At 35.7% G+C, this 72,089-nt stretch overlaps 4 protein-coding genes across 5 annotated transcripts; all 4 read left to right on the forward strand.

Annotated features, from left to right (window-relative positions):
• Positions 1-5,567: 5,567 nt before the first annotated feature.
• Positions 5,568-7,033, forward strand: LOC113290736 (E3 ubiquitin-protein ligase CIP8-like). The gene has a single exon (XM_026540322.1). It carries the CDS (start codon positions 5,623-5,625, stop codon positions 6,805-6,807), a length of 1,185 nt encoding a protein of 394 aa, XP_026396107.1. The 5' UTR covers positions 5,568-5,622; the 3' UTR covers positions 6,808-7,033.
• Positions 7,034-31,537: 24,504 nt separating this feature from the next.
• On the forward strand, positions 31,538-38,081 carry LOC113290740 (DEAD-box ATP-dependent RNA helicase 28-like). 2 transcript variants are annotated; one of them, XM_026540325.1, is made up of 19 exons: positions 31,538-31,890; positions 31,984-32,163; positions 32,289-32,357; positions 32,487-32,593; positions 32,773-32,851; positions 33,224-33,397; positions 33,642-33,790; positions 34,009-34,104; positions 34,384-34,486; positions 34,774-34,836; positions 34,967-35,028; positions 35,409-35,505; positions 35,779-35,897; positions 35,977-36,019; positions 36,246-36,347; positions 36,725-36,826; positions 36,907-36,987; positions 37,095-37,372; positions 37,674-38,081. In XM_026540325.1, exons 1-19 carry the CDS (start codon positions 31,645-31,647, stop codon positions 37,687-37,689), a joined length of 2,166 nt encoding a protein of 721 aa, XP_026396110.1. In that variant the 5' UTR covers positions 31,538-31,644; the 3' UTR covers positions 37,690-38,081. The 2 variants fall into 2 exon arrangements, with proteins under 2 accessions (XP_026396110.1, XP_026396114.1); XM_026540329.1 differs by having other exon boundaries at positions 36,728-36,826.
• A 696-nt stretch (positions 38,082-38,777) lies between these two features.
• On the forward strand, positions 38,778-41,403 carry LOC113290749 (pentatricopeptide repeat-containing protein At4g21705, mitochondrial-like). The gene is made up of 2 exons (XM_026540336.1): positions 38,778-39,196; positions 39,662-41,403. Exons 1-2 carry the CDS (start codon positions 38,957-38,959, stop codon positions 40,901-40,903), a joined length of 1,482 nt encoding a protein of 493 aa, XP_026396121.1. The 5' UTR covers positions 38,778-38,956; the 3' UTR covers positions 40,904-41,403.
• A 3,784-nt stretch (positions 41,404-45,187) lies between these two features.
• Positions 45,188-46,465, forward strand: LOC113330398 (expansin-A12-like). The gene is made up of 3 exons (XM_026577218.1): positions 45,188-45,360; positions 45,461-45,770; positions 45,877-46,465. Exons 1-3 carry the CDS (start codon positions 45,234-45,236, stop codon positions 46,181-46,183), a joined length of 744 nt encoding a protein of 247 aa, XP_026433003.1. The 5' UTR covers positions 45,188-45,233; the 3' UTR covers positions 46,184-46,465.
• The last annotated feature ends 25,624 nt before the right edge of the window (positions 46,466-72,089 follow it).

Raw genomic sequence — 72,089 nt, forward strand, 5'->3', positions numbered from 1 at the left:
GGTTCCGGTTAAGAAAAACATTTGTTATCTGATTTTAGTTGTTTAGGCTTACAAATGTTTTGGTACAATTGATGTGTGTGATTCAATTGTTTTCCGGTTAAGAAAAACCATTGGTGTCTTTGTGATATCATTAGTTTGGGCTTACAAAACGTCGGTGCAATTGCGGTGCTTTAATGTCTATGTTGATTCAATTGCTTCCGGTTAAGATAAACAATTATGCAAGTTAATTTATTGGTTTGTATGGATTGTTTAAGGCTTAACGAAATATGGTTTCAGAATTATTTGTTTAGTCCAAGTGATGTCCGGATAAGAGAAACTAAGATCTTCGGATCCAAGTTATACTTATCAAATGAAATAGGATTCGGTTATTCAAGTCTAGCCGAATGCCTTAACGAGAATTACTAGTTAACTAACCTAGTCTTGTTAAAAGGGAAAGGTCTAAGTTTTTCTTTGTGAAAAATTAGATCCTGATGAGAAAAATAAAATTAAGTCTTTTATCTTTATTTTGGTCTTATCAAACAAGCGATTGTATTTGTACAATCGGTTTAGCAAAGAACTAAGTGATTAGTCGATTTTTGGTTTGCTAAACTATCCAAAATTGCTTTGGGAAATTGTGTTCTAGATGACATATTAAAACCGAAATTACTTGTAGTTTCAGTTTTAGTATTGGTAATCTAAAAATGGTGTGTAAAACTCTCGTGCTCAACTCTTATAGGTTTACATCTTCTCTTTGTGAGATTTGTAAGATCCTTTCAGTTTGTCCTTTATTTGTTCGTTTCTTTGTCATTTTTGTGACAAAAGGGGGGAGAAATATATGGAGTAAACAAGTGGTATTGGCTTGTATGAGTTAGTATCACTAAGGGAAAGGACATTTGTGCTAAAACGTTTATTCTAACGAATAGAGTGAAAGCATAGACTAAGGAGGAGTCACATACCATGTGATATTTAGTTATGAGGTACTACATTGAAATAACAAAGTTGTGCGGATTGAAAATCTACCTAGCTTACCTTTAAGGGGAGTATTATCTTTGTTATTATGGTGTCAGCAGCGGCATTTGAAGATTGAATTTAATGCAGGTTATGTGATATTGAACTTGGAATCAGGCGTATGTGTATAATGAATTCTTATAATTTGTTTATCCATATGATGTAAGAGTTTTGTCACTAAAATTAACAAAGGGGGAGATTTTTAGAGCATTGCTCGGTTGAACCCACCAAGCGTTGGTATGTCAAGTTTGGTTATCATATTTTAATGAACCAAAACTCATTTAAAGAGTCGCTTGATTATTACTAGAGTCAACTTCATATAGGTTAACTTGAAAGTATTAGGATGTGAGACTTACAAGTATTACAAGACTTGAAGATGGTGAAGACGTATGGAGCTACAACGACAACAATCATCCTTCCTCTTGAGGTTAGTAACATTTGACTTGAACTGTTTCATTCCCTAACGTATCTTTCAAGTCGTGCATATTGAAAACGAAACTGTGAAGCTGTGTATGAACTCTAGATAGACATAGTATTAAGCAATACGATACGAGGTTTATTTCTTAACCATTAAACTTTGTATATGAGACATCGACATAATCGTTTAAATGCTATTGTGATTATGTATGGGTGTGAGTGAAGATTTCATCTTAGGAAACAATGTTTACATTTGTTTAGAGGAAGTAAGTCCACAAACTTGTTTGTGGATCGAAAGGGAAATCGCTAGGCTTATTGGTAATGCTATTCATATTGCAAATCTATTTTGAACTACCAATATGCATGATGTGTATAACCCATCATAAACTTGTTTATGTGGTTGGTAAAACTATTCACGGATGCCTGACTTAAGCTATTGGTATAACTTTTATTAGTAAAAGCGATCTTAAGTAATCACTCAAGACGGTATGGTCGATGCCTTGCAAATAGTAACTTTTATTAGTGAAAGGGGAACCGATCCTAGTAAGAGGTGCAGGTAAATTTGCAAGATGGGAATCGATCCTTGTAAGAGGTGCCACAAGTTATTAGTGTAAGGGGAACCGATCCTATGAACATGTGCAACAAGTTCTTAGTAGTGAGGGGAACCGATCCTATGCACATGTGCACCAAATTACAGGTAGTTACCATAATATGTGGGGAACCGATCCTAGTACCTAGTCAACCGAATTTTGGTAACTAGTGTGACTATGCAAAGTACTCACATGGAGGTAGAACCTAAACTTGTTTTGGTAGAACCGTGATACCCATGATTAGTGATTTGGTAGGAAGATCAATTACATGGTTCTTGAAAGTCGAATACTTTTCGTTTCCAAGATTTTAAGTATGAAAGAGGACTTACAAAGTAAGGATGTCGTCATTCTTTGTACACGGGTTGTAACTCTTATCATTAATTGTTCAAAGATATTCCTTGATAGCTAAGGAGAATCCCAGGATCGAAATTAATTGAGAATCTTTTTTATTAAAGGTTTCTTGATTTTATAGGGTATTTAATATCCAGGAATTAAATAACATATCTTTGAAAAATAATAATTAGTAATGTGCATTTACTTATTATAGATTTTTCTAAGTGAATTTCGGTCAATATTTGGACAAAGCATTTCCAGGAATTATGAAAACCGATTCTGTGTTCATTGCATATCTTTGAGAGTATTCGATTTTGGAAATTCCTTGGTGTCCAAACTTCCTTGTCTATAAATACTGAAGTTTGCTTCTCTTGCAAACTAATCCTCAGAGCCAGCAAAACTACCTCATTTGTGTTGTTACTGCTGGAGCCGCCTATTGGAGTGGAGAGTACCTTAATTAGGAGAAATCGCTTACGGCCGCTCGGTTTAAAGACTTCTTTGGGATTGAGAAGCTCTGTTAGTACCGTTGGTGGGAAACTAGATAATTGCGGTTTATTATTAGTTTTCGATTGATTTGATTGACTAACGGTGGTTGAACTTTGATTGCACCTAGTTTGTTTATTCTTGAGAATCTTCTCTTCTGATATAAGATTCACTCAAACTAGATCGAAGTTTCGACGGGGATCTTTAGAACTGTTTGTAGATCTAAAGACGTCTTGTGATAATCCAACGTTAGCAGACTCCATTCTGTATGTGATTGATCACAAGAGATTCAAGTTGATTGTGTGCAGGTTTTTATTGAAGATCAAAGAAGATTTGAAGACAAGAAGACTTTTTGGGTTCATAATCTTTGGTGTGCACAATACTTGTTTCGGCTGGAAAGGGATCCGACTATAGTCAGATTTATCCTTGTGATAATCGTTGATTAGATAGTTGTGTGGATCGGCATCAACACACTTCTTTGTGATTAAAAGTGTTGATTGCTTTAGTCTTACAATCAATGTGGTGATTGGTAAGAATGAGATCTAAGGACCCGACAAAGGTGTTTATGTGATAAACGAGAGAGCCTTTGTCAGACTCATATCACTTGGTTGAAAAGAGTTGTTACCGAACAGATTTGTTGTTCCTTTACTGTTTGGAATACGAACCAAAGGAATTGTTCCAAGTGCGTGACTTATTGGTAGTTGGAGGCGCAGGGATACTGAGGAAACTAAGTGAACTATATGTTTAGTTGCTTGGTCTCAACTATACGAAGTTGGTTTAGATTTTGTATTGGTGCTTAATTATGAGAGTATTCAATCTGGACTAGGTCCCGGGATTTTTTTGCATTTTGCGGTTTCCTGGTTAACAAAATCTTGTTGTGTGTTTTACTTTTCTATTTACGCAATTATAATTGTTTATTATAATTAGAAGTAAAATACACAAACGTTAATTCCTATTTACTTGATATGCTATCCCTTAGAGTTTGGTTAAGTCCGAACCTAATATCAAGTAAACACACTTCGTTGATTGTATTGTCTCGATCTCGTATCTATAGACGATCACTCGAAGTGTGATACCGATTAGTTGTATTGTCTCGACTCAGTCCATAGACAATCACTTTCGGAAGAAAGGACTTATAGGTGGAAAAGTTTTAGATTGAGGTATATTTGGGTAGCCTCGTCTTTTCATGGTAAATGAAGACAAGCCATCCGATATTAACCACAACATTCTATATTAAACGAAGTTTAAGTGATGTGACCTGCTTGATTGATTATCTTTCTGTGCCATTGTTGAAGTCTAGATTTCATCTTATCTGCGAAGTATTTAATGTTATTTTTTAAGATGGATCGGATTATAATTGAAGTTGATGTTCCATAAGTCATTAGGAAGAATTTCTCGGGAGACCTAATAACACATACCCTATTTCAAAATATCAGATCCATAATTCTTAATTTCCAATTGATATCTTTTAATTTTGCTAACCACACCCAAAAGGGGCTTCCCATGAATTAACGGAATGGGATAAAAAATGCAAGCCAAATGGCTTGTCTATCCCACTAACTTGTCTCCTTCCTGCATTGTCTATCGATTTTAGGATGTAAATCACAAATGCTTTGTAACTTTGATTCTTTATTATATATTTGTTTATAAAAGAAAAATCACAAAAAGATTTTTCTTAATCAAAATCATCAACTACGAAATAAGGATGTATGAAGTTAGTTGGAATCCGTGCAACAAAATAGACTCCAACACCTAAACAAATAAAATAAAATAAATTTAAAACTTATTCTTAGAATTACAAGAGTGATCTCCACGCACTAAACGCTAAGGCGTAGGACTATAGGAGTCATATTTTAACACAGTGGAAAATATCATGCTTGACTCATACTGGAGCTGAAGCCAATGCTAGCCTTGCTAAAGTTATATTCCAAAGTCGGAGCACCTACGATGTGGTCGGGCCACATCGAAGAAGTATGTGGCCCCTCTTCTTTTTATGCCACGTCTTGAAAATCTTTATGGTGGGTTTGATTGCAGAATTCACAATTTCCAAGAATTTGTAATCCCACATGATTATAAATTCTGATATTCATGTAAATTCCACGTATGTTTGGTAACTCAGCAAATCTTAGGGGGGAGGGGTCGGACTCCATATGGAGGATTTGCTGAAAAAGTGAATCCTGTCGGAAACGTAATCCCAGGGATTTGGGCAACCAAATGTAGCGAGGAAAACGTAATTCCACCAAATCTCCTGGACCCATGAATCTCATCTTTAAAATTCTACATCCAAACCCACCATTAGTTTTTTTGTTTTTCAGGGGATTTAAAGGGGCTAGTTTTTAGGACAAAAATAGTTTTCATGTTTTTTGAGAGAAAAAGTAGGATATGATTTTAGTTAAACCTGACTTTTTATTACGCGTAAATAAAAAAAGAGGGGGCACATTCTTCTTTGATGTGGCCCGACCACATAGTAGCCCTGGAATTCCAAAGTCATTTAGTCCAATCAATCTGACTCAATATCCTCATGGACCACAATTTAACTGGTTCTGAACCAGATTCGTTTATTTTCTGTTCACCATCCACGTACACCACTAACTACTTTGACGTGTAAACTTCCTACAAGCCGAAGCCATCGACTGAAATCCTACTGCAATTTTAAACCGTTGGATTATAAAAATAAACGGTGGGTAAACACTTCGATTTCATTCAGATGATGACTGATGAGACTCGAATTCCGCTTGATATAAAATGCCGAAGACAAAGCTTTCGATTTTCTCTCTCTACCATATCTTGTTCGGTCTTTCACAGAATCACCATGGCCGAAACCTCACCACCACCACCGCCACCCAGAGCAACGGTGGCGCAAAACTCAGCATCGACAGATCCTGAGGCTTTAGAATACTGGTGTTATCAGTGTGACAAACGAGTCTCAATAGAAACCGTAACAGATCTTCCTGATATTATCTGTTTTGAATGTAAAAACGGATTCGTTGTTTCAATCCCATCTGCTCCTGCAGCTCCTCCAACTCCTCCTAGATCTTTAAATCGAAGTCATGATTCATCTTTCAGTAATCAATTTCTTCAAGTACTTAGATTGATGGCTCAAGCTGCTCGTGTTGATGATTATCATTCTCTTTCACCGCCACAACAACCGCCATTAACAACCACGACGACGACAACAACAGATCCAGTAGCAGATCCGTCTGAATCGGATGATTTCCTTCGTATCGAACTTGATGGATGGGAACATGATGAAGGAGATGACGAAATTGAATTTGGTAACACGGAATTTGATAGATCTGATTATGAATTTGAACACGAGGAAGAAGAAGAAGAAGAAGAGGATGAAGATGAGAACGATAACGAAGATGTTAATGATGAGGAGCCTCCTCATCAAGATGAAGATGATCGTAGAAGACGTCGTGAGATTCTTCGACTGCGAATCAGAGATATTGCTTCCCGCACAGGCAGTGGAAGTGGAAGGAATCGAATTCTTGATTGGTCTGAAATTATGATGGGATTAGTAGATAACGCTGTTGAATTACGAGTTGAAATGTTAGATTCATCTGATGGATATATAGGTAATCCAGAAGATTATGTTGATGCAGCAGGATATGAAGCTTTATTACAGAATTTAGCAGAAACTGAAGGAAGTGTGATTAGAGGAGCACCACCAGCATCAAAATCAGCAGTATTAGGATTAGAAGATGTGGTAATTGGAGTAGAAGAAGAAGGTTTAGTCTGTGCTGTATGTAAAGAATCAATGCCTGCTGGTGAAAAAGCAAAGAAATTACCTTGTGAGCATAGTTACCATGGTGATTGTATCGTTCCTTGGTTGAGCACAAGGAATTCTTGTCCAATTTGTAGGTTTGAACTACCTACTGATGATCTTGAATATGAAGAAGAGAAGCAGAAGAAGATAAAGAAATCAGTGTCTGTTTCTAATTCCGGCTGTGGTGGTCGTGGTGAAACTTCTGGGTCCAATTCTGTATCAGATTAGTCGGGAAACTGGTAATTACTGAATGCTTAATCTTGATTTCAATTCGAATTAAGAAAACCAAATGAAAATAAGACTTATTATGAGATTTATTATGTGCTCATTTTTATGTTCTCGTCAATGTAAATATTATGTTTCTCTTTATAATTTGTCTTGTTTTGCTGACAATGAGAAAACCCTTGAATGAAATAGTACCTGTATGCAATCTACCATTTACATTTTTGTTGCAGTGTTTGTCTATTGCAATTATAATTTCCTAGATTAGAACAATTAACACTAGTTCATGTGGAAATTTCATTTAGGATTTGTTGTCAGTGTTGTTTATGGTGTTCATAGTCTACACACTAGTCATTTATTTAGAGTTGAACAGCACAGGGAGATAAGCCAAAAACATAAATTAAGTTGCAAACACTTCCGTCATTTTAAAATCTCTTTGTTCCATTGACTATTATTGTTTGTTACTTTCTCAAGTAAAGATGTTCCGTGGAAAGGAAGGATTCTTACCTACTGGTCCAACCTTAGTGGAACTTACTTGAATGAAGGAAATGAGATTTGATCGAAGCAAGCAGATAGAAACCCTTTGTTTGAAAGCAAGATGGATTATTAAACTTAAATGAACATTTTGCTTCAACTTGACCAAACTGTAATAATAAAAGGCTTCAGTGCTGCTGCTACACGGTGCAATGGACATCTTGTTTTTATGGCCTTCCTGCCAAGTGGCTTAGTGGCAGCTATATGCGTAAATATGTTGCTTTTCCTACTAACATATTTCTGACCAAAAGATTTGGCAACATATTTGCAATGTCGAGCAATACATTTGGCCAAAAGATAAAAGGTTGTGGCTAGTGCCTTAAAGATGATTTAGGTCGTGTTACTTGTGTTCTATTATTTCAGCAAACCTGTGACATCAGTTATTTTCTTTATTTGTGTTAGTATTTGTTTTCTGCTGACGCTATATTATGCTATTTATCTTTTTTGAAGACGTCATAGATTGATTCTGAAGTTAATAGAATACACTAAATATGCATACCATATCCGATGAATATGATCCAAATTCTTTGCTAAAACAAATTGCTGGTTCCTTTCTATTCTCTTTGGAAGATTAATTGTGTTACAAATTATATCATGGTGGTGTACTGGTGTGTTTTTAAGGTGGTGGTGGTGTAAGGGTTTTAGGTAAGAATGGCAACCCAGGCAACTCCAAAAACCCCAAAATATATATTCTTTTTGTTGGATAAATATTATAGAATTTCATTCATGATAAAATAGAAATTACATGGACTTGCAAGTACATCAAGATCGTATCAAAATACAATAAAAAGATATTAACAAATAGTGATTTGTGAAGAGAAGTAACGGACTACCAACAAGAATATCAATCAATTCGAAGATCAAAAGAATGGTTTTACAATTATAATCCAACCGGTGATTGGTGTTGTATTAATGACTAAAAATATTCATGTTAAATCTTGAAATAATATACAACCCTACCGTGTCCTCATGTAATATAGCCCTGAACATCACAACAACATTGGAATTGTCGAAGTCAATCATGTTGTAAAATTCCACCTCAGCAAATCCCTTTGAGATGTCCGAGGGGGTCAATTACTACCAATGGGATCATAATAGCTAGTTTTTGCTCTGATTTCTCTCCATCTCGGCAAATCCCTTTGAGATGTCTGAGGGGGTCAATTACTACTGATTGGATCATAACAGCTAGGGGGCTCATGGGAGTCCGGGCACAGACGATCTGGACCCTGCATTAATTTGCCATGCATAATCCTGGCATTAACCTTCCTTGCATGGTTCCTTGTATTGATTTGCGGGCCTCCCGTGTATTTTATACACGATACAAATATAACCGTTCATGGGCATGGTCTTTGTACACAATTCGGTTACGGTTCATCCTAACCGGAGTGTATATCTTGTTATGTAAATCATGAATAGAAATAATCGACCATTTCAGCATAATCCAATTACATCAACCTGCTAGATTTAGAAGTCTCAACTTCTTTAATTGAGATTTATCATGATACATACCTAACTATCATAGCAAGTTATAATCTAACCAATGAATAAAATTCACATAGATTACTAACAAAAGGCCACTAATTAGATTTGAAAAACTTAGAGAGATAAGCCATATACTCGATGTGTTACAAACACTTCCGTCATGCTATAAACTCTTTGTATTATTTATTACTTACCGAAGTAAAGATGTTTAACCGAGAGAAAAGATTTGGAAGTAAGAAAATAAGATTTGATCAAAGAAAGTAGAAAAAAAACATTTTTTTTTGAAGAAATATGGATTATCAAACTTAGAGAGCATTTTACTTCAACTTGACCAAACTATTATGATGAAAGGTTGGGTGTCATTGATATCCTCTGCAATAGATATCATGTTTTTACAGCCTTCATAGAAAGTGGAAATTGTATCAACAGTTGTATAGCTTGTGTCTTACTAACAAATTTGCAATATGAAGTAAAAGATTAGGCCAAATGTTAGAAGGCAGTGGCTCAAGCCTTGGACTGACATAATTTAGGTTGTATATTAAATTATTTCAGCAAATCCGTGACATTAGTTGTTTTTATTTTATTGTATTATTATTTATCTTTTTGTTGAGGTTGTATTGATATGTTTTTTTTTCCAAAGACGTCATCGATTGATACTAGTTTTTTTTTAAAGCATATTGATGCTGAAGTTAATAGAATACACTATCAAACTTAATCTTCTCCAACAGAACACTACCATGAATGAAATAGAAGCTGCTGAAAGTGATTGTGCTTGTGGGATATCTAATAGAGTGCTTAAAGGTGTATGAAAATATGTGAGAATTGCGTTCAACTATTTGAAAGAGACGATGTTCAGTGCCTTCGTTAGTCGTTTGCTTTTGTTATTCATTTTTGTCAAGCTTTTTGTTACATCTTATGAGGATGTGTTTGGTGATATAAATTTAGAGTCCAGAATGTGAAATGTTGTTCTTCAGCATGTTGTGCTTCAACTTTCTTTTACTCTTGGTATGGTTAGTTACTTCAAGATGAAGGAAACTATGTTCAAGGCTACTATTTCCTAGGTCTAGAGCTATATAGGCATCAATTTTGCAAGAAGAAAGATGAGAGAAGCTCCATCACTTCTTTCTCCATCATTTCAGTATCTTCATTGTGTGTCTTATATCCGGTCAAAACAGGTCCTAGTCTTATCTCGTTCGTCTCAATGTTGGTCCTTTTAATCGACCTGAACTACAAAGTCGGTCGTTTCTATTTCATAATTATGGCTGCTCTGTTCTCGGTTTCAAACGCTTTTGGAATGATATACAACAGAAAACACTTACAAAAATCACACGTGGCTGGACTTCTTGATGTAAATCTTTTATTCCCTCTTCTTTTCTTTGATTTATGCATATTCATCGTATGTGTTCACTTCAAGTATCAAGAGGAGGAACGTGAGCTGGAATATTAGTATTCTATAGTCTTTTGGAGGGGTATCACTGGTATATGTTCTTTTGTTTTTGTCTATCTTATATTAGTTTATGTTTCAATTGCTATAAAAATAAATAAATAGAATACACTAAATACTCATACCATATTAATGAACATGATCCAGATTCTTTGGTAAACTAATATTCATGGTTTTTTTTTTTTCTTTTTGTATGTTGCCTTTATACCAATCAACACTGATCATTAAAACCAAATCGGTTATTTATAACATGTGTCAATTATAATGTGGAAAATATATATCCCGCAACCAACATCTTTAGACTCGTACAGGTCGTATCAATAATTTAGAAAACAAACTGAATCAAATGTACTCGAATCGTAAAAATTCTCTATTTTGGTCGACGATTCTGGAATAATAATCACTCAGTCAATATCTAGTCTGAGCGGGTAATTAATTTTTTTTCAAAAAACTAGAAGAGCAAGGGATCTGACCTTGAAACCCCAAATATGTGCTCTAGGCATCTCCATTGTTCCACGGATCCTGTCTTTTATATAATACATATGGCCGTTTATAATATTACAAATACATAATGAAACTAGAAATAACCCGTGTCGTAACGACACGACATGCGAAGGTACAATTTTTTATGATAATAATTTTAATAATTGTCACACCTCATCATAAGACTGAAGTCGACTCGTAAGAACTCGTCGTTATGAAAACTTTAAACATTTTTCATCAGAATAATTAACAAATGAAAACTTCCAAAAAAAAAATTTAATTATAGTTTTTTTTAAAAAATATGAATTAAATGATATTTTTTGATTAAAAATCACTTGTCTTATTTTGGCATTAGATAAAAAAAAATTTATGATACCCAAAGGTTGCATATCTTTGATAAAATCATTATGCAGAATCCTTATCTGATGAACAATAAATGTAATTACATCCTCCCAGAAAAAACAATGCGTACCCGTAAGGTAGATGTTGTTTATTCTAGACTCCAAGTCATCAAATTAAACAAAGGAAAAGGCATGCATGGGAATGCCTCCGGTATCTCCCAATAAACAGTCAACCTCGGTATTCCATTTGAAGAATAACCGATGATCATTCTTCGATGGAAGAGACCTAGATTTATCCATTGTGGTGTTGAACTTGGCGAGTGTATAGAGCCCTCCTTCGTGGAGCAATAACCCAAGCTTCCATATCAATTTCTTAGGGACGATGTCGTGTATGGTATCTCCTTGTGTAGGATGCAAAAATTGATTAAACTGCTATTTTATTGTATTTAAAAAAAACATTAGTTTCATTCAGATCGCAATAACAATATACTCACATTTTCGTCAATCATTAGTAAATCCAAAGTAGTGACTTCGTTCGTCGTCATGAAGTCAACCTCTTCCCATTTTCTTACAACACGAAATTTGAGCTCCGAAGGTTTGTTTTCATCACAATCATGCATTCTCGAAAAGGAAGCAAACACGTTTTTGGTAACGCTTTTCTTGGGGCTGCAACTAATCATATTTGACATGTTGATACTCTTAAGCTAAAAATTTCACTAAAAAAAGTTGGGAATAAGTGAATGAATGGGAAATGGTGAATGAGTGGATGTGTGTGGTTGAAGAAATGCATTCCTATATTTTATATACACGCTCATTGAACAATGTAATAAGTGTACCTTTTAATTTATTGGGCGTTTTTTTCTTTTTCTACCTATTATAGATGAACAATTAGGAGCATGGGAAGAATAACCATTTCGCTGCATGGTATTGATGATGGTGGGAGGATAATTAGGAGAGAAATGGTGAGATTTAATTCTTAAGCTTTAATTCTACCTATTATTTGGTAAGTGTTTCAATTCAAAACGGTAAGCTTTAATTCTTAAATATGTAACGTTTTAGATGCTAGTTGAGATTTAAGCCTCATGGTGAGATTTAATCCAAAATCTTAGCCGTGCATGCTCCATATACTATCCGATTAGGTAAGTATTTCAAAAGATATAACTTTAACCGTGCATGCCCACATAAGATTAGGTAAGTATATCAAAGGTGAGATTTAATCCCCATTGAGATGTGCATGCCCTAAATTTAGCCGTTATTAAAAGTATAAATTCATATCTTTTAATGATGTTTCCTTTTTGGTTTCTCTTACCTGTAAAACTATTCTTATTCTTATATTATTCTAACTAGGGGTGTAAATTTTGCCCGGCAGCCCGAGGCCCAGTACCGTCCGCCCTGTCCCATGACAGCCCGTGGGTGACCGTGGCCCTTTACGGGCTGGCCCGACCTAGCCCATTTAAATAAGAGGGCGGGCATAGGCCACAATTCAAATTTTTTTGCCCGGCCCAATACCCTCCCTATTATCCCGTCAATGCTACCCGCCAGTGTTATCCATTTATCTAGCCTAAGTGACTATTCCAAATTTGTTTTATCCTAGAATATACTTGGTACATATACTTAATACAGTCAACCCTCATAGTTTTCATATGTATTTCTTAACTTTTATTCCATATGAGTCTAATTTTGTTAACCATATAGAGAAAATATTGAGCAAAATCTAAGGCACTTTCTTTTTCTGATGATTCAATTCAGGAAAAATTATAGGAAGTTTGGTTTATCTTATTCCCATCTCAATTCTCGTATTTGATTATTAATTTTAAGTAAAACTTGTGTATTACTACTTTCTTTTTATTTTTAACAATATATATGTATAATATATATTTGTTTGTAATATTTAAGGCCCTCCCGGCCCTACCCGCCCGAACCCAAATTACAAACACAGGCTTGGGTAGGCCATGGGTACTTACTGTATATAAATAACCCTACCCGCCCGGCCCTTTTAATTTCATGGATAAGAGATGTTCCGGCCCGCCCTATACCGTCCCATTTAATAAATAGGTCGGGCTGCCCAGACCGGCCCAATTTACACCCCTAATTCTAACAAAATATACTCTTATTTCCTTCTCATATGTAAAGATATTCTTATTCTTATATTATTCTAACAAAATAATCTCTATCAATCAAAATGAGAAATTGGTTTTTAAAAAATGTTTTTGAAGATCATCCATTCTTCCTCTTTGTAGCTGCAAAGTTTCCTCGAAATAGTATGGGAACATATATTTATTTTGAGAGATTTCTGCAGCATTTCCTTTCTAAGTATATATTTTTCTAAAGTTCTTTGTTCTTCGAGTTTTACATATGGCAACTCTAATGTTATTTTTGTTTTGCAGGTTGATTAAAGTTGGCTTATTCGGTTGCCTTTTTTTGGGGCTTTACATATTACAACTCCCAAGGTATTGCACTCCATGTAACTTTCCTCAGCTTACTCAATTGTTCCATTTTTCTAAAGTTCTTTGTTCCTTGGGGTTTACATATGGCAACTCTAATGTTATTTTTATTTTGCAGGTTGATTAAGGTTGGCTTATTCGATTGCAATTTTTTTTATTCAATGAGTACAATGGAAATTATGAGTACATTGGAAATTATGGTGAGATCTAATCCTTATTTACCCGTCAAATTGACTGATTTTCTAGGGGTGCCAATGGCATTTGTTCAATGAGTACAATGGAAATTATGCTTTGTATTTTTGAATTTTTTCATGAGTAGAATAAAAACTATTCAAATTATTTAAAAAAAGAATCTATTGTTTGTGTTTTGAAGATTGTTGAAGATTGACACCCCCCTTTTCTTTTTTTGAAGACATGGTTAAAAGTTATTGTAGCATTTATATTTTAATTATTTTTGTTTGTAATGCTACCGTTCAATGGCTGTAACGTTTAATTGAAGAGGAAGTAGTTAAGAGGGATAGAGGGGGGTTACAAACACCACAATCGCTAGATGTCTTTTGCTAGGATGAGACTGGGGTGGTCGGATCACATGTTTGTCTCTCAAAATGTTATTCGTCCGTCCAAGGCTCAAAAACCTATGTTGTTTTGTATTATAGATATCAATCCTCTTATAATTAAGATTTTTAAACTCCACCATAAACTATGGTTCACAATTCAATATACGATGTTATTCCTAAAAATAGAGAATGTGTCACTTCGCAATTCGCGGCTTTAATACCTTTCCCGTAACTGAAATAAAAAGGGCACCAAGTACACAAAAATATTTTCGTATAAACCTACAATAAACACACCTTGTATAATCTTATCGAAACAGTAACCACCAAAAGATTACTTCAGCAAGATGTAACTTGGTCTATAGCTTCCATGGGATCGCACAAAGTTTGATTAATGTACAAATGTATTTATTTTAATTATAAAGAAAAGTAATATAATGTGATAGTAAAGTATATCACACGACAAATAATATTTTTTTAACAAAGAAAACTGCAAGGCAGAAAACCCCCGGGACCTAGTCCAGTTTTGTCATAATTAGGCCACTATACAAATCGACTACCACAACTTCGTATAGTAAACTACTCCAAGTGACTCAGTTCCTTCAGTATCCCTGCGCATAACCAATCTGGTATATGCACGTGAATCCCAAGATAGAGTCCACTATCTCAAATTGCTTCACATGCGGTGAAGACTTCTGTTATAACTTATTGGATCGTAATCCAAAACAGTAACGGGCTAACCTGTTTCAGTAACCACTCACATATCAATCTCCTTAATCAAAATTTTTATCAGAGATAATTAAAGTAAAAGGATATTCCTTATAATCAATATTACTCCTTTTGGTCAAAGGTCAACCAAGAAAAAGATTATCAAAATAACTTATCTGAGTTCATAAACTATCCAAGTAATTCTTGAAAAAGAAACATCTGGATAGATTGTTGATCTTTACAAAAAGTCTGACGTTTACAAAATAAACAACTTGTTTGGATCCCAATAAATCAAGTGTACAAGAAGTATCACAAATATCAGAATACCAAACAGAAAATCTTATAGTCTCCAATCTCCAATCTCCAAAGTACCTGCACAGATAACTTGATTCCTGCTAATGATCGATTACACACAGGACGGAGTCTGTTAACGTTAGATGATCATTAGTCCTATCTCCAAAACTCGAATCAAATAGATCTGAAATAGTTAATCCTCAAACAAACTTGAGTGACCTTATATCAGAGAAGAAGTACCATGAAATAATCAAGTTTGATAGATCAAGGATAATTACAATGTTAGTCGAAAATTAAAATAATGTTACGATTTAGTTTCCTACCAGTGGTACTACTAAAATCTTGTTGATCCTAAAAGAAGATGTTATACGAAGGCCATACAAGAGATTTCACCTAATTAGACCACTCACCTCTATCAGTGAGCGGGATTCCCATACAGACGGTTAGGCAGTGTGCCACGGGATAAGTTTGTAAAAATACAAATTCCACTATTTATAGTGTGATGACCAAGGCTTGTTTGGACATCGAAGAATTACCAAATCCGAAAATCCTTAAGATATTGAATAAATTTATACTTTCGGTTTTGAAAAATTCCAACTATAGTCCAACCAATATACCGAAATCACTTTTAGTTGACAATTAGTATTATCTAGCATATATTCATATACTTTACTAATATAGTAACTAGAGATATGCTAACATCTGGGATATGGTAAGCACATAAATTCGAATACCTAAAATACATATGAATATTTCAGTTTCGGGATCTCGCCTTGAGTATCAAGGAAAATACTTGAACATTAAATAATAAGAGTTTAACATGTGTTCAAATACTATGTCAACATTTTGTGAGCTTTACTTTTTAACCAAACTACATTTCGTTATCTACATAAACCTTAAGATAGTAGACAAATCGAAAATGAACTTTTAGTTATATAAAAATCGGTCCTAGAGGGATTCTCAAATCCTAGTATAGATCCTTTAAAGAGATTGGTCCTAGTGTAGATCATTTGAATCACTTATTCAACTGCGGAACAAGTTTCACGAGTCTACTCCCTCAAACTATGTAAATTAAGCACAATTACAAGGTATGGATTCAACCGCAAGTTCAACGCATTAAATAATAATGAATTAACATTAATGTCATGTCGATTCTGTGAAGTCATAGACAAACAATACTTTGTAACTCTACATACTAAAGTCGTATAAAACAACTAATATATATTTCCTTGACACTTTGATCATAGTATAATGACCAAGTCATCAATACTAGAGTTATATAAAGAAACTATACCTCGTATGTTATATTTTCAATAAATACTGACTTGAAATAAACGTAAATAGAAATAGAACAAGTCAAATCTTTGCTACTAACCTCGAAATGAAGGATGATGTGCTTGTGGATATCGATACGCCTTCAAGTACATCATGAGTAACAAGAGCGAGTCTCAACATTTCAATGTTCCTAGTCTAACCTAAAAAGTTGACTATGGTAATCAAATCAAATAACTTCTAGTTTTGGAACTAAAATATGACAACCAAACTTAACATACCAACGCTTGGTGGGTTCAACCGAGCAATACTCTAACAATAACCATATGAGCGCGCAATGAAGGGCTTGAGCCTCCACATGAAGAGCAGAGAGTGTCGAGTATGACCTATATCGAAGTCGATAAAAAAATTATCATATATTGCATAAATAATCACAAAAAATCCCATTGAGTAGCCATCATCCTTAAAATAAGCATCAATGATGAGGATCCAATCGATAAATATATGCAGAGAAAAAGGGGGATGTGGTAGTGAAATTAGGATGTATGGGGGTAAATGAAGGGTGGAATGAGTTACAGAATCGAAAGATGAGTTGATGCGAGAGATTAAATGGATTTGTCTAGTTTTAAGCAGTGGATGAGTGGGCGCATATCTATCTAATTAAAATATTTCATTATTTAAATATGCGTCCAGTCCGTGGTGGATTTGACATCCTCGGGTGGCCGGATGGGTGGACTAGATACGTGTGGGTTGGAAGAGTTGAAAAGTTCTAGAGTAACAAATGATGAACAAAAGAAAGTGACTAAATACCACATTTTAGTTAACTGCAACCTTCTTTTTCAAAATCTAAATATTGTAAACCTAATTAACGTAGGTAGCCGAAATCCACCATCATCATCTTCTTTTAAACCAATTTTTTTTATTTTTTTTTCAAAGATCAATAAACTCAATAACACAAGAACAATCATAAGATAAGCAGGTACAAAAAAAGTAATGACAAAGTAAATAACCAAGAGCATGTCCAATAAGAAGCTAATGTACGAATACAAACCAAAAGAAGAAAGGAAGTCATTAGTTATCGATCCTTACACAAGCAGAAGTAAACCAATATTTACTCCATTGACTATGTAAAAAATAAATAATTGGATCATCAACGCTGAGATTTACGATGTTGTATATCCGGATGGAGCGCATCTTGTTCACGTAAGAGGTTGAAAACCTCGTGTAATCATATGTTCAGTTCAACTTGTTGAGAATAAACACAGACTGAGAGATATTAGTAGTTATTGTTGAATCTAAATAACAAATGATGGCATTAGCGGGATATATAGTTGGAAAAAAAATAGGAAAAAAAAACAAACGCATTGAAATTAACATTAATAAAAATCAGTTGAGAAGAAAGACGATAAAGAAGCATCGTAATTACCCATGTTAATTGGGTTCACAATATTTAAAAATTAAAGAAGTTGTATTTAACTTGGGTACATGTTATATTTAGTCATTTCCGAACAAAGGTATACCTAATTTCAAACATTGATCAAATCAATTGTTGATGTTAAATTTTGATGAAATTCCAAATGTTTATTTGTTGTATCACATCAGTTCTCCTTGTTCTTTCTAGTTTTGAGAGAGAAAAAGAATATTAGGTATTTATTTCTTTTCAGTTATCTTTCAAGCACATCATGTTAAAAATTACCTCAATCTATAGGTAATTAAATATTTCAATCGAAAATTCTATCTTGAACTAGGCGATTTATCCGTACAATAATAATATAGACCTTTTGACGATAGAACAATTGCTTATGAAAATTCAAGAAATTGAAGCTAGAGACGCGCAGATGAAATAAACTTTATTCGAAATGAATTCTTTGTACAACCAGTTCTTGTTGTCAGGAGTTGATTATGGGAATAAATTGGATTACAATGCCGGATGTTTCACTTAAATTATAGAATATAGTTAGAATCATAATCTTGATGGTGAAATATAAATATCATCAAAAAGTATCTTACTGATAATAATTGGTTTCAAAAAAATATTAATTATAATAATAAAAGATACAATGAGTATATATTAAAGAAATACTTGGTTGATTATATATCCGCGAGCGGGCGAATGTCCAGTAGATTTTCGAGGTGTCACCAGCTTTCTGTCTAACAAAATGACGCATCTGAAAAATCCATCCGCGTCAAGTTTACCGATCCTGGCTAGTTTTGGGCAAAGGCACATTATTTGGGGCCTACAACTACAAGACAAAAAAAATTATTTTGAAGTAAACTGGATAACCCCTTATCCAACTATTTTACTCAATGGAAAAATTACTCCTGATTAATTAGTGCTAATTTGGATGATTAAGTGATGTTTAATCAAGTTAACCCTGAAATCAACTACCATTAGTTCATCATCAAAATTTGATTTTTTTTGATTTTGATTTTTAAAATCTCGACCCATAATCGGGTTATGTTAGTGCAATAGTAGACCAATTCTGGCTCGTTTCAATTGATGAAGAAAACCCATAATCGGTTTTTGTCAATGCTCACATAAACGGATTACAACAATTGGTTTTCAAGGATACCCACATAATCCGATTATTCCATACTTTCTGAAACAAAATATTTCATTACATAGTTTTGGAAATTAGCGCATTACATATACATGACAATTCAGTATGCAGATTCTTGAATGTGGCACATCAATACATCGTCAATGAACCTTCGAGCACGATGACACAACACCACAAATTCCTTACGGTGTTGAATCGTCAATGAACGTCAATACATCGTCAATGAACTTCTTTTCCCCATTACAAATTCTTTATTGGCCGCTGAATCGTTCCAGCTGCAATTGAATGAATTATTACATGTTAGTATGCAAACATTAAAAGATCACATATGTAGAAAAATATCTAATTACTCATTTTTTTTTTCAAAAGGAGGAGCTTGTGGATGATGCTCGTTCACCATTTTGCTAACTTTAAACTCTCGCATTGAACTTTGTATGTACTGGAATCGAAAAGCTAAGTCTCTCCATTTACTGTTTTTTGGGTTCGTGGTGCGCTCATAATAAAACTCTTTGACTCTCTTCTAAAACACTGAATATAGTTCGTTGGGACGTTCGTGGAAGATGGGGACGAACGATTTCACGAGCTGAATATCTTCTTCCGGATCCCATTCCATTTTCTATGCTCAGGGTGTGATGTGGAAGTGGCTCAAAGAGGTTGTCTTATATAGATAAAGACTCGGCGGCTATTTTTTTTCGAAATCAATTCACACAATCATATTTTACAAATGTCCACATAGACCGTTATAGCCTAGCAAAATCATATAAAATCTGCCTCGCCACAATCGGTTTTAAATACTGCACATGTAATACGATTCTTGGCAAAAAAAGTTATAGAAAAAGTGCCAGTTTTCCTTACTAGAATTAGATTACATGGAATTCCCACATAGACCGTTTCTGAAGGTAGTCAAAATTCGGTTTTTTTGTTTTTTGTTCAGAATCGGACTTTAAAAGTATCTGTATAAACCGATTCTTAACACTTACAAACCAGGTGAATGAAATTTTCAGAATCGGTATATGTGGTGCACCCTCAAAACCCGATTCTGAAATTGTACCCCTGGAAAAATAGTAGAATCGGATTTATATGGGTCAATGTAAACCGATTGTGACAGAAAGAAACTGCCAGAATCCCACAATTTTGGCACACGAATTGTAGTTGATTCTTTTATCGCGTCTTAGGAAAATACAAGCAATTTTCAAAACAAACCAGATTCAGCCATTCATAAACTAGGGAACATAACCAAACATAATTCGACAATAAGTTTAAGACACAAGTTTTGACTCCATAATTTTCCATAGTTAAAGGCATAAGTTTGGAAAACATAGAAACCATTCATTCATCAACATCTTTATCACCATCAACATCTCCACCACGTCCACGACCACCTCGTCCTCGTTTAGCAGGTTGGGCGCTACTTGATTCACCTTGATATTTCCTTTTTGAGGTGGTTTTCGTCCTATGTTTCTTTGTCTTCTCCACCACCGTTTCCCCAAACTTTGTACCCGCTTCTACTTCTTCGAGATTGTTCAATTCATCAATCAACTTTTCATTGGCTGGAACATTTTCCCCTTCCCTGATATCTAGCCTTGCTTGGGTTATCAAGTGCCCATTCGTCTTCTCTGTTTTCATTTTAAACAACAAAAATTCAGCAAATCATGTTAAAACCATTAACAAAACCATAGTTGAATACCAATACGCACCAGGTATTCAAGAGTTGCATCTTTGTCCTTTATCCGGGGCCTCTCATCTACTCGTAACACTCGAGTATATGAAACGTTGAGGTACCATGGCATGTAACCCGGAATTTCCTTATCATTTGTTTTCGAATGACCATCCATATCATGTTTCTTGTACCTCTTATCCCACTATTTAGACTCTGGCAAAGGGTTGTGAACAATCTCAATATCATTATCCAATGACTCTTTTTTTTTCTCATCGATAGAAAACTTCTTGTGCTCCGCAGGGATTTTTTGCACGTATCCTCTTGGGTGAAACAAAGGCCCAAAATAACATTCTTGCTCGGCGCACCCAACCATATTTCCTTTTCCTTTAGCCAAATCCTTCTTGTAAGGGTCAAAGACAACATCTTTCGTCGTCAAGTTGTCCATCTGGCGTCTCAACTTCAGATAATCTTCATTTTGAGACTTTGATTTACTGTTGTGGGCGTACTTATCTCCATAACACTTACCGTCCCATTGCTTGTTCACAAAAGCCCTTTCGGCAAATATTGGGAAGTGAAAATATATCCACGCATGTATAAGACTCATGTTCCCTCCGATTTGGTTCCGTTGATCCATAAAAGCCCTTCTCAACTCGTTCAACGAGTGTGCAAGGATGATAGTGCCCAAGAGTATTCTTGTCAAATGGTTGCAACAACTGAATAAAGTTGGCGCTCACACGGGAACCGAAAATGTCGGGGAAGATAACAGATCCCAGGATGTAGAGGACATATGCATCGGCCGTGGCGAAGATACGTTCCTTGGTCACCTCTTTTACCTTTGCACGAAGCTTCTTTGTTCCCATGAAAAGGTACCTCAACCGCGCGAGATGAAATATCCTCTGCTTTGCTTTACCTACTAACATATGTGACTTGGTCATCTACTCATCCCATTGGAAACACATTCTTGATGAACGCATAAATCTTCTCCCACTCAAGCTCTTGCACGTATTCTTTGTGCTTCACAGTTTTACCTTCTATGCTTAGCCCGGTAATCAACTTCGCATCATTTGGAGTTATCGTCATTTCGCAACCATAAGATGAAAAGTATTCGTTTTCCCGTAATATCTCTCGGCAAAGATGGAAGAAAGAGGTTTCTTGTAACCAAGAACCAAATTGTCGACCGCAGGCAACAACCCCGTAGATTTTACTAGCTCAATTACTTCCCCAGCTTCTCATATGGTTGATTTTGGTGCTTCCAGTGGCCAATTCTTCATCATACTCACTGACGTTTCTGGCCTTTTACGACGAACGACATCCTTGTGATCCTATAAAAAAAATAATCCGATAGAAAATAATCAAAACACTAAACATATAATAGGTTTTATCTTACATAGCATAAGGTTTAGGTAGTTACCATGGTATGAGGATGACAGCGGCCCAACTCTCTTTATACCCCCATAACAACTTTCCTCCATCACCGGGTAACCCGTATACGGTATCATTAGGGTCTCCAAGAAACATCTTCCGCGGGTCGGGCATGTGGTCCCCTTTATTATTCTTTGGACCATCATTATTACCATCTGTCTTACCTTGTTCTTGAGCGTCTCCTCCTTAGTCTAGTTCTTGAACTTCTTCTCATTGGAATTGTTCTTGCACTTGTTCTTGAATGTTTTCTCCTTGGAATTGTCCTTGCACTTGTTATTGAACATCTCTGATCTCTTCATCAACTTCATTCTCACCTTTTTCTTCATCACTTCATCCTCACTTTCTTTTTCATCAACTTCCTTGCCACCACTTTCTTTTTCGTTAACTTCCTTGCCACCACTTTCTTCTTCATTAACCTCATTGCCACCACTTTCTTCTTCGTTAACTTCCTCCTCACTTTATTCTTCAGCAACTTCTCTATCACGACCTCCTTCTTTAGTAGGTGTAGCATAATCAAATTCTTCTTATGTTTGTTGCTTCGATTGAGGTGGTGGGTCATTGATGCGGATCCCTTTGGCTTTACTCCACGAGCCCCTTCGGTGGGAAGCATTCAAAATTTTGACCACCTACTCGACGAGGTCCCAAACTCTTATGAGAATCAAAGAATATTTCTTTTCGGCTTGCCGTTGTTGCTTGCCCCTGTTTTCTAGGAGAATACGAAGATAAGCGACAAACAACAACATAATTCAATGCATATTTTTGAATTTAAGGTATACAATTGGTTTACTCGATACACATATAAAGTCTGATTCTTAACATAACACATCAACAATCGGTTTATTTAAGTGCTCATGTAATCCGATTATAACAACAACAAAAAAAGATACAGAAAAATTGGGTATTTTTTCTCACAACAATCGGTTACTCGATACACTTATAAAATCCGATTCTAGCATTATACATCAACAATCGGTTTTCTTAAGTGCTCATGTAATCCGATTATGGGCGAAGCAATTATGAATTCAAAGGGTACACGATCGGTTTTTGTGGACACACATGTTATCCGATTCTAACAAAAAAAAGTTGCAGAAACACGGTTATCCCTACCGTAACTGAATCGAACTATGTGGACATTAAAATTAACCGATTCTGATTCAAATTTCTCGAACCAGAAAACACATACAGGATAATCGGTCTTTGTGAGCATGAACATAAACCATTTCCATATGCAATCGGTTCACAAGTACATTAACATAATCTGATTCTGGTAAACCCAGAAAAATTTGATTTCAAAATTTTCATTTTTGAGCGATGCATGTTACTAAAACCTAGATAAGAGGATTGGGTTGATAGAAAAGTACCTGATTCGAGCCATTTCCTCCTCTTGGTGTGAGATCAAAGATTGTTCTTCCTCCTCAACCGGTGTGTTCTTCGGTTTGTTTCGAATAACTTGAAAAACTCCTGGATTACTCTCGCTAGGAAATTTTCTGCTAGTAGCAAGCTTCACTCTTGTTTGTTTCGACACTTTATAGAAAAATATTGATTAATCGTTTTTGGATCGTCGATAATCGGCGATGTTTTGGTTTCAAAATAAAATTAAACGAGGGAGAAGAAGAGAAGAAGAATCGATTTATAAGGGGGATGGAAATGAATCTGATTTTAGTTTTAGGTTTTATCAATAATAGTTAATGGGGGTAAATTGGTAGTATTAATATTTAATAGAGGGTATATTAGTAGTTTTAACAAATTTAGACACCCCTTATCATTTTCTATTAGATAGATGAAGTAATCTATGAGCACTAAATAATGTTCCTAGGACCTAAACTAGCAAGTTTACCGATAAGGGGATTGGATATCCACCGACCAAATTACGTTTTTTTTTTATACGAATGGAAAACAGTACTAAGAACTTCTAGCCGTAAGTATGGTACTTATACAGTTCTATGATTATATCATCTCTCATATTTAGGTTACTAATCATTTGATCTAATTGTTAATTTTTCCAACCACTTAGAGTTATGGATTTATTACATAAAACAACAATGTTTGCAGTTGTGGCATTTTGAATTCTGCTAACTAGAGTACAAGCCATTGATTTGAAATTAAAGAGTTTTGTTTCTTGGTTTCCGAAAGAAATGCTATTTTTGAATCTTTCTGTTCTAGCTTTGGCATACATTCCAATAAGCAGCAGCAGGACTGGTGTTGTAATATTAAGATTGCGGTAAATACGGATTCGATGCTCGGACTTGAATAGATTTAAAAACAAAAATATATACAAAATTGTCACAGGATCAAGAGATACTGGGACTCAGGATTTCACCAATTCTTATACTCATGCGATTCAATTATTAATTCTAGACAATTAAAGCTTATATTGATAACAAATATCGACTCTTACTTTGCCAAAAATAGATTTTGTAAGTATTATATGTAAATCATAAGCATGATGCATCAAGAATCTCATGGATTAAGCATACATCATCAGACAAAATCACAAATAATCAATAAAAATCATAATTCCATTCATAATAGTGCAAATAGTCATAAAAGAATTAAATAAAATTACTCATGCATAAAGAATGGTTTCCTCCATCATCCCAGTATTGGGGTTTAGCTATTCATATCAATCACACACTCAACATATTAATTCAAAGCTCAAAGTTTGATTAAAAGAGTCAAAAGTTATAAAATAGTAGTTCTGAGACTCACAAAACACGTCCAGAAAAGAACGACAACAGAAAACTGCAGCGAACTGCGACACCTCTCTTCTGCTGTTGAGCTGCTGAAAATAAGACTGTTCTGAAGCTGCTGAAAATAAGACTGTCCTGGAGAGTCTGTTCTTCGTGTTCTTGAAGCTTTTTAATGGCAGCAGCAGCAGCAGGTGAACATTGCTGCTACTCCTTCTTCTTCGCTCCTCCTGGCTCTGTATCGACCCCAAACTCTTCATCTCCTTCTCTGACATAAAACCAACTATTTATAGGCTTTAAATCCCCTTGAAACTCGATCAAACCCCTTGGAAATATCCATTATTCTTTACGGGTTGTTTGAAGAATAATCTTCTTCTTGTTGCGTTACAGGCTGTTTATAGCTATTATATCGTCTCAAATATCTTCTAGGACTTTTAACCAACTGTTTTGATGTATATCCCACGCAAGATATCCCATAAATCTCTCAAACTAATCTCAAACCCTAAACAGAAACCGTGTGCACTGTCTTGACTTTGTGTGGATTTTCTGACTTATCCAGCCCAATTAGATGGGTCTAATCGCTTCTAACAGGTCGCTTATGTCTTGTAGAGTCCGTGGGTACCAAATTTGCCCATTGAATCGCCTCCTAGGTCGCTCAAATCCTTGATCCAAAACTGTTGACGCTGCTGCCTTTTTTCCCGCCAAAATCCAGTTTTGAAACTTTGAAGATGACCTCCCCCTATCCAGTTCCGGTGCCCCTTTAGTACATGCCCTGAAATGGGGTGCCCCTTAGTAATTAGGTTACCATTTATCCAAAGTGAGAGTCCGTATAGTAATTTTCTCCCACGAGCGCAAAAACCACTTTTTAGCCAATTTCGCCGCAAAAGCTTATTTCTCCAAAAACACCTACAAAGACATAAAATAACCAAATAAGTACAAAATCGAGCACTAACAATATAAACAATTGGGACAAATTAGACACATAAATGCGTCTATCAAATACCCCCAAACTTATTATTTGCTAGCCTTCGAGCAAATCTAATCTAAAATAAAATGACTACACTTAGCACGTGCAGTAAGCCGTTAAACCACTAGGTGGCCCTAGTGGCGGAGTGTTGTCCCCGGGGGGTTTACCAGAGGTGTACCCACAAAACCTTAATACTCCAGAGCTTAGCTATCTACGCAGAACCTTGGAAGGCACTAAAGAATCTCCTTGGTTGGCATACTTATTGACTACAGGAAGAAGTACCCTGATGCGAAATTCCAATTGCTGTACACGAGTTTGCACTCAAGCATACTAAAATTATCTAAGTGACAGAGCTCTACTCAATAGTTGCACTATGGACATCATATTCAGAGTCAAAACTAATCACATGGATAGATCAAGAAGATGGATATAGAAAAACATGATGGTTTTGATGTTTACTAAGTGAACGACGTTTCCCATATCTGTCTGAAGGCCTCCGCCAAAATGAACCTATCCTAATGGATTGAGATACTAGTCTGACTAATATCAACACACTGGCATATACAAGGGTACCAGTGGTCGATAACCTAACTCTAGGTCAACACAACTGGCATATACAAGGGTACCAGTGGTCGACTTTATTGAATTTATTCCTTTTGGTCAAATGGTCTGGTCTCAATTTCTTTTCTTTTCTTTTTTTTCAACTTTTTTTTTTTTTTTTTACTTTTGGTACTACCATTTTTTCATCTTTTTTTCATCTCTTCTTTTCAACTTTTTTTTTTCATGGTATCTCAATCACTCTAATTCACCCTAGCATTGGTAACAACTTGAATCGTGGGCCCCACCTATCACTTAGAGAAACATAGTTTAAAAACAAAAAATAAAAATAGAAGTGAAAAGGACTCAACGAGATATGGTGAAACTATCATGTTATTTCTAACACCTGAGCTCTGTGCTTTTATGAATAGACTCTTTAGATGTTTCCATCTAATCAGATTGGTTCCTCAAACTCCTACAATCAAAATGCTTCCATCCACTTAGATTAGTTAGTGCAATCCTCAATAGGCATAAATTTCTAAGCTCTGGAGTTTATTTATTGCAACTAAAAAGTTTCTCCCATACCCCCAAACTTAAATCTAACATTGTCCTCAATGTTCTAAACATAAAATTAAAAACATGAACAAGGAGAAACTATTACCATTCGAAGGAAAAGAGTTAAGGAAAGATATTACCTGGTTGCATGAGTTTGGGTTACCTCCCAAGAAGTGCTAAGTTTAAAGTCTTCAGCCAGACATAGAAAAGGTTTAGTCAACTCGAACCGTATAACAGTAGTCGGAATAACTGTGGGTCTTTAAAACCAAAAAGAGATGACAAAAGGAAACTGCAGTAAACCAAGAAAATGTACAATACTGGCATGCCCTTACCTAGTTTCTGGATAACTATCGCTAATTGCGGTTCAGGTTCAGGTTCTATGAAGGGGTCTAAATAGACTATTTTCCTCGGATGCATTTCCTCATAGGTAGGATCCAAATTATTAGGTCCTAGAGTCTGGAAAAACTCAGATAATAACCTGGAATCAAAAATAACCTAAATAATTTAGGATCCTCTAAGTCAATTAGGTATGACTTACATAGTTGACCACAGTCATAGTAGTGGTCATTCTGAAGCAAATGTGTCGATTCTAATTTCCTAAAGTACTTAGGCTTAGTCTCAGAACTTAATAAGTGACACATTTGAAATCTATACGTTCCCACAATTGGAAGAAAACTATTTGGTGGGAAAACAAAGTCAATTTGGGTATCATAGCCTGGGCAAACCACATCAACCAGAGGATGGGTTTCTAACGACTGAACTTTTTTCATGACATCATTAGGTTCGGGAAACCTAGTATGAAGATAATCTTGTAAGATGGTTGAGGCATGGATATCAAGTCCTATGTGAGGGGACTTTCTGAGAGTTAAAGGTAAAGCACTAGGAAAGTGATAATCACCCCCAAACTTAGAGTTTTCAGTGTCTCTAGTTAGACTAGCCACAATCTCCCTAATTTCTAGGTCATCAGATTCCTGAAAATGGGCAATTGATTCTTCTAAGTTGTAATCTTGCGGTGTATCCTCATTAATCTCTACGAGTTCATCTAAGACTATTGTTTCTAAATCGTACGACTCTGAAACAGTATTCTCAGGGTAAAACCGTTCCTCGAAACCATCATCGATTACAGTTTCTAAATCGTTCGACTCGAAAACAGTAGTCTCAAGATAAACCGGTTCCTCTAAACCTTTACCGGATTCGTAAACAGGACATACTACATCGTCTAAAACGGTGGTATTCCTAATAAAATCCTCGTCCTCTTGAATAGGTGAATAATCATAAAATTATTTGGATTTGAAGTAAAAATAATATAATCATTATAAAGCTCAATTGGATTACTAGCTTCCTGATCACTATTCCTACATATTTCATGTTCTTCATCAATACTATCCTCATCATAATCATCATTATAACACGAAAAAGATCGAACCTCATCAAAACAAGTAGTGCTACCAATTCTAACCTTGTTATCTTGATTATGTAAATAACTATTTTCATTCTCAAGGGTATTATTAGATACACTATATTGGCAATTCAAGTAATTTCGAGCAATTCTTTCGTTCGTCTCAGCTATCCGCTTGAGGTGGTCTTCTAAAGAAGGTTCACTCATTATTGTAGTTCTTTCTTCTATAATTATACTATTCATATCAGCTAACTTACGCGTCGACTCAGCTAACTTACGTGTTGACTCTAGTAAAGAGGAATTATCAGAAGGATCATAAAAAGGACTACTTTTCAATAGTTTGATTGTATCCTCTAGAGACGAAGAACTAGTACTATAATCTTCTTGCTCGTAAGACTGATGCACGTGCGGATAGTAATTGGGCTCACCATGGTATGAACCATAACCTTGAAAAGGTTGGCGTCCCCAGCCACTATTCTCACTATGGTCATAATACTGATGATGTCCATATTCAAATTCAGGTCGATATTCATTGTATTGGCTTCTATCATACCAGTTCGACATTCTTAATTGCAGGGGAATTCTACGCAATCACAAACAAGGCCGACTCGACTCCACCAAAGCAAACCTAAAGATTTCTAGCAAACAAAAAGCATGATGGCTCCACTTAGATTGTTTCTAGACCAGCTTCTATCTTTCGAAAGGGAATTCGTTGCAATTTGAGCAGACCCCTCTGGAATCAATCCGAGTCAAGGTAAGTTGAATTGAGGCGAGGGAAACTCAGTGGAGCTTTGATACCCAAGGCCTCACTGCTATCACAAGGCGGCGCAGTCACGCATTCAACTCACAGAAACCATCATGAACTTTGGAGTGTGCTTAAAGAGCAACCAATATTTTTCGAACGAGTTTCCTATTTAAGCTCGTTACCCTATCGGTCTCGTTCTATTCCAAATTTTAAGCTTGGGTTCGCATTAGGTTTCGTTTTCCTAAGGCGGGCAAGAAGGGAACGGTGATGAAATCCGAACCCTTATCTTGTTTAGGCCAGGCCTTGCCCTTTACTAGGAAAATAAAGACAGTCCGGTTCGTCCTCAAACAATTATCACCTTAAGGCAGACAGTAACCCGCTTGCAGGAGATTCGCGGGTGTTTCGATTGGACTTACCTCCCGTACCAGACGGGCGATGAACCGTTGTCGTCGACTCGGGCCACGACTCCTATGCCGTGTGCGAACCCGAGGGGCCGAGACGATATATAATCGTCGTCCTTCCCTGCAAACAGTTTGTATTTAATTTTTATTTTTTTTAATTTATAACCCTTCCGTAGGGTTTTAAAAATAATGTCCAAAGTCCAGAATAAAGTCCAAATAAAAAAAGTCCAAAAAATTACAAAAATTATGACAAATAAATCCTATTTACAAATTCTAAAATAAATAAATAAAACCTATATACAAAAAAATAAAAAAATAATAAAGATTAAATCCTAAAAAAAATATTATGTCTATTTTTTTCTTCTCTTTTAGCTTTTAGCTTTAAGCTTTTTGTTCCCAAGTCCTTAGTATTCCACTTCGAACCTGTAAATCAAAGACACAAAAAGAAACGTAAAAAGGAACAAATAATAATAAAAAAATAAAATATTAAACCTAAAAACAAATCTATATACAAGTCCGCGTCGGCGGCGCCATTTTGTTGTAGTACTTCGATTGCGGTAAATACGGATTCGATGCTCGGACTTGAATATATTTAAAAACAAAAATATATACAAAATTGTCACAGGATCAAGAGATACTGGGACTCAGGATTTCACCAATTCTTATACTCATGCGATTCAATTATTAATTCTAGACAATTAAAGCTTATATTGATAACAAATATCGACTTTTACTTTGCCAAAAATAGATTTTGTAAGTATTATATGTAAATCATAAGCATGATGCATCAAGAATCTCATGGATTAAGCATACATCATCAGACAAAATCACAAATAATCAATAAAAATCATAATTCCATTCATAATAGTGCAAATAGTCATAAAAGAATTAAATAAAATTACTCATGCATAAATAATGGTTTCCTCCATCATCCCAGTATTGGGGTTTAGCTATTCATATCAATCACACACTCAACATATTAATTCAAAGCTCAAAGTGTGATTAAAAGAGTCAAAAGTTATAAAATAGTAGTTCTGAGACTCACAAAACACGTCCAGAAAAGAACGACAACAGAAAACTGCAGCGAACTGCGACACCTCTCTTCTGCTGTTGAGCTGCTGAAAATAAGACTGTTCTGAAGATGCTGAAAATAAGACTGTCCTGGAGAGTCTGTTCTTCGTGTTCTTGAAGCTTTTTAATGGCAGCAGCAGCAGCAGGTGAACATTGCGGCTACTCCTTCTTCTTCGCTCCTCCTGGCTCTGTATCGACCCCAAACTCTTCATCTCCTTCTCTGACATAAAACCAACTATTTATAGGCTTTAAATCCCCTTGAAACTCGATCAAACCCCTTGGAAATATCCATTATTCTTTACGGGTTGTTTGAAGAATAATCTTCTTCTTGTTGCGTTACAGGCTGTTTATAGCTATTATATCGTCTCAAATATCTTCTAGGACTTTTAACCAACTGTTTTGATGTATATCCCACGCAAGATATCCCATAAATCTCTCAAACTAATCTCAAACCCTAAACAGAAACCGTGTGCACTGTCTTGACTTTGTGTGGATTTTCTGACTTATCCAGCCCAATTAGATGGGTCTAATCGCTTCTAACAGGTCGCTTATGTCTTGTAGAGTCCGTGGGTACCAAATTTGCCCATTGAATCGCCTCCTAGGTCGCTCAAATCCTTGATCCAAAACTGTTGACGCTGCTGCCTTTTTTCCCGCCAAAATCCAGTTTGAAACTTTGAAGATGACCTCCCCCTATCCAGTTTCGGTGCCCCTTTAGTACATGCCCTGAAATGGGGTGCCCCTTAGTAATTAGGTTACCATTTATCCAAAGTGAGAGTCCGTATAGTAATTTTCTCCCACGAGCGCAAAAACCACTTTTTAGCCAATTTCGTCGTAAAAGCTTATTTCTCCAAAAACACCTACAAAGACATAAAATAACCAAATAAGTACAAAATCGAGCACTAATAATATAAACAATTGGGACAAATTAGACACATAAATGCGTCTATCAACTGGTTCCGAATCGCACATGAATTCGATGTTGTATCCACTCAAATTACAGATCGAGTCGGCTGAAATTTATGAATTGAGAATTTCCCAAAATGGGCTAGAATTTAAATTCATGGCACATGAGGCCCGTGGCTTGACCATGATACATCCAGGTGGGCTGGAGGCTAGACCCACACTTATAGTGAACGCCGTCTTCTAATATGTGAATACCGAGGCTTAAACCCTTTTCTCTTCTCTCTCTCATTTTTCTCTCCCAATAGAGAGGGGATAGCAGAACTGCTAAACCCTAGCTACTAACTTCAGCAGTTATTCGTTCTCATTCGATTTATCAAAAATGGAGGAGGAAGAACCCAAATTCGTGTTTGAAACCAGTGACAACGAAGAAGAAACTGTAAAACCTAGAAAATCACAATCTCCATGGGATTTTGGTGTATACTCTGAATCAGTTGCGGAAGAACATGCTCGAAGAAGTACAACTTCTATTGATTCTAAAATTTCTAAAGTTCGTGAAGAACATTCTCTTCCTATCCCTGATGAAAGTGATGAAGATGACCCTGAGTCTGAACCTGAACCTGAACAAGTATAATTAATTCTCTCTTTATACACCTCTGTGTTTTTCTTAACCTAATTTTTTTTTGATTAAATTCTTATTGTCGGTTTATTGATATAACAGGAGGAGAATAAAGAAGAAGAAATTGAAGAGATTAAGAAGTCTGTAGTTGCTAAACAACCCTTCTTTTCATCTTCTGATGGTACTTCGTTTCATGCCAATTCGTTTATGGATCTTCATATTTCACGTCCTTTACTTAGAGCTTGTGAAGCTTTAGGTTACAATAAACCAACGCCTATTCAGGTTTGATTGATACGCTGCAGCTTTAGTTTTTTTTTTTTTTTTTTTTTTTTTTTTTTTTTTTTTTTTTTTTTTTTGTTCTTTGAAAAATTTGTTTTCTGGTTAATTTCTAAGGTTTCTTTTTGTAGGCTGCCTGTATACCTTTGGCATTAAGTGGACGTGATATCTGTGGAAGTGCTATAACTGGTTCTGGGAAGGTATTGTGTTTGTAAAGTGCTTATATATTTATTGGGTTACTTGAGATTTCCAACATAAATATTTAGCCCCAACACCTTTAATTTTTGGTATATATCCTGGCTGAAGTAGTGCTTGGTTCTTTTGCGCAGACAGCAGCATTCACTTTACCTGTATTGGAGAGGTTACTGTTCCGTCCTAAGCGCATACATGCTATAAGGGTTCTAGTTCTTACTCCAACAAGAGAGTTGGCTGTACAGTAAGTTATCTACTTTTTCTGATATCCATCATCATGCTTTAATTTGTTTCACGTTGTATAGATCTATAATTGGTTCTTATGGTTGCTTAAATGGGGTCTATTTATGCTACTAAATCTCTCTTTAATTCTTTTTTATCATATTAACAGTGTATCATATGTGCCCTATTTCTTTCTAACAGGGTGCATAGTATGATAGAGAAACTTGCGCAATTTACTGATATCAGATGTTGCCTGGTTGTTGGTGGACTTTCAACAAAGGTATGTCCATGTAGTGGTATATAACAGTTTGCACATAATTATCCCTATACTAAAATCATTCTTGTAGACTAGGCCTGATTATATGTCTAGCAAGTTTTTATTTAAGCCGCGACAGGAAATGAAGTCTATACATCATTTGCTGTGTATTCTGGCTCCAATATACTTGAGATAGTATAGCAGGTTTTTAATTTTTAAGCCTTTGATGCTCATTGTTCAGTCTGCTGAGTAGACATTATGCTTAACTGAAGTAGGAAAGAGCACAGTTAGTTATTTAGGCATAGCAAATTTGTCATTCTGCATTGAAACAAATTTGCAGCTTGCTTTTGTGCTTACGTGGCCATTACTTTAAACCATGGTTTCCTGTTCTTTCAGGTACAAGAGGCAGCCTTGAGGTCAATGCCTGATATAGTTGTGGCCACTCCAGGGCGTATGATAGATCATTTGCGAAATACAATGTCTGTGGGGTTGGAAGATCTTGCAGTTCTAATCCTGGATGAGGCAGATCGTCTTTTAGAACTTGGATTTAGTGCCGAAATTAGTGAGCTGGTATGCTTAATCCATTGCTTAGTGTTTTTTTTCTTCGTTTTTTTTTCTCCATCCTTGAAGTTATTTCATATATTTCTATTTTCTTGCATAATCGCATGTATATTAATTGTTTCTTGTACTTCATCCCCCCCTACTTTTTCTTATTTTCCTTAAATTTATTTTTGGCTTCAAGTTAACTTTAGGATTGGTCACATTAAATATGTAGAATTGTGGATCTAATGACTATATAATCTTATTCTTGCAGGTTCGTGTTTGTCCTAAAAAAAGACAGACCATGCTATTTTCAGCCACCATGACTGAGCAAGTTGACGAGCTTATCAAGCTTTCTTTAAATAAACCTTTGCGCCTTTCAGCAGATCCATCTACAAAACGACCTGCGAGTCTGACTGAAGAGTAAGCCGCTTTTATCCTTTCAGTTGTCTAGTATTTCTTTCCTTTTTGCATTCATATTGATTAAAATATCATACTATATTTGAGATCACTATGTTCTATTCACCTGCACATTTGGGAAGATTTCTACGCTTTCTGTTAACAGTATCGCGTTTCTTATTACAATTGTATCCTGAGATAGCAAGGGTTAGTCTAACAAAACACCTACTTTGTTTGTACAGGGTAGTTAGAGTGCGCCGTACACGGGAAGTAAATCAGGAAGCAGTTCTTCTTGCATTGTGCTCAAAAACCTTCACATCTCAAGTGATCATTTTCAGGTTCTTACTGTTAAAAGACATTAAACTGGTTGATTGTCATCCGCTATTGTTTCCTGAGTTGTTATTTTTTTTAAGTGTCAGTTTGTGTTGGTTGATTTTGTGTTATTGTTTTAAGATTTCTAATTTATCAAGTAGGTACACTGACTGGACTAGAAGCTGGAAAAAAGATGGAATTTTGCTAGTTTGCTCTCGTTAGGAATTAGTACTTGTCTGTAAGGGTCATTCCCAGGAACTGCTGGATCATCTGAGCTAATCATCCTTTTATGTTTGTATTGTCAGTGGAACAAAAGAAGCTGCCCACAGGTTAAAAATTATATTTGGATTATGTGGCCTTAAAGCTGCTGAGCTTCATGGAAATCTTACCCAAGTGCAGCGTCTTGATGTGAGTTGCCTCTTAATATATGACTGGATTAGTGTTGCCATGGTTACCCTGCTTAAGAAAAGCTACTATATTATATTTAATCTTATTGGTCCTTGAGCAGTTCATGTAGTTGCATACTTGCATGTCAAATTCTGCAGGGCAACAAGAATTTTGAAATTTCTAACGAAGAAACTTAATCTGTTTATTTTTGTTTAGACCAAATGTCTATGGTGTAATTCGTTGTGAATTGGGGCTTCCATCTAACACCTCCTTTATCATGTCTAACGTGTTTCTGGTTATGTTTGTAGGCCTTGGAAGTTTTCAGGAAGCAGGAAGTGGATTTCCTAATTGCAACTGATGTTGCAGCTCGTGTAAGTTAATCTTTTCCTCTGAGTCCATCCCTTGAGCTTCTTTTGCAGTCTTCTATCATTCTTTTCTTTTCTTCTGTGAAATAGGACTAGGCACTTCTGTTCTAACACCTGCTTTTTGGTGCTTTTGTAGGGGCTTGACATTATTGGTGTTAAAACAGTTATAAACTTTGCATGCCCTCGTGACCTTACTAGGTAAGCATGGCCTTCACTTTGGTTCTTGATGGTTTCCCTAGTACTTGATAACAGTTGGCCTCACGCTCACCATATTACATTTTGATATGATCAACAAGTTTTGGTTGTTCAATTTATGATCGTAGCTCTTACTTTTTGTGTGATGTCTACACTGTTTTTGTGGTGTTAATTCTGGTTCCTATTTTCCGCATCCAAGCAGTCACCAGTCAGCACAGCTTGTCATGATCAATTGATCATGGTTTTGATTTGTCATAATTTGTATTTTATCATTTTGTTGTTTTAAATAAAGATGGTATCTGCTTTACTCGGTTGCTCAAATAAAGTAGTACTTGTGTACATTCTGACATTACTTTGTATTATTTGATTGATTTTTCATGCAGCTATGTTCATCGAGTTGGTCGTACAGCTAGAGCTGGAAGAGCAGGATATGCTGTTACATTTGTTACAGATAATGATAGGTCTATCTTGAGAGCCATTGTAAGTGATTAACTTCTTCCAATTGGTATTAAATATCCTAGGGGTATCCCCTTGTTTAACTACTGCATTTTCAATTTTCGCTCACATATGTGGAAAGTGTTGTTCTTGCATTATAAAGGCTGTACTTTTCACATTTTTCGATAAATAAAATGATAAATTGTGTTGTTCGTTGAGTAAATATATCTTTTATGGAAACTGTGCAAAGTAGTTACCTTTAAAAAATATGAGATCATTTTTGAAGCATACGTGATTAAGAGTAAATATTTGCATTAGGCTAAGAGAGCTGGTTCAAAGTTGAGGAGTAGAATAGTTGCAGAGCAATCAATATCCAAGTGGTGCCAAACGATTGAGCAACTAGAAGACCAAGTTTCGGAGGTGCTTCAGGAAGAAAGGTTTGCACTCATTTTGAACTTCAAAGATCTTCAACCTAAATGACTTCAAGCATCTTACTCATATGAAAATTTCATGCAGGGAAGAGCGAGCCATAAGAAAAGCTGAAATGGAAGCAACAAAGGTATGATTTCTGCCCCAATCCACATGTGTTTTCTTAGAATTTTGTGTTGGGAAAGTGAACTCTTTAAATTTTGTGTCAGATTCTGCACTCGCAGACAAAGGTGCATTGTTAGTTAGATAAGCGAAGCGATTTCTCTTAGATAACCATGATCTGCAAGTCCTCTTTTTAGATAGTTTACTGCTTTCCGTAAGCTTTAGTTTCTAATATTAAGCTTTGGCATTTACAGGCAGAAAATATCATTAAACACCGGGATGAAATATTTTCACGCCCTAAAAAAACCTGGTTTTCTACAGAAAGGGAGAAATTACTTGCATCCCAAGCAGCAAAGGTAACTTGTAGATAGCAAGTTATTTACTTTCATGTATGTGCACTGATTGACCTAAATGAAATGTTCGCAACTGGCGCATCTTATAATTTGAAGTGTTGCATCTATTTATCGTTTTTATGGTGTATTGAGATGACTAGTAGTAATCTTTAAACTGAATTTGCAGATAGATTGTAATTCCGATTCTTCAATTATGAAGCATAAATAGTCTAACTAATGGCCATCACATGCTTCAAAATTCAAAAAATTATAGGGTGCTAACTGTGGTACATTACTCTAGGACTGATGCATCCATTGGTAGGAAATGCCACTGATACAACCATGCTTGAACCAATAATGTGCAGTATGATGATTTTTATATCTTTTGTGATGATAAATAGAAGGCTGCTATGAACAATGGGCAAGGTCCATCCAAGGAGGTAATTAGTGTTCAGGAGGCAGAAGATCTCAAAATGAAGGAAAAGAGAAAGCGTGAGCGCGAGGTACCTTTGATTTGTTTTTCTTCCATCCTAGTAGTGCTTGTGATATGGGGGTGTCTTACTTTCTGTTTCTTGCTGAACAGAAAAATATGCCACGGAAGAAGCGTAGACGACTGGAAGCTAATCGTGAGATGTTGGAGGATCAAGAGGCCGAGCAGAAGCAGGTTTGTATCTTTGCACATTTTTTTTTCCTATCAGTTATATCAGTTAGTGAAGTTGCGGACCGTAAGATAATTGTAACAAGAAGAATATTGTGAATGTCTACCTACAGGGAAGAGGAAATAATAAGAACGAAAAGGAAGGAAAATTACTGGTAGACGTGGCTAAACGATCAGCAAAAGCAGTGAAAGCCGTAAGTAAGGCGCAAGCTGCAGGCAAATTTGTGAGGAAGGTTGAAAAGAAGACTCCTAAACGCGCTTCTCAGAGAACTCAATCAAAACCAGAAGAGATGAAAGAACTATTCCAGAGTGACATGCACGACAAGAAGCAGAAGAAAAGCACACAGGGTGGGATGAAGAAAAATACCAAATCTTTTAAGAGCAAATCACGGTATGAATTAATACATGCATTTTTCAATTCTCTGCGCTATGTCTGTTTGTCAGCAGGGTTTATTTTAAGAATAGATAGCATATGCTCATTGAGCTAAGTTAGCAATACATTGGTTGAAGTCACTTTATATGTTTATGTCAAAATAATATCTAGCCAATGGAGGAATTTGTGTAGTGATAACCTTGACTAGTTGGCCTAGTAGTAAAAACCAAGCTAAAGAAAGAATTTGGCTTCTTGCCTTCATTCTGATAACTTGAAAAGCAACTGCTTATTTGTTGTTCATTTCCAATGTCACTTGCAGGTACAAGCGAAAGTAGAGCTAATGAGTCAGTTTAGTGAGTTTGAACTACTACAGATTCAGCAGGATGCACAGGTCTCTAAAACTTCAACAGTTATCTATGTTGGGAAGAAAAGCCCTCACCAATTTCTCCGTGCAGGTCTAAGCTATATGATTTGATTTCGTTCTTTTTCTTGTAATGTAATATTTAATAGTTAGGTCAACATGTTTCTTAGAATATCACTAATCTGTGGTGAGGAAATTTTGATTAAACAAATGTATTATCTATTATTATTTTACATTTGATGTTTTGAATTGTAACAAATATTGAAAGAGATGGGAAATGAAGCGAGCAAGATGCATGCAAGTGGCGCCTGATTGATTCATGTCGGCCCTTTTAAAAATAAAACACTGGATTATGTTCACCATCCACTACTTATGTTCACCATCCACGGCATGGGTCTTCGTGGTCGTCTCCGTGCTTTGATTAAAGGAAACAATGCATTATGATAAATAAACAAGCGAATTATCAATAACTAAACATATTGGAGAAATATTACACTAATATAGTAATGAGTAAGTAAGAAAGTAAACCCAACGATAGTAAATCATCAATGCGTTGGGTTTACCCAGACTGTAAAGAGTTTGGTAAATGCTGGATTGCGTTTACCTCCTTGGCAATCTTCTTCGCTTTTATCTTTGTGTGCAACTTTGTAGAATACAGCAACAGCTGGAAATGTAGCTATGTACCTAGAGTATGTAATAAGGTTACTGACTGTCTGGCCAAATCAGTCCGCAAATCTTTTAATACTGGAGAATGGGGGAATGTTCCTCCTACTATTTCTGTAACTTCGGCTAGGGATGTATCTGTTATTCCCCTTTGGCTTAAAAAAAATAATCATCAAAGCGACTAAAATCTGAAAACTTAGACGCCTCGGCGGCACCATACTAATTGCTGGACTGTTTTGAAAACTTTTGAATCAAACATTTTTGATGCTGGGTTGTAGCAATCGTTCGATTGCTAATAGTGTTGTGACTGAACTTCGTCCTGTTCTGCTGAGACTGTCGATGTTTTAAGTTGGTGCCTACTGCCTACCCATATACTTTGAGTCCTCCTAGTTGGAGTCCGACTTTAAAAGTTTAGAGTGCGCTTTTAAAATATTCTAACCTTAAACCCTTCGATTTTCTCATTCCAGGCTTATGTTCGTCTTTATCAAAACCACTCTGCATTTCAATTTCCTTTCCAAACTCTCAAACCCTATTACGAAACTCCAAAACTAAAAACGGGTTCGAGTTTATTTTCAATAATGAATCGATTGAAGTTAAACGTCAAATGTTATCAAGTATATGGAATTAGGTCACTCTGCAGTGGTAGAATAGCTAACAACAATTACGATCTCTATTCAAGTATCATGCAACTCAACCAACCTGGTACTAGTGTGCTTCCCAAACTTGAGAAGTGGTCTGGAAAGCAAGTCAAAATTGGAGTCCTTTTTAATGTCGTTCGTGATCTCAGGCTGCGTAAGAGATACTCACAAGCTCTTGAGGTTCTTTCATCTCTATCCCATTCGATTTTCTTTCTTAGAATAATGAATCATGCTTTTCTCTATTCTGTAATTGAAGAATTAAAACAAAAATTGTACAAATTAGGGCACATTTGGTATCTAGCTGTCGCTAATAAATACAATATTAATAATGTGGTAGTCCTGTTACTGCAATGATCCAGTTTGTAGCAAATAGATGAATGATTATAGTAAAGAACTCTGATCTATGTTACAATTACCAGTCATTGATGTATGGTTTGCATACATATTCTGTTGATATATACATGTGTATCATAACCGGCATTATGATAAGATGAATTATCAATCGTCAAATAGGTAATGTATTCCCATAAAATGCCGAAGTCGGAAGTCCCTTTGGGTAATGATATTATTGAAGCATGGTTCAGTTAATCTCAGCTACTCTTAATTTTCTTTTGTTTTTCATTTAATCCTTGAACGTTGAATTAGGTTTCGGAGTGGATTAGAAAAACCGGTGTATGCAAATTTACCCCAGTCAACCACGCTGTGGAGTTGGATCTTATTAGTATGGTACATGGAGTAGACTCTGCCGAAAGCTACTTCAATAATTTGACAGACCAAGAGAAAACCATTCAGACATATGGAGCACTACTTCACTGTTATGTGAGAGAGGGCTTGACTGATAAGTCACTGTCCCATTTCAAGAAGATGAAGGAGATGGGTTTGCCCTTATCTTCTATCACCTACAATAACATCATGGCCCTATATAAGAATACCAACCAATATGATAAAGTTCTTGAAGTGTGGGCCGAAATGAAGGAGAATGGGGTCTTGCCCGACAGAATCGGCTATTCGATGTGCATAACCTCGTATTTAGAAAGATCTGATGTGGATGGAATGGAGAAGGTTCTTCAAGAAATGGAGCAGCAGGCCGAGATGGTTGTGGGGTGGAATACTTACACAATGGTTGCCAATTCTCAAATTAAAGCAGGCAACAATGAAAAAGCTCTTATCTACCTGAAGAAAGCCGAGGAAAAACTAGAGAAAAAAGACGCTCTTGGATACAACAATCTCATTACACTTTATGCAAGTCTTGGCAATAAATCTGAGATGCTTCGGCTATGGAATCTTAAGAAGGAATTGTGCAAGAAGTTTATTAACGTGGACTATATTACCATGATGGGATCTTGGGTGAAGCTAGGTGACTTCGAAGAAGCAGACAAGTTATTGAAGGAGTGGGAAACTTCTACAGTTGATTATGATTTCCGTGTGCCCAATACAATTCTCATTGGTTATTGTAAAAGAGGTTTGGTTGATAAGGCCTGGGAAATGCTTGACCACTTAGTAAAGAAAGGGAGGACTCCAATTCCCAACAGTTGGGGGATAGTTGCCTTGGGGTATGTAAATAAGAATGAGATGGAGAAGGCTCTAGAGTGCATGCAGTCGGCTATGAAACTTCGTGTTGGTAAGCATACAGCTTGGAAACCTAGTCCTGTAACGATTACTGCTGTGTTGAGTTGGCTAGGTGATACTTGTCGGGTCGAAGAGGTTGAAAATTTTGTTGGTTTGTTAAAGAATGTGATCCCTATGGATAGAAAAATGTATCATGCTTTGATTAAGGCTAATGTCAGAGAAGGAAAAGAGGTAGACGAGCTTCTTGAGAGTATGAAATCTGATAAAATTGAAGAAGATGAAGAAACTAAGAAGATACTAAAGCTGAAGATAAGTTAAAGCCGACGGTGAGATGTTTATCGGTGAATCCTGAACCTAATGAGCACATATTACATCCTCATTGATCATAATCCAGGGAAACCTGAGCACTGAAGCCTTTTCCATGATTTTCATTTTGAAATTATCGGTGAATATTTTTAACATATGCCCACGAATCCAAGTTCATATGGTCTTGAATGCTCTGTTTTGGAATATAACTGTTTAAGCTTTTAAGGATATTCAATTTTAGTGATTGTAGGAAGTTTATACCTACTGCTATAAATGGTAGTTCATAGAGTTTGCAAGGAGTTAATTTTATGATGACTTTTGTGATATAAACTTCTCCTATTTTTGTGAATTGTGGTCAAGTACGAGTTGGCTGACTACTGATGGTTGATTGTTGGAGCTGATTACCTTCTAATGAGTGTCCATGTTATCTTCTTTATGTTATTTTCTGCTAACGGCATACTGTATGGTTGTTGAACACATGATTCAGTTAAAAAGCTTCAGTCTTTCCTTTACTTTTATTACTTTTTTTGTATTGTATTGTCTCTTTGATTTTCGATCTAGGTTTCAGAATGCTGCTGTTTGTAACTTTTACCCCAGGCAAGCACGCTGTGCAGTTGGATCTGATTGGTAAGGTACGTGGAGTAGACTCTGCCTAAAGTTACTTCAACAATATGAGAGACCAAGAGAAAACCATTCAGACTCATGCACGGAATGCTACTTAGTTTCCGAAATTGTTTCTATTTCTACATTTACAAGGAGAATGTTAATAAGAAGGAAAAGGATGGAAAATTTCTGAACTTATGCTTATGTTGGCTGCATGTCTCGAGCACTTTGGCTTTGTTAGGGACTGTAGGAAGCTTCCGAAACTTCAAGTTCTCAGCATCTAATTAATCCGTATCTTAAATTTCTTATATTTTGTCATGAAACTTAAAGTCAAAGATCTATATGTGAGTTCTCTCTTGATTCAGTATCATGCCTATAATCAAGAGATAATAATGTTCATTTTCTTAAGAAATTGAATTTTCTTTTAAACAAATTTTTTTAAAAAAGAACTCTTTACACCTGAGTCTTTTGCTTAATATTTTTGTTTTCTCACCGAACTGTTCTTTGCTAATTAAGTGGGAAAATATAACAAACACCGGGGTGCCAACTTTTTCAACATTTCTCCGCTGTATTGATCGTTGCAATAAATGTCTCCCAGGCATGATAATTTATATTATCAAAAATAAAATTTAGTTGGAAAATTGCATACTGTATAACCTTAATCATATGAAGAAATTGTGAGGAAATGCAGCGGAATCAATCACCGACGCGACAGGACGGTCAAATACTAGCTATAGTAGCAATGTAGTGGGAAGACTTTAGCGGCAACTAGCAAGCAAGCATTAACTGCTTCCCATGTGACCTCGTACTTCATGTCTAAATAACGCCGTATGCAATTCTTCCGTACATTATTGTACCAAATATTTTATAGTGACGCGTTTTTCTTTCAACATAAAATTGGATTTAAGATCCTCAATAATACGAGTTTTGTGCATTAAAAAAGGAAAATTTCTTGTTTGGTCCTAAACTCATAAGGTTATTTATAGGAGGGTCCAACTGGATTTTATTCTTATTCTAGGGTCCAAAATTTTTTGAAAACATGGAAATGACTAATATACCCTACTGGTTAAATATGTGTGAAATAACATACTTCTACCAAATCGAGATTTTATTTATCGGGAGGTCCAAATTTAATTAAAACATATAAAATACCACAAATTTGAGTACATATCTGCTAAATTTGTGTTACAAATTTGAGTACATATCTGCCACCATGCTAAAAATTTGAGTACATATCTGCTGCACTTTTTACAAATCTGAGTACATATCTGCTGCACTACTTATAAATCTGAGTATATATCTGTCCAACTGCTTACATATAGAGTGTGTATCCGTTGGACATATGGAACCTGTAAATGTGATCAGAATATAACAATATTAAAACACATCAACAAAGCTACCATCTATTTCAGAATTTCGCACACATACTCATGGGTCAAACAAAAAAAAGTGGCAAAACTATGAACAAAACAGAATCAAAAGAAGTTTCTATCAGTACGTCATATACGTACTGCAGATTCATAAACTAAAAACTCAATTGCATGTCAAGAAGTGATGAATCCAAGTAATCGATCAGTATTTGGGTTTAATTTATATCCAAACTTTCTCCCAAGTAATTAATAGCACATAAGACAAATAACACATTTATCACCACCATACATTTTTAGCATTAATCTTATTTACTGATGCCCAAAACACTCATATTCGTCTCATAAACGATTCAGATTATAACAACGACCGGCATCATAGCCGAAATAAAAATGAGAAAACAATTATACTCACCATAAGTCTGTGTCACTTGATCAATAATTTTATTTCTTTCTCTATTTTTACCCGTTGTTTGGATTTTATTGTTTGTGTTTGGCTGGGGAGCTTCCTATTCCCCTTTCACAGTATCTTCAGCTACAGACTTTACTAAATCAATCATTCCTTGCAAATCAAACTGCAAAATAAAATACCCATAAGAACAAATCAAGGTAAAATATCGTTATTCAAAGTGGATTCCAAGAGGAAATCAAGTAATTGAGAACAAAGTAATGTTAAGACCTGAAAATTGTCCCGCATTCCTTAACTGACCTGATATTGCGAGAACTTTGCACATTCAGACTGAAATTTCTCGTATAATGCCTCTAGTAGCTCAGAACTAATTTGCTCATCCAAGGAAATCAAAATTAGGATTTTGAACGAAACTTCAAAATTTCAAATTTGGTGCTTTGAAAATTAACAAATCTAGGGTTACCTGGTATCCCTGTAAAGACTCATTTTGTAAGTCTATCGAACTCATTTTTTTAAAGAAGTAAATAAAAACGAAGAATCAAAGTTAATATGCACCTGATCAGGTAGAGAAAAACTTAACTGAATGTCAAGAAGAAGGATGAATCCGTAAAATCTAACCGAATCAAAGCACATATTTCAGTATTCCATATATGTACTCCTGGATCAAACCAAAAAAATAAGAAAAAATCTATAAATTCATAGTAAACACAAAAATAAACAGTACGTCATATATGTACTGATGGTTAATACACAAAAGAAAACTGGAAAACAAACCAAAAATCATAAAAATATCAGATCTACTAATGAAATAAACATAAAACATGATTTTTTATTTAGATATGAACTTGTTTCATCAAAATCCACTAGTATATCATATACGTACAGACGATTGATACACAAAAGCAACTCAAAAGCATATAAAAAACAACCAAAATGAAACTAAAATCAGCTGCATGTGAAAACCAAGTAATGAATCCATAAAAAACAGAATCGAAACACTTTTTTTCCAATATTCCATATATATACTTCTAGATCGAAGAAGAAAAATAGCCAAAACTACAAAAATAACAAAATTAAAGCATAATTTTTTAGTACATCATATATGTACTGCTGATTCATAATTTAAATTTCAGCTGCATGTGAAAAACAAGTAACGAATCTATGAAAAAATAGAATCGAAACACTTTTATTTGAGTATTCCATATATGTACTTCTGGATCAAACAAGAAAAATCTCCAAAACTATAAAAAACAACAAGATTAGAGTAGTATATTTCAGTATACCAAATATGTACTGTTGATTCATAGTCTAAAAATCAGCAGCACGTGAAAAACAAGAGACGCATCATGAGATCGAACTACCAAAACCTCAAAAAGAAAGTGAAAACATCATGAAATCGATCGAATTTTCATGATTCAGTTGAGAAACAAAACAAAAACAAAGAAGTACTGGAGAAAAATTAAATAACATACCTGTAAAACCACTAAACATCTTCACAAACCCTAGGTCTAAACTTCATAAGCGACAGCAGTAGAGAAGAGGAGAGGGAGAGAGAGAGAGAGAAAACGGATCTGAGAAGAAAAAGAAAATTGAGGAAAGCTGGCTTTTATTTCTGTTATATATAGTGAAGGCTATTTTGGGAATTCTTAAAATGCACGTAATAGGTTACACACGTGTGCAGGACCTGGGCTAAAAAAATTGGATCCATTTTTCTCTTTTCTTTTAATTATGGACCTCCGGTTACTGGGCTTTAGTGGGGGACCTGCCACTAACTAAGAACACTATAATAGGATCTATAGGTAATTCCTACCATTAAAAAACAGATCGTTCTACGTATAATTACACCGTCAAACGCGTTAAGTGCTATCTATAAATATCGAACGGGCCCTTCATGTATTTTGTATCACTAAACAAAACTGAAAAAGGAAATCAAAGCATCAAAATCAAGATACTTAGAAAGAAAATGGCAACTGTTTTCGATAACTGGTTTGGTGTTTTATTAAGTTTTTTGGTTTTGATCAATGGAGCTAACTGTTGGCAAAATGGTCATGCAACTTACTATGGAGAATACGAAAACCCCACTTCACTTGGTATGAACATGCAATTTTTGATTCTTGTTTCTGTTAAATTTGTTCATAAGACTTTTCAGATCAGTTATGGTATGTTGATGTTGAAATTTTATGCATACAGGAGGAGCTTGTGGTTATGACAACACAATGCATGCTGGATTTGGTATAAACACAGCAGCATTAAGTGGTGCATTGTTTAGAGGTGGTGAAGCTTGTGGTGCATGTTATCAGTTGCGATGCAATGCTAGAACTGACCCGCAATGGTGTCTCAAACGAGCTACTGTGGTGGTTACTGCAACAAACTTTTGTCCTCCAAATAACCAAGGAGGATGGTGTGATCAACCTCGCCAGCATTTTGATATGTCTAGCTCTGCTTTCTTTCGTATTGCTCGCCGTGGCAATGAAGGAATTATTCCCGTTGTTTACAGAAGGTAAATTACAATCTATTAAGTATTTGCCTCCCCTTATGGTCGAATGCTGTAAATGTTCTTTCAAATTGTTCTTTCCATTTTCTTACCGTCTGTATTTGTGATGAAGGGTGCCATGTAAAAGGAAGGGCGGAGTACGGTTCACATTAAAGGGTCATTCAACTTTCAATATGATTATGATAACGAACGTCGCAGGGAGTGGATCTGTTAAGGCTGCATGGATTAAGGGTACAAGAACGAGATCATGGATTCAGATGCACCGGAACTGGGGTGCAAATTGGCAAAGCAGCGTTAATCTCACGAAGCAAAAATTGTCTTTTAAACTCACTCTATCTGATGGGAAAACACTAGTTTTGTTCGATGTTGTTCCTTCTTCGTGGAACTTTGGACAAACTTTCGCTTCCCGAAGACAGTAAACTCTCCCACATAGAAAGAAGCATTATAATAAGTAGCTAGCTAGAGATGAACATAATTTGATCACGACTTCAAATTATTGCATATTTATGACAGTGTAAGAAGTAATCTTTTAAAGGAAAGATTCTAAATATTTAAGTTGGGACTATTATTCAAATGTCCTTTAGTTTTTCTTTCTTTGTAAAAATGCTTCCAAGGGGTATATGTGAGGTTCTGGTAAAACTTGATTAGTATTTTCTGAAGCAAGAAACTAGACTAGTATGTTCTTTACGCAAAAAAACGTACTTGAGCCGAAAAGTTGCCAATTAATAAATAGCAGCATTTTTGTTCACTAGATACAGAATTTAGAAATAATTTTTGGTTCTGTGATTTTCCTAACAATGTTTCTGAGATTGAGTTATTGTCCTACGCTTCTACTCCTAGATGACCTTGTACCCGGTTTACAAGCCTGGTGGCAGACCCAAACCCAATAAAGACCCATGTCAATCTCATAAGTTGCCATGTTTCCTGGGTTGCTACTACCCTGTAACGAATGAACGATTTTTTTGGGGACCATGGTTTTTTTGGGGACCATGATTTTATTTTGGGTAAAGGCATTAGAAGTAATTCTAGGTCACCCCATATCTAGTTATTTATTTAATACATAATCTATCCTCTTAATTAATTTTAGGTTATAATTAGTGAATGATTTAGTTAAAAATAATTAATGAGATTAAATTAAAAGATGGGTTTATTATTAGTTGAGTAGAATTATTGAGAGAGTAGAGTTAGAGAAGATGAAGGAGAAAACATGGAAAATAAAAAAAAAATTCCAATTCACTAAGTTTGAGTATTCAAATGATGAAAACTCATCTGATTCTTCATCTCCATCCTCTCCTAGAATATTTGTTAATCTTCAAAATGATCCGGATTTGAACTGGATTTTGAACAGTTCGGTTACTTTATATGAAGAACAAGTAACCGAACTCATCTGAAGTTGTAGTTCGGTTGCCCCGTGAGATGAACAAGTAACCGAACTCATCTGAAAGTGTAGTTCGGTTACTTGTTCCAAACACGCAGGTTACCGAACTCTCTAATAATTTCTAGGAGTTACAGTGTTATGTTCGGTTGGTTCGCAAACTGCATGCACTTTTGATCTAACCGAACTTACGTAATATAAGAGTATATAAGTTTACAAAGTTCGGTTCTTTCGCAAACTTGAACCTAACAGCTAACCAACTGAACTCTGAGTTCGGTTTCTGCGATAAAATTGTGAAGTTACCGAACTTAACAAACAAAAAAAATGTGAAGTTCCAGCATCTATTGGCTAAGTTCGGTTACTTTGTAGTTTTAATTTTTTTTGCGAACAAACCGAACTCTATTGGCTAAGTTCGGTTATTTTGGAACTCAACATAGTGGCCACAACAACACAGTTCGGTTAGACTGGATTTGTTTTATTTTTTCGGTTCTAAGGGTGGAGTTCGGTTACTTTGTAATTTTAAATTTTTTTGCGAAACAACCGAACAGAGAGTTCGGTGACTTAGTTTTAAATCCAATAGAACCGAACTGTTCTTCGTGTTCTTCATTTTCAAGAAGTTCGGTTTGTAAACTAGGGTTTTTTGGAAAATCGACCTAACCGAACATGGCTCTGTAACTCCTATTAAAACCCTATTTTGATGATTTCTATTCGATTGAAGCAATCAAAATCAAATTAAAGCGAAGGGTTTGTTGGAAAATACCTCCGGAGTGGTCCCATGGCAGAATCAGGTTGCGGCTGGCGTCTTTTATACTCGATAAAATTATTATGTAACCGAACTTAATTGTGATTGCATTGATGTTGTTACATTTCTTAAATAGGCGGTGGCGGTGGTGGTGCGAGGAGGTGGTGGTGGTAATCGGTGGTTGGTGGTGGTGATAATCGGAAGTGGTGGTGGTAATCGGCGGTGGTGGGCGGTGGTGGTGGTGGTAATCGGTGGTGATAATCGGAGGTGGTGGTGGTGGGAGGAGGTGGTGGTGGTTATATATATATAGGTGGTTATTAGGTTGGTTTTAAATTAAATTAGATTAAGGATAGGTTAGTCATTTCAACGTTTTAGGACACCCCTTATCACTATAGGGAAGATGGCCTAATAAAATCATGATCCCCTAAAAAAAACCATGATCCCTAAAAAATCATTCCAAATGTTGCAGCAGCTTATGCAGCAGGACACAAATATGCCCCAAAACAAAACTCCTTTTAATAACACTCATGCCCAAAATTTAACTGTCATGTCCTTGATTCTATCTGATTATGCATGTAATGAATCTAACATAGCTCGGTTTTCAATTCTTGTAATAACTCGGGATCTATGTTGTTTTCAGACACCAAGCAAGCATGCTCGAAGGGAAAAATCATCGAACCAACCATGCCTGTAAAACTGTGTAGAGGTTAAAGGTGGAAAAATAAAGGAAGGATAAATTACTCTTTTTTTTGATTACCTGGTTTGTCAGGAAATGATTTTACCATGTCTTGCCACTGTCAGGTTTTCACTAATTTTGTTAATTTTGTTTCACTCGCATGACCATATATATCCATATGATATCTAATCATCTGTACATTTGTTATCCGCCCCTGTCTAAATATCCCAAGGCTGATAATGGGGGACCAATTTGTTTGGAAGTGTACCAATTCCAAGGTAAATAATGTTTTGTCTTATTAACATTTGGTACACCCCAAACAAAACCAGTCCCCCTATTAGCAATTTTGAAATATGACCCATAAAGAAATGAATGAAAAGGATGAGAAGAAAACGATGTGCCATGGAACTTATTAATTGCAAGACCCCACTGCGGTCCTGACACTATTGCTCGCACCAAATTTGCCCCAATTTGTTAGCTCAAATATCTCTATTGCTCCTGTCCCCCGACTCTTACACTTGCAAAGCAAACTGTAATTACTTGGTTTTGTGAAGGACTAGATGAGTCAATTTGGGAGCTTAGTCATCAATAGATTCAACGCTATCCCTCCTCATAAAGACAAACTTGTTATCGGCAACCCAATCTGATCTTGTTTTGGTGATAGAGAGAGCTTCTAGGTCTCATGAGCCTCGCACACTTTATGCTTGGAGGGTACCTACTTTTTGTTACTTGTGAATTGTGATAATGCCAACCGCAAACTGTGAATCGTTTCAACGTGAGTGAGTGAGTGAGTGAGTGAGTGAGAGAGAGATGGGTTTTAGATATGTAGTGAAATAGGCATTTCTTCAGGTTGGCCCTTAGGAAATAGTAGAACACTGGTTTATACTCGTGGCTTATGTTGGTCTCCATGGTCATGGTTCATGACGGTCTCCTCTTTTCAGTTTTTTTTTTTTTTTTTTTTTTGATCGAGCGAAAAAAGGATAGCAACGGAGCAAGAAACTAGACTAAGGGGAAGCAAAGTTTTATTAGGGCCCGCAAGATTATGTTTGGAGGAAAATTTAAGGTTAGAAACCCAATAAGCAGGAGTAGCAAGTGCACACATTTACTTTATCTTGGATCTGCCTCGACAACCGAAAATGGGTCATTTTTCCAAATATTTTTAAATCACGGTTTGAATGGACGAGTAAAAAATAGTTTGGGTGAAATGGCCAAAAAAAAAATAGTAGCTTAAATTTAAAAAATAGCAAGGATGAAACTGGATACATCCTGTGTAAATTAAAAATAAGAAAAAATATTTGAAAATGGGCACGATGAAACTGGTTACATCCTGCCTATTTTTACATTTTTGTCCATTTAAACAGTATCAAAATCTAACTGTCCATTTCATCCAGGAATTGTTGATTTTGGTCTTTTTAACCAATTTTGTGCCTCGACAAAGGATAAGAGTTTATGGTGGAAAAAAAAACTATACTCATTTTTATCGAAAATTGGTATTTTTATCTTTTCAATTTGGCTTATTTCTAGGAAAAAATGAAAAAAATAAATAAATGTGTAACTTTTCCTAAAACTGAGATAGTACAGTACACCTTGGATCTAAATATGAGGCACAATACTAACTAATACAATTAATTGCAATCAGAATTAATTTTCCAATTGATAAGCAAATCTGCAAATGAGTTAGATTTAAACCAGTTGCGATTTTTGTCCCAATAAAATATCAGACTCTTGACTTGAAAATGAATTATAGCTTTTCTTATCTTTTCCTCTTCTTTTAGCCATCACTCAAGAGTTTTTCTTGATCCATATTGACCATACAATTGCAAAAAGAAGAATAACCCAATTTTTCTCCATTAATTTCTTCCTGGATTATTTGGTTAAGCTTCCAACGGCTTTGTAAGAGTGTATTTCTGACCCTACGTCAATAGAGAAGCTGGCCATGAAATAGTTCCAAATGTGAAAAAGAAATTACTTCAAGAGGATATGATTGACAACTTCTTCAAATTTGTTGCAAAGACTGCAAGATGGTGTTCTTATATCACACCTTCTTATGTTTAAGTTATCAATAGTTGGTATAGCATTTTGTGAAACTAGTCGAGCAAATATTTATACTTTTAGTATTATTGTGAGGCAAATAACAAATATGGGGTATTGTTCTTCTACTTCTAAATCTGGAGGATCACTGATCCCTGTTTCCGGGCTTGAAGGATGGTGACAATGTTTCTAAAATCGTCAAATTCTTGACCTTTCAATGTGAGTTTTGACCGGTCAAATTCTATTAAAGCTGGTGAATTTCGAACCCGTGTTCTGCCGCCTACATATCTCGTATCAAACAATTATGCCATTACTTGTTTGGTGATAACGACGAATTCGTATATAATTTATACAATTTTCATACTTTCACAACATACTTCAGCAAATAATTTGCATTTAAGTCACTTTATTTCTATATGCAATCCTATATTTTTTTTATTTACATGTTGTATAATAAAAATATAACGATCTAATAATCGACCATGAATCTTTAATTCACGATTCAATATACGATTCGATTCTTAAAAATTGAAAAGAGATTCACGTTTTAATCTACGATTTCACAATCTTGGCTGGTGATTTAATTGAATCTTCCACCTGTCATTCTCAATCATTTTATTTATTTTAGCATTCTTGTTTGCACCAACACTAAAAATAATTTGGTGAGATAAATAAAGCGATGTGTCATCTTTATAATGTCAATTGTGCAATTTTAAATGTGTCACTGTGAATGTTAAATGTGTGATTTTGTTTTCATCACCTATCCTTGTTCATCGGATTAGGTTTTTTCTTGAATCACTTTTCTCCACAAAGAATTATGTTTTAATGCATATCTCCAACTCCATTTTGCATTTTGCAAGCATTGCCTTGTTCGTTTTTGTAAATTTATTATGGTTAACCCACCAAGTTCTTTGGAATTGTATAACCTTTTCCAAGCTATCCAACTAATTTTTCTCCTTCTATTTTGAAGATCCCATAAGAATCCTCTCATTATCCTTGCCATTTTCTTTTCTTTTTTCTTAAACGGAATTATTCATAAATAAAAGAAAGAAAACAAAAAAAATAAGAGGGGAACATAAAGTTAGAACCTTTATAGAAACCAACGGAAGAGAAAAGGAAAAAACAAAAAACGAAAAAATTATATCTACAACCTCTTCAAAAGTGATTCATCTGAAAATTCTTTTCAGGAGCTTTCAAATAATTTCATGTCTTGGTTTAGACTTTTTCTTCTTAAAGTCATGCAAAACAGAATGAAAGCCATATAATGGGGGAGAAGGAGTATCTTCTACCACCACATTCTCTAATATTGGAAATGAAGAAAATGTTGGATAGTCATCATATTCGCTATCATTTGTAAACTTGTCTAGCCTAACTAATCTATTAGTTTCACCGTACGTATCCATGTTTAACTTCCGAGAGGAGATTTGATCTCTATGTCTTGCTTTTTGTGAATAAATCTTACCTTCCTCCTCATGTAAATCTTCCCAACGAGACCCTATCAAAATATTGGGACTCACAGTATCCCAAACAGTATTATTGTCACTTTAATTATTTGAAGTTGAGTGTCAATCTAAAAGATGACCAGAAGAAGGTTTATTTCCCCTTTGTTGTCCAAAAATTTTACCAGATTTTTTCGAAGTCGATTCCGCTTAGCTCTCTTCGTGAAGAACACCAACATCATCATTTTTTGCTATACTACTAGTTCTAAGGAAACGATTAAAGTGTTTGAAATACCACCTTGATGAGTGACACTACTATTGCAAATTTGCTTTGTAGGACCTTGATTCTTCCCAACATATTGTTGAATAACATTTTTCATCTTTTCCTGCTTTTAATACTTCTCATTTGATGCTGAGCTTGGGGATAGATTTTTGCGTCTGCACTCGCAAAATGCATGAGTAATTAACTTATGGTGCTGGCAATATACAAAGTTTTTCATATGTGAAATATGCCATGAAAGCATATCCATATATTTCCACCAAGACTCTATCATGCAAGTGCTTGGATAAACTAAATTCAACCTGAACCCTTGCAAAATGACCATAGATTTTTTGGCAAAGGAGTTCCAGCTGCACTTGGAAATTCAAGAGTGTTTTCACTCTCCAATATCAATACTAACACCACAAACACGAACCCACACATGCGTTACAGATTTTTATGGGATTAAAATATGGAGTCCACATATGAAGATAAATTGAAAAAGCGGGGGTCTAACAACCACACCCAATATTTCGTTTAGGCAATATGTATGAACTAACTCCAATATAATTCCAAGAGAATAAACTAGACAGTCAGACTCAATCAAGGAAAATATATCCAAGAGTTATATCTCTGTTTCTCAATGTAATCAGCAAATCAAACAGATAGGAATCCGCGAGCCTGACTATTATGAGAAACAACTTAAATGGTACCAAAGACCAATGTTCAAGTGTCAATCAATTTCAATCAACAACCAAGGGTTGGATTTTCCAATTCATTGAACTACGCACAACCTGTGATATTTCAATTATATATAAAATATAATGTGGAAAAGAAATAACACAGACACCAGAATTTTTGTTAACGAGGAAACCGCAAATGCAGAGAAACCCCGGACCTAGTACAGATTTGAACACCACACTGTATTAAGCCGCTACGGACTCTAGCATACTACAAGTTAACTTCACAATGGAATGTAGTTGAGCACACTGATTAAGGTACAGTCGCGTTCCTTACGCCTCTGAATCCCAGTAGGACTCTACGCACTTGATTCCCTTAAATGATCTCACCCACAACTAAGAGTTGCTACGACCCAAAGTCGAAGACTTGGCAAACAAATATGTCTCCCACAGAAAAGTCTATTTTAATAGATAATCTGTCTCCTACAGAAATACCTACGAAGTTTGTTCCGTCTTTTGATAAATCAAGGTGAAGGAACCAATTGATAATCCCATATTATATTCCTGAAGAACATCCTAGAAATATCAATCACCTCACAATAACTTAACTATATGGTAGTAAAACAATTTATTGTGGAATAAAAAAAAATGAGACGAAGAGCTTTGTGATTAATTTTTATATCTTACATATCCGAGATAAATCTCGAGCAAATCTTAGAGAAGATAATACTCAATACGATAGATCAGAACACACAACTATAGAGAAAACAGTTGGGTCTGGCTTCAGAATCCCAATGAAGTCTTTAAGTCGTTAACCTATAATGGTTTTAGGAAAAACCTAGGTTAAAAGAGAATCGACTCTAGTCGCAACTAGTATCACACAAGAGGTGTGGGGATTAGGTTTCCCAGTTGCTAGAGTTCTCCCTTATATAGTCTTCAAATCAGGGTTTGATAACTTTGGAACAAAGCAATCAATATTCACAGTTAGATGAAACCCGATTCAAGATTCAAGCTAATATATTTCCCCCATTAGATGGTCTTATCTTGTTATACACAAATGAAATATACCTTGATTTAGATATGGGTAACCGTACCTAAACGTGTATATTGAGTTGGCTCAATAACAGTTAACCGAAGTTAGCCATATGAACACTTTTGTATTAACCATGTTCATCTTAACACTTCTAGATCAAATTGATAATCAAATGAATCTAATTGTGTTACTCATAGAGTTGTTCAATTTTTTATATTCTCGTAGAAGTATATAAGACACAATTGAAGCAAAATCGGATTGATTCAAAAGAATCAGTTCATGAACATTTTAGCCACGGTTTGCAAAGATTGCATTCCTTAATATATAAATGTATTTGTTCATGAGTATGAAATCATACTTAACCAATTTTAGAACTTGAACCACTTAAGGTTGCAAACGGGTACGCAAACATAAGTTCCAGAAATTGGTCACAAGCCGACAGTTTGCAAACGGGTACGCAAACTTTAGCTTCGGACCAAACTCAGTTGAAACCGTTTGCGAACGGGTATGCAAATTTGGTTCTCGGACTTCAATAGTTAAATCAGTTTGCGAACGGGTATGCAAACTTAAATACCCTGACTTAAACAGTTGAATAAGTTTGCGAACGGGTATGCAAACTTAACTTCCGGTCCTGAATTCCATCAAAACAGTTCGCACACTTAGTACAGAAACCGTAATGTGTCCAGACATGGGTTTTAGCTCTTAACTTCCATTTCAATCATTAAAACATTCTTAGAAGACGACAATAGCTGTCTCACACAAACTGTTAGCTTATAAGCAATTTTCAATCATCAAATGATCAATACGAAACATTCCGAGTCTACATCAAATGACTGTCTCACACAAATCATGTAAGATGTTACCAGGTGATTTTCACATGATCATCTTTTGACTTTCGTCAAGAATAATGATGAACGTAATTAAAGCAAAAAGCTTTCTAACACATATTTCGAGAAAGATATAAGCGAGTTAAACTCAGCTCGAAATATCAAATGTGTATAATGTAAAGTCTACATAGCTATACGACTTTGTCTCAATAGGAGATAAAATAGAATAGACTTCTGAGTGATAGATGATAGATGAGTTCAAGCCTCCACATACCTTTCATTGATGAAGTTCCACAAGCTCCCCTTAGTAATTTTTCGTCTTCAATCGATGAACACCGTGAAGTATAAAGCTCAACTACGCATTCTATCATAATCCGAGACATAGCTATAATTAGACTTGAAATCAAGACTTATAGTTTTGAAAACTAAACTTGACAAACAAGCTTGAGATAGCAATGCTTGCGAGTTCGACCGAGCAGTGCTCTAACATAAATGATCCGCGGCTTCAAGTAAACTACACCAATTACTCGAACTTGTCTGATATCATCTAAAATTGAATGTAAAACAAAAGAATCCCTTCCCAAAAACAAGAATACTCTTCACAAAGTATCAGTTGGCGAAAGGAAACGAATATTAGTTTTAATTTGAAGATGGAAAAAGCTTACTTTTAATATTTGACGAGGGTACCGATACATCACAATTTTTTTGTACCAACCTACCACAGAAACACCTTGTGTAATAATATAGAAACAATAACTTCCAGAAGATTACTTTAACAAGATGTTAGCTTGATATATGATATATGTTCGAAATCGAACCAACTATGGATTATATACCAAGAGGATTAACGTACAAGTGTATTTACTTTAATTATAAAGATAGACAATATAATGCAGAAGTAACGTAAATAGCACGATACACAAAAAATTTGTTAACGAGAAAAACTACAAGGCAGAAAAATCGAGAGACCTAGTCCAGTTTTGAATACTCTCATAATAAAGCCGTTATACAAAATGACTACCACAACTTCATATGGTTAAGACCAATTAAACTACTCATAGTTACCCTATTCCTTCAGTATCCCTGCGCCTACAACCAATCTGGTCTATGCACGTGAATCCCAAGATAAAATGCACTATCTCAAGTTGCTTCACCTGCTGTGAGGACTTTTGCTTCTCAGCTCCTTCGTATCGTAATCGAAAAAATAAAGGACTAACCTGTTCCAGTAACCACCTCATTGTATACCTCCCAAACCCGACAATGGACAAAGATAAAGTTCAGTATAAAGGATCTTCTGTTTATCAAAATAAACTCCATTTGTCAAAGATCAAACCAAGACAAATACTATATAAATAATATATCTCAGTGAAAAAATTCTATCCAATAAATTCTACAAGCAGAAGCAACTAGGCAGTTTTTTTATTTTTATTTTTCAACAAGTCTGATGTCTATCGAAATAAACTGCTTGACTGAACCCCCAGAGAATTAGGTGTGCAATGAAGTACCACAAAGATCAGAATACCAAAAAGAAAAAGTCTTCTAGTCTTTAATATGTAATCTTCAAAGTATCACATGCACAAACAACTTGATTCCTACTAATGATCAATCACATACAGAACAAAGTCTATTAACGTTGGGTGATCACTAGTTATATCTTTAGATCTTGAATCAAATAGAACTGAAATAGTCAATCATCAAATAAACTTGGGTGGTCTTATATGAAAATATAAGGACCATGGAATAATCAAGTTTGATCTACCAAGGATAAATATACCGTTAGTTAATCAAATCAATAATCGAAAAGTAAAATAACAATACGATTTAGTTTCCCACCAACGGTACTACTAAAAGTTTTTTGATCTCAAAAAAGACTTTAAATTAAGGTAATGCAAGAAATTTCACCTCTCTGCTAATAACGAGTTGGCTTCCCACACATACACGGTTAGGAAATGTGTAAAGGAATGAGTTTGTAAGAATAAAAGATTCTCTATTTATGGTGTTATGACCAACGCTTGTTTGGACAACAAGGAATTACAAAATCCAAAAACCCTTAAGATATGCAATGTATATTTTCGGTGTTGATAAATTCCAACCTTAATCCAACCAATATACCAAAATCACTATTAGTTGACAACTAATACAATTAGCTAGACAAACATATACTTTAATAATATAATAACTAGAGATATGCAAACCTCTAGGATAGAACTCTATTAATGGGGCAGTAGGGCTGAGTTTTTGGGGGCTTAAAATGATAATTAAAACGAAAACGTGGATATGGGGAGACCTAATCTATGTAAAAGCTCAAAAACACCCTCCATAGATTTTACTTATTCTTCTTTTGAAGTTCCATTAAAAAATTAATGTTATTTAAAAAAAAACTGAAAATCAAAACCAAAACCGTCCCCTCACTTTTTCTCCTCTCCTCATCTTTTTTTTCCTGTAGAACGATTAGTCGTCGATTAAATTCATTATATAAAACCACGAAGACAAAGGAAAAGCCAGGGAAATCGTCGTCGAATCCACCTCCTCTTGAACCAGAGAAATCAACTTCATCAAATGAAGATGAAACTGAAAATCAACAACAAGTGATTGAAGGAGATGAACCAGCTGCCGAGACTCCTGATATGACTGCAATAAGGTATGAATTGAATAATCAACTCTTTATTTAAGCGTTTGAATTATTATTCAGTTAGTTTCAAAAATTTTAAGTCTGAAAAAACCGTTTCTGAAACTACTTACGGCTGGGAGTTCTTGTTCCCGGCCGTAAATAAGGCTTACGGTAGGGATCACTAAGAACTCCCAGCCGTAATATAGGCGATGCGGATGAGAGTTGTGAAATCCTAACCGCAACAATTTGTTTTACGGCTGGGTTATTCCTAGCCCTAACTTCTTTTGTGTTTGAAATTTAATTCAGGTAGTGTTTACGTCCAGGTATTTCGTATCTGTAACTTTATTTCCTAATGGTAAATATATTTTCCTAGCCGTTTTGTGTGTAACGGCTTGGTCGATTACTCAAAGTCCCATATTTATCTTTCTCGGCTAGGTTATTCCTAGTCATATCTTTTATTGTGCTGAAAATTAATCTAGCGGTAGTGTTTACGGCTTGGATTTTCCTATCCGTAATTTGAGTAACCAAGCCGAAAATTTTGTTTCATATCCGTTATTGTTGTTACGTCTTGGTCGATTAGTAAATATCCCATCTGTAATTGTCGTTGCGTCTGGGACTGTCAGTATTTCCTAGCCGTGTTTTTTGTCACAACTTGGTTATGTCTGGATTTCCTAACCGTATTTACTTATTTGATTTTGTTTTTTTGGTCTTGTTTGTCTTTGAACAGAGGAAATGAAAGGAGGAAGAAAAGAACACAAGAAGTAACACCTTGTAATGTCCCGACTCCGCAACCTTGTCACACAAAACCATTGGATGCAAATGCAAGGAATGCAAGTGGAGTTGTCATGGGTGGAGGAAGTGAAGGTGGAGGAAATGAAGGTGGTGTTTCCACTGATGGAGGAAATGAAGGTAAAGTTGCTAATGATAGAGGAAATGAATGTGAAGTTGCCACTGATGGAGGAAAAGAAGGTGGAGCTGCCACTTGTGGAGGAAGTGCAAATGTGGTTGTTGAACAACCACATTTAGAGATTGTATAAGGAAACTTGGTCGAAAAACGTGTTGCTGGTGTTGCTATTGATAAGGGTAAAGGCGTGATGGAGAAGAAGAAACATCCACCAAAAGACTCGGCAAGACAAATCATTGATGCTATGGAGTTTTTACCTCTCAAGAAGAATGGGAAACCTTGGGTGAGCCAAAAGATAGATCCGTCTTGTTTGGTTACCAGCCATTATGAGCTGCTAGGGTCTGTGCCGCAAAGGTAATAAATCAAATTTAATATATGTTATTTTTATTTTATTATTATGTATTTTTAATTATAACAGCCAAAATTTATATTCTTTGTAGTTTTCCGATAAAGCGGTCCCTAAACTAAAGCACCAACAAGGAAAGTTTTGGCCGTTGGATAGAGAGAATCCAGTGTGGTAGCCTTGGTAAAGCTTCAGGGTTATGGTCAGGAGTCGAGGCTTTGCAGAAGACCTATGATGTTGTGACTATTTATGGAATTAGAGAAATATTTTGGCCCAAAACCATGACTTTTCTACTCCCGCTCGGCGAGATGACTATGACTCCGGATGATGCAAAGAAAATCACCGATATGGATTTGGAAGGTAAAGATGTGTTCGAGGGTTTCAAAAATTCTATTCCTTTTGAAGAGCTTTTTGTCTTTGCAAAAAATTATCTTGGGTGGGACAAACTTGAAGCGGAAGAAGAGTTTGAGATAGGTGGCGGAGCCTTTCCTAGAGCTAAAAGGCCATTCAGTGTACCGAGTGAACGTCCTGAAACAGTTAACATGACAAGGAAGATTAGCATGGTTCGTCTGAGGGAGAAGTTTGAGGATTCTGTCCCCAAGACCGCTAATGGAAAGGTGGTGATGGACGGAGCAAGATCTAGACATACAACTATAGCTTATTTGTTGCACACTCTTGGCACCATATTTTTTCCCGGAAATAAGGTAAATTCTTGTTATTTGCATTGGTTAAACATTCTCAGTCTCGATCCGGAAACAAACAAGATACCTAGGTACTCTTGGGGCACCTCCCTCCTTTCTAGCGTGATGGAAAATCTTTGCAAAGCTTCTACGTAGAACATAACACAAATTACAGGATGCGTTGCTCTTATCCAGGTATCTTTTTGTTTCCAAATAACAAATTATTTTTTTACTTCTATATTTTGTGTGTAATATCTTATTTATAATTCTTATTTTTCTCCTCATAGGCATGGGCTTACGGCCATTTTAAATGCTTAAGGCCTTCTCGAGATAAGAATTGGGCTCTAGAGAAACCCACATGAGGAAGATAACCCTTTCGAGGGACCCAACACAAGGCTAAAGAGATGGAAATGGTCGGCATGAGGAAAAAGTTAGATGCTTTGACAATCGATGATGTTGTTTTTGATCGGTATTTGAAACTTGACGAGGATGGAGAAGATGAAGTTGGTGATAGAGTATTTTCTGATGTGGCGACCTACGTAGGACCTTTGTTTAATTCAACTGGGTTCGTAATTTTAGATCCTCGTAGAACGCTCCGCCAAATTGGTATTGTTCAGAAAATACTACATGGAGACTCTCGTTTTAAACTGAGCATAGCTAACTCACAATTTAAGGATAAATATGCCAGATTAACGTATGAACCATCACCATCGATCGATTATTGGAATGCTCGTTCCGAAGAAGTAAACCAAATGAGTAGAAGAGTGCTTGAAGATTCTCATGGCACTTCCGTTGAGGATGAGAATCACATAAAATGGTATCAAGAGTAGTCTCATCCTTATGTGGAAAATTTGGATCCGAAAGCGAGGAAACACTTCAAGAAGGGAGAGAGTTCGAAATCAAGGACATCAAGGAATGAAGAAAGTGATTAGAGGGAGATGATGGTATGTATACTACTAATTATGTTTGTATATGTTTTTCTCTATTATTATCTATGAATAATTACAGTTTGTGTATCTGATATGAAAAAAATAGGTGGAACGAGTTAATTGGGTGGTCGAGGACATGACCCGTAGCATTAATTCGGGTGAGAATCTAACGGTCCCTGAACAAAGATTACTTCAGAATCGAGTTAAAGGCATAATAATCCCTAAGAAAGGAGGTCTATATGGAGGACCGACCAAGGAGAAGTAAGAGGGTTAGGCCTCCTTATTCTAGCGACAACTCGGATACCCCCTTCGGTGAGCATGTTCAATCAAAGCAAGGAAAAGGTAGTCGAGGCTGAAAAAGCGGGGGTCTAACAACCACACCCAATATTTCGTTTAGAAATCTGTATGGACAAACTCCAATATAATTAAAAGAGAATCAACTAGACATTCAGACTCAATAAATGGAAATATATCCAAGAGTTTGTATCTCTGTTTCACAATGTAATCAGAAAATCAAACAGATAGAAATCCGCGAGCCTGATTATTATGTGAAACAACTTGAATGGTACCAAAGACCAATGTTCAAGTGTCAATCAATATAATCAACAACCAAAGGTTGGATTCTCAATTAATTGAACTTACACATAACCTGTGATATTTCAATTATATAAACAAATATAAAATACGTAAAAGAAATAACACAGACACCAGAAATTTTGTTAACGAGGAAACCGTAAATGCAGAAAAACCCCGGGACCTAGTCCATATTTGAACACCACACTGTATTAAGCTGCTACAGACACTAGTCTACTCCAAGTTAACTTCGTACTGGAATGTAATTGAGCCCTAACCAATCTCACAATAATCAAGGTACAGTTGCGCTCCTTACATCTCTGAATCCCAACAGGATTCTACGCACTTGATTCCATTAGTTGATCTCACCCACAACTAAGAGTTGCTACGACCCAAAGTCGAAGACTTGATAAACCAATCTTTCTCACACAGATAAGTCTATTGAATAGATAAATCTGTCTCCCACGGTCAAACCTACGAGTTTTGTTCCGTCTTTTGATGAATCAAGGTGAACAGGAACCAATTGATATACCAGACTTATATTCCCGAAGAAAAACCTAGAAATATCAATCACCTCACAATAATCTTAATCGTATGGTAGCGAAACAAGATATTGTAGAATCGCAAATGATGAGACGAAGATGTTTGTGACTACTTTTTATCTTGCCTATCGGAGATTAAATCTCGAGCAAATCTTAGAGAAGATAGTACTCAATCATGATAAAACAACAAGATCAGAATACGCAACTATAGAAAAAAATCGTTGGGTTTGGCTTCACAATCCCAATGAAGTCTTTAAGTCGTTAACCTATAGGGTTTCATGAAAAACCTAAGGATAAAGGAGAATCGACTCTAGTCGCAACTAGTATCACACACGAGGTGTGAGGATTAGGTTTCCCAGTTGCTAGAGTTCTCCTTTATATAGTTTTCAAATCAGGATTTGCAATCAATGCTACCTTGGTAACAAAACATTCAATATTCAACGTTAGATGAAAACCTGATTAGACTCAAGCTAATATCTTTCAACCGTTAGATCGAACTTAGCTTGTTACACACAAATGAAAAGTGACTTCAATGTTCAAGGATCAATCAATTTCAATCAACATCCAAAGGTTGGATTTACCAATTGATCGATTCAACGCACAACCTATGATATTTCAATTGTATAACAAAATATAATGCGGAAAAGAAATAACACAGACACCAGAAGTTTTGTTAACGAGGAAACCACAAATGCAGATAAACCCTGGGACCTAGTCCAGATTTGAACACCACACTGTATTAAGCCGCTACAGACACTAGCCTATTACAAACTAACTTCCGTCTGCACTGTAGTTGAAACCTAATAAATCTCACACTAATTCAAGGTACAGTTGCGTTCCTTACGTCTCTAATCCTAGCATGATCATACGCGATTCCCTTAGATGATCTCACCCATAACTAAGAGTTTCTTCGACCCAAAGTCGAAGACTTGATAAACAAATCTGTATCACACAGAAAAGTCTATAGGAATAGATAAATCTGTCTCCTACAGAAATACCTACGAGTTTTTGTTCCGTCTTTTGATAAATCAAGGTGAACAAGAACCAATTGATAACCCGGACTTATATTCCCGAAGAACAACCTAGAATTATCAACCACCTCACAATAATCTTAATCGATTAACGAAATAAGATATTGTGGAATCACAAACGATGAGATGAAGGTGTTTGTGACTACTTTTCTATCTTGCCTATCGGAGATATAAATCTCAAGCCAATCTTACGATTGCACTCAATCACGATAAAAATAGCAAGATCAGATCACACAACTACAGAGAAAATAGTTGGGTCTGGCTTCACAATCTCAATGAAGTCTTTAAGTCGTTAACCTACAGGGTTTCGTGAAAAACCTAAGGTTAAAGGAGAATCGACTCTAGCTTATACAACTAGTATAACACGGGAGGTGTAGGGATTCGGTTTCCCAGTTTCTAGAGTTCTCCTTTATATAGTCTTCAAATCAGGGTTTGCAATCTAAGTTACCTTGGTAACAAAGCATTCAATATTCACCGTTAGATGAAAACCTGATTAGATTCAAGCTAATATCTTTCAACCGTTAGATCGAACTTAGCTTGATATACACAAATGAAATCTGACTTCATTTAGGTTTGAGTAACCGTACCTAAACGTGTACATTTAGTTGGCCCAACAATAGTTAACCAATATTTAGCCATATGCACTTTCATATCAACCTTATTCATCTTCACCATAACTAGTTCAAATGACTCAAATGAACTAGTTAGAGAGTTGTTCAATTGCTTAGATCTTATAGAAATTTACAAGACACAATCGAAGCAAAATCGGTTTTGATTCACTCGAATCGATTCTTGAACATTATAGCCAAGATTTGCAAAGATTGCATTCCTTATTATATAAATGTTTTAGTTCATGAACAAACCGATTTTAGAAAGTAACCTACCTAAGTATGCAAACGGGTACGCGTACTTAAGTAACCGGATGAGTTTGTTTTTCACTTTCAAACTCCAGCAGAAATTCACGGACATGAACTTACCGCCGGTATGCGTACGGGTTCGCATACTCAAACTCCAGCAGAAATTCACGGACGTGAACTTTCCGCCAGTATGCGTACGGGTACGCATACTTTGAGTTCCCGGTTTCGGACTTTTACACAAATGTGAGAACACAATATGTTTATATCCAAAGATGTTACATGTTCTAAACTCTCATTTCAATCATTGAAACTTTCTTAGAGGATGTTATATAGTTGTTATTCACAAATTATTTTTCATCAAAGCGATTTTCAAGTTATTGAAATAATCAACATGACTTCCGTAACGAGTAAAGATGAACTTGGACAAAGCGAAATCTTACCAACACATGTTTCGAGAAATAGATAAGCGAGATAAACTCGGCTCGAAATAGAAAATGTGTATAATCGAAATCTATATAGCAATACGACTTTTGTCTCAAATAGGAGATAGAATAGATATACTTTTGAGTGATAGATAAGTTCAAGTCTCCACATACCTTTTGTCGATGAAATTCCACAAGTTCCTTGAGTAGTTCTTCTTCTTCATATGATGAACGTCGTGGAGTCTATATCTCAACTACACTTACTATCCTAGTCCGAGACTTAGCTATAAGTAGACTAGAAATCAAGACTTATAGTTTTGGCAGCTAAACTTGACAAACAAGCTTGAGATAGCAACGCTTGCGAGTTCGACCGAGCAATGCTCTAACAATATGAAACCATAAAGATTAATACTTCAAAATCATCTTCCAAATAAACTTTAGAATTTAAATAAATAAATCTAAAAATATTGCAAGATGAAAGTCGTTGGAAATAGCTATGTGTACTCACAATAATGGCTATTCCAAACCCTAGTTATCCTTCTTAAAACACAAGAATAAATTCTTATAAGAAGTTTCCTAGACATCATAGAGCTTTCTCATAGCATCTACAGAGAATTCCTTCTCATTATTGAAAAACCCATTGATTATGGGATCGTTCGATTCCTCCAAGTCTTCAGAAATATCAGTTAACTCACTAAGTTCTCTTTTTAGTCCACACATGGTGTTCTTTGTTAGAGATAACATACGTTCATAATGAGTTATCTTTTCTAAAGATAAAATGATTTGAGATTTTAAATCATTTTTTTTGTTGATTAAATCCTTCACCATATCTCTAAAGTTGTTATCAAAATGACAAACAGACAAGAGGTAGTTAGAGGAAGAACTTCATCATTTGTGGATCTCTCCTTCTTCTCCTTGAGGAAATGATTCCTTCACAAAGATACACATTAACTGCTTCAACTGCATCTCTTTTTGTGGTACCTAGGTCTGACATGCAAGGTCTGTCAATACTCTTCATTATTGACAGATCTGGTTCGTCGAAAAAGGTGATTTCTGGCATAGTGCCTCTAGTTACAGGAGCCATGAAACTGTATCTTTCAAAGATAAGAGAAGTGAAGGAGATATTGATCGCAAATGAATATAAATAGACCTATAGACACCCAAACCCTAGAAGAACTTTGAACAAGTCTTTTACGGTTCATGGTCCATTATATATTTTAACAAGAAGATATTTTCTTAACAAAAATAAAACAAGAATTTAACACTTACACAACTTGAGCAACCTTGATGCAATCCTCATTTTCTCAAGTTAAAGATGAGGATGCATACATCACTAGTATTAGATAGTGACAGAGTGGGCCAAATGCTCACATCATTTATCACATAGTGACTTATTAAGGTTTGTTGTATAAATAAATTTCTTACCTTGTCTGAATCTGGTTCTTTTGGATTTCTTCTTGTCTTCAAGAGTACCCTATTGGTTACCCAAGGACAGATTCATCCTTTGCATGTCATTTTGAAGTTTGGCAATCCTTTTGTTGTTCCTTTTAAATTTCCAACACTTACTCTGAACATGATTTGCATTTCCACAAAACGAAAAAATCAAGGAAGATTTATTGTCTTGCATATTTGCCTCCTGTTTATCACAACATTTTTCATTAATTATTCCAGAACCGGCTAGAATAAATGAGTTGTTTGTGATCACAATTTTGTTGTTGAACCCTAAACCACTTGTGTTTCCAAAAGACTTCTGACCGAATAATATTGCTGAGATTTTGTCAAAACTTCCAGACAACCTTTGCAGGTCACACTTAAGGGTATTAATCTCTTTTTCTTTCAGAGACAGGGTTCTGGTGAATTCATCATTAAGACAATCTATCTCAAGATTTTTCACCAGAAGTGATGATTCAAGTTTCTCCAACGAAGACTTTAGTTGGAGATTTTCTTGGGGAAGATCTTCACACTTATCCAAGAAAAAAAATCTCAATGTCAGACTCAAACTCTGAGACAGAAGTATGCAATCTTTTGACAACCTGGGGTGATTTTTCTTGTACTGAATCATCTGAAGCCTTAACCAGAGAGATGCCTTTCTCACCTCTTTTGCTTCTTCTTACCATATCCTTGATCTTTTGTGTAATCAGTGATTTATCAAAATCAACATGATAGTAACAACATTCATCGGCCCAAGACAAGTTAGATGATTCGCTTGTTTTGGTCACAACATTGGATGCAGATGTTGTGACCGTGTTTTGATCAAGATCAAATATTTTTAACTTTCCAACAAGAGTATTTCTGGAAAGCGTATCAAGGTTATTTCCTTCAACGATGGCATGTTTCTTAGAATCGTATCTAGTTGGAAATGATCTGAGGATCTTCATCACAATGTCCTTTTCGAGAATAGCCTTACCCAACGCAAAAGATGCATTAACAATTTCAGACACTTTCTGATTAGACTCATCAAATGAATCCTCATTAGCCATACAAAGGTTTTCCCAATCAGAACATAGGTTTTGAAGCCTAGCTTCTTTCACAGAGGAATTTCCTTCGAATATAGTTTCTAAGATATCCCACACATCTTTAGACCGAGTGCACGTAGTCACATGGTGCTGAAGATCTGGTGTAATGGCATGTATGATAGCATTTAAACCGTCAGAATTTTGTTTTGCAACGAGAATCTCGTTAGGTTCATATCTACCAATATCCTTTGCAATAGATACACGTTTACTGTAACCATTGGAGGATCATAGCCATCAACAACATAAACCCATGATTGAAAATCACGCGCTCGAAGAAAGGCACACATAGCAATTTTCCACCATGAATAATTTGATCCATCGAAGACTGGTGGTACGTTTATAGAGATAACACCTCTATCCATAGAGTCAGATCGCTACAAACACAGACTTATGAGGTCTTAAACGTGTTTGCCTGCTCTGATACCATTTGAAAAAGAGGGGGTCTAACAACCACACCCAATATTTCGCTTAGCAATCTGTATAGATAAACTCCAATATAATTCCAAGAGAAGCAACTAGATGTCATACTCAGTCAATGGAAATATATCCAAGAGTTTGTATCTCTGTTTCACAATGTAATCAACAAATCAAACAAATATAAATCCGTGAGCCTGATTATTATGTGAAACAACTTGAACGGTACCAAAGACCAATGTTCAAGTGTCAATCAATATAATCAACAACCAAAGGTTGGATTCTCAATTGATTGAACTTACGCACAACATATGATATTTCAATTATATAAACAAATATAATGGGAAAAGACATAACACAGACACCAAAAGTTTTGTTAACGAGGAAACCGCAAATGCAGAAAAACCCCGAGACCTAGTCCAGATTTGAACACCATACTGTATTAAGCCGCTAAAAACACTAGCCTACTCCAAGTTAACTTCAGACAGGAATGTAGTTGAGCCCTAACCAATCTCACATTGATCAAGGTACAGTTGTGCTCCTTACGTCTCTGAATTCCCGCAGGACTCTATGCACTTGATTCCCTTAGCCGATCTCACCCACAACTAAGAGTTGCTACGACCCAAAGTCGAAGACTTGATAAACCAATTTGTCTCATACAGAAAAGTCCATTGAATAGATAAATATTTCTCCCAGATAAACCTACGAGTTTTGTTCCATCTTTTGATAAATCAAAAAGAACAGGTCCCAATTGATGTACCAGACTTATATTCCCGAAGAACAACCTAGAAATATCACACAATAATCTTAATCGTATGGTAGCGAAACAAGATATTGTGGAATCACAAACGATGAGACGAAGATGTTTGTGACTACTTTTTATCTTGCCTATCAGAGATTAAATCTCGAGAAAATCTTAGAGAAGATAGTACTCAACCACGATAGAAACAGTAAGATCAGAACATGCAACTACAGAGAAAATAGTTGGGTCTGGCTTCACAATCCCAATGAAGTCTTTAAGTCGTTAACCTACAAGGTTGCGTGAAAAACCTAAGGTTAAAGGAGAATTGACTCTAGTCGCAACTAGTATCACACATGAGGTGTGGGGATTAGGTTTCCCAGTTGCTGGAGTTCTCCTTTATACAATCTTCAAATCAGGGTTTGCAATCAATGCTACCTTGGTAACAAAGCATTCAATATTCACCATTAGATGAAAACCTGATTAGGTGTGCATATGGGTACGTGTACCTAAATGGCCGGACTAAGTTTGGGTTTCGCCAGTACGCGAACTGGTACGCATACCTTCCAAACTCAGCAGAAATTCCCGGACCGGAACCTTACGCCAGTACGCGTACCGGTACGCACACCAGGTTCCCGGACTTTCTCAAAACCAACTAGTACACATACGGGTATGTATACCATGGTTCCCGGACTTGGATTACATATATGCAAGTACGCATGCTATGCTTATCCAATTGTTCTAAACTCCATTTCAACCATTGAAATATTCTTGGAAGACGATAATAGCTGTCTCACACAAACTATTAGTTTCAAAGCAATTTTCAAGTGATTGAATGATCAATACGAAACATTCCGATTCCACATCAAATGGCTGTCTCACACAAATCGGGTAAGATGTCACCAGGTGATTTTCACATAATCATCTTTTGACTTTCGTCAAGAATATAAGATGAACTTGGTTAAAGCGAAAGCTCACCAACATATATTCGAGAAATATGTAAGCGACTTAAACTCAGCTCGAAATTTCAAATGTGTATAATTGAAGTCTATATAGCTATACGACTTTTGTCTCAAATAAGAGATAGAGTAGATAGGCTTTTGAGTGATAGATTAGTTCAAGTCTCCACATACCTTTTGTTGATGAAGTTCCACAATATCCCCTTAGTAGTTCTTCTTCTTCAATCGATGAACGTCGTGAAGTCTAATGCTCAACTACACTTTCTATCCTAATCCGAGACTTAGCTATAAGTAGACTAAAAATCAAGACTTATAGTTTTAGCAACTAAACTTGACAACAAGCTTGAGATAGAAACGCTTGCGAGTTCGACCGAGCAGTGCTCTAACAGAGACGGTCGAGGTGGTTGAGGTTGAGGTAAAAAAGGTGGAGGTGAAAAAGGTGGCCGTGTTGGAACAAGTTCTAGAGGTGGAGGTTAAAAGACTCCAATTCAAGGTGGCAGTGGAAGAGGTATAAAAGCTAGAGTTGTAGAAGAGGTTGTGGAAGAGGAGAAAGATGACGACAATTTGGATGAGTTTTTGCGCTCGGATTCGGATGAGGAATCCAATGAATGACTAATGCAGATGTAGTGTATTTTTAGTATTTTACTTCATGGATTTACTTCATAGACTTTGTCTATTTACTATTTTCGTTGTTTGGTTATGGAATTGGATGGATGAAATTGACTCTTAGTTACAACTAGATATCCAGGTCGTTTTATGTCACAGTTAGAGCTCCAAAACGTAATTCTGACATAAAGTAACAACTCTAGTTTACGACCTTAATTACTAGCTGTAAATCTGACACACCACAAAACCTGCAGGTTTATACTTAATTACGGCTTGGTCGACCAATCAATTTCCTAGCCCTGAACACCTTTAATTTTCGTTTGTACCACATCATATCGACTAATTTTTTGAATTTTGAAAAATAGAAGACTGATCTATAGAAGGTTCTAGCTGTTCAACCACTTATTTGAACTTGAAATAAATACACCTCCATATAATAACCCATTCCAAATCAAAATCACACACACCTTCTACATCAATAATCTCAACCAGAACCCCTACAAACTCAATGCAATGTACTCAAAGGATAAACTCACCTTTACTTTGGATAAAGACTTATCTCTTTGCAAAAATTTTGTACTATGTTATCCAAAGAGGGGATAAGAACGAAGAAAAGGTGGTTTAGCAAGTAAATCATATTGGAGTAATATTTTTGAAATTTTTTGTAGTGAAACAGGTAACCCTAATAACCGCGATGTAGTTGAATTGTATCTTCGATTTTCAGACATACGCAAAAAATTGGAAGAATATATGATTTTACTTCGTATGTACAAGAAACTTCGACTTAGAGGTGAGACTGACGAAGAAGTCGTAGCTCCAGCTAAGAAGGAATGAAGAAAATGGAAAGGTTATAATTTCAATTTGGAAGCTCAATTCTCCATCATCAAAGACTTCTTGATACATCGAAAGGGATGTTATTAAATCTAACTTTGTAATCGGGATCTATTAAGTATGTAATGGATTTTATTGTGGTTTAATTAATGAAAGTATTATTGCTTTTCAATCGTAGTATGTATTCATGTTGAAACTAAAAATTTCTCAACTTACATATTCATTTACGGACGAGAAATTTTTCTTCTAAACATGTTAACCTAGCCGTAATACAGACTCAGGTGATTCTGGGAAAAATAACGGCCAGAAGTTCTTCACTTCCCATCCGTTATTCATATTCACGGCTGGGAGTTCCTCAGTTTCCAACCGTAATTACCTATTTACAGCTTGTTTGACACATTTTTCCAGCCCGTAACAGGTAAAAAACTCAGATGTTGTTCTAATTTTTAATGGATTTGAATCGATAAATTTCTATTGGGAGTTTATTATAAGGTTATACCGAGTATTGTAACGAAGGGTTTCATCATTTTTCTTCAAAGTTTTTTAAAAAAAAATTCACCAAAATCACCATTTTTCCTTCTTCAAAACCCAAGAAAATCAAGTTTTGATTTGCAAAAGATTAATCGTTTGATTAGTTTAATCCATTCACTAATACTAATTAGTTAGCTTAATCACTGTAATTACCACTAATCAAATTAAGTGTTAGAGCATAGCTCGGTTGAACTCGCCAAGCGTTGGTAGGTCAAGTTTGATTGTCATATTTTAGTGAATCAAAACTCATTTAAAGAGTCGCTTGATTATTTACTAGAGTCAACTTCGTATAGGTTGGCTAGAAAGTTACTAGGATATGAGACTTACAAGTATTACATGAAGACTTGAAGAATGTGAAGAAGTAAAGAGCTACAACGACGACATCATCCTTCCACTTGATGTTAGTAATATTTGACTTGAACTGTTTTATTCCTAACGTATCTTTCAAGTCGTGCATATTGAAAACATAACTGCGAAGCTGTGAATGATTATACTCTAGTTAGACGTAGTATTAAGGAATTACAATACGAAGTATAACATCTATTTTTTGAACTTCGTATACAAGACATCGACATAATCGTATGAATGCCATTGTGATTATGTATGGGTATGGGTGAAGATTTAGTCCTAGGAACCAATGTTTTACATTCGTTTAAAGGAAGTAAATTCATAAAATTGTTTTGTGAATCGAAAGGGAAATCGCTAGGCTTATTGATATTGTTATTCAATGCAAATCTTTGGATTACCAATATGTGTGTTTAGTATAACTGTCATAACTTGTTTATGTATCTTGGTAAAACTATTCGCAAGGCCTGACTTTTTTATTGGTATGACTTTTATTAGTGAAACCGATCTTAAGGAATCACCTGAGATGGTATGATCGATATTTGTAATCGGTGTGACCATTCCTAGTCATTGGGTGACCGATCCTAGAACTTGGTTGGACTAATCACAAGATGTGTAATCGATCCTTGTAGTAGGTTAACAAGTTTTAGTAATTGGTGCGACCGATCCTATAACTTGTGCAACCGAATACAAGTTTATACCATATATATGTGGTAACCAATCCTAGTACCTGGTCAACCAAATTTTGGTAACTAGTGTGACCGATCCTAGTACCCACATGGAGGTAGAACCGAAACTCGTTTTGGCAGAACCGTTAAACTAATGAATGATGATTGAATGTCTTTGATCAATCACATAGTTCTTGGAAACCAGATGTGTTAGAGAACTGCTCGGTCGAACTCGTATGCGTTGCTATCTCAAGCATGTTTTTCAATGTTAGTGATCAAAACTATAAGTCTTGATTTCTAGCCTATTTATAGATGTCTCGGACTAGGACATAGTTTGTGTAGTTGAGCTTAGACTTCACAGCGTTTATCACTTGAAGACGAAGATCTACTAAGGAGAACTTGTGGAACTTCATCGACAAAAGGTATGTGGAGACTTAAACTCATCTATCACTTGGAAAGTCTATTTCTACTCTATCTCCTATATTGAGACATAAGTCGTATTACGATATAGTTTTCTATATACACATTTGAGATTTCGAGCGGAGTATATATCGCTTACATATTTCTTGAAATATGTGTTGGTAAGCTTTCGCTTCGACCAAGTTCATCTGATATCATGAGAAAATTGTTGAGTAACATCTTACACGGTTTGTGTGATACAATCATTTGGTGTAAGACTTGGAATGTTTCGATAATGATTATTTCAATATCTTGAAAATTGCTTTGATGCTAATAGTGTGTGAAAACGGCTATTGTCATTAT

The sequence above is a fragment of the Papaver somniferum genome, chromosome 1 (assembly GCF_003573695.1).
Source record: "Papaver somniferum cultivar HN1 chromosome 1, ASM357369v1, whole genome shotgun sequence".
NCBI classification, from domain to species: Eukaryota; Viridiplantae; Streptophyta; class Magnoliopsida; order Ranunculales; family Papaveraceae; genus Papaver; species Papaver somniferum.

Bases quoted from the DNA above. Each gene is read 5' to 3' on its own strand.
- LOC113290736 (XM_026540322.1), top strand. From the start codon at position 5,623: ATGGCCGAAACCTCACCACCACCACCGCCACCCAGAGCAACGGTGGCG.
- LOC113290740 (XM_026540325.1), top strand. From the start codon at position 31,645: ATGGAGGAGGAAGAACCCAAATTCGTGTTTGAAACCAGTGACAACGAA. The intron at 32,852-33,223 runs GTATGTCCATGT...CTGTTCTTTCAG, and splicing joins TTGGTGGACTTTCAACAAAG to GTACAAGAGGCAGCCTTGAG. The intron at 34,105-34,383 runs GTTCTTACTGTT...TTGTATTGTCAG, and splicing joins TCTCAAGTGATCATTTTCAG to TGGAACAAAAGAAGCTGCCC.
- LOC113290749 (XM_026540336.1), top strand. From the start codon at position 38,957: ATGAATCGATTGAAGTTAAACGTCAAATGTTATCAAGTATATGGAATT. The intron at 39,197-39,661 runs GTTCTTTCATCT...ACGTTGAATTAG, and splicing joins GATACTCACAAGCTCTTGAG to GTTTCGGAGTGGATTAGAAA.
- LOC113330398 (XM_026577218.1), top strand. From the start codon at position 45,234: ATGGCAACTGTTTTCGATAACTGGTTTGGTGTTTTATTAAGTTTTTTG. The intron at 45,361-45,460 runs GTATGAACATGC...TTATGCATACAG, and splicing joins CGAAAACCCCACTTCACTTG to GAGGAGCTTGTGGTTATGAC. The intron at 45,771-45,876 runs GTAAATTACAAT...TTTGTGATGAAG, and splicing joins ATTCCCGTTGTTTACAGAAG to GGTGCCATGTAAAAGGAAGG.